At 34.4% G+C, this 72089-nt stretch overlaps 3 protein-coding genes and 1 pseudogene across 4 annotated transcripts; 2 read left to right on the plus strand and 2 right to left on the minus strand.

Annotated features, from left to right (window-relative positions):
* The first annotated feature begins 12653 nt into the window (after positions 1 to 12653).
* Positions 12654 to 16156, plus strand: LOC113763053 (annotated as a pseudogene).
* A 2614-nt stretch (positions 16157 to 18770) lies between these two features.
* LOC113760599 (G-type lectin S-receptor-like serine/threonine-protein kinase At4g27290) lies at positions 18771 to 22297 on the plus strand. The gene is made up of 7 exons (XM_027303242.1): positions 18771 to 20082; positions 20334 to 20459; positions 20634 to 20758; positions 20828 to 21038; positions 21139 to 21376; positions 21451 to 21601; positions 21698 to 22297. Exons 1-7 carry the CDS (start codon positions 18795 to 18797, stop codon positions 22004 to 22006), a joined length of 2448 nt encoding a protein of 815 aa, XP_027159043.1. The 5' UTR covers positions 18771 to 18794; the 3' UTR covers positions 22007 to 22297.
* Positions 22298 to 24393: 2096 nt separating this feature from the next.
* On the minus strand, positions 24394 to 37736 carry LOC113763479 (renalase). Of its 2 annotated transcripts, none has more exons than XM_027307306.1 (9): positions 37253 to 37736; positions 36201 to 36470; positions 35085 to 35211; positions 29782 to 29843; positions 29468 to 29698; positions 28740 to 28861; positions 27523 to 27661; positions 27092 to 27261; positions 24394 to 24915 (listed from the first exon to the last, which is right to left on the minus strand). In XM_027307306.1, exons 1-8 carry the CDS (start codon positions 37676 to 37678, stop codon positions 27100 to 27102), a joined length of 1539 nt encoding a protein of 512 aa, XP_027163107.1. In that variant the 5' UTR covers positions 37679 to 37736; the 3' UTR covers positions 24394 to 24915; positions 27092 to 27099. The 2 variants fall into 2 exon arrangements, with proteins under 2 accessions (XP_027163107.1, XP_027163108.1); XM_027307307.1 differs by having other exon boundaries at positions 27088 to 27261.
* A 1712-nt stretch (positions 37737 to 39448) lies between these two features.
* Positions 39449 to 45174, minus strand: LOC113761978 (protein WVD2-like 2). Its single transcript, XM_027305196.1, has 7 exons — positions 45155 to 45174; positions 43328 to 43814; positions 42273 to 42361; positions 41543 to 41636; positions 41311 to 41382; positions 41101 to 41211; positions 39449 to 40289 (listed from the first exon to the last, which is right to left on the minus strand). The coding sequence occupies exons 1-7, from the start codon at positions 45157 to 45159 to the stop codon at positions 39747 to 39749; spliced, it is 1401 nt and encodes a 466-aa protein (XP_027160997.1). The 5' UTR covers positions 45160 to 45174; the 3' UTR covers positions 39449 to 39746.
* Between the last annotated feature and the right edge of the window lie 26915 nt (positions 45175 to 72089).

Here is a 72089-nt window from a genome sequence, read left to right on the forward strand (position 1 = left end):
TTGCCCCCGATGAAAGCAGCCTCAAACTCCAATGGAATAGACAATCTCTCATCCTAGCTACAATAGAATCAAATAAACTACACATGGTTCTTCCCTTTGATATTGGTGCCCCCAAATAAGTAAGAGGAATATGCTGCTACTAAAATCGTAGCTTCGAAACCACCACCTCACAATGGTCCTCATTAGCCCAGGTAGATATAATAAATGAACTTTTGTGTATGTTAATTTTTTGACCCGAGTAAGCTTGGTAAGATTCCAAAAATGCCTCCAAAGCATCCAAACCGCCCTCTAAACAACGAGTAAATATTAAAATATCATCTGTGAACATGAGGTAAGGTATTCATAACCTAGAAGAGACAAAGAACCGACTCTCATCTTGACAAAACAAATGATGCAATCCCCTACCTAAGAACTCTGCAACCAGCAAAAACAAAGCTAGAGAGAGCAGATATCCTTGGTGAACTCCCCTCGTTGCTTTAAAGAATCCCGTTGGAGATGCATTGATCAACACTGAAAACCAATTATTCAACAATGTTCTAATTATTAGGTGCACCACCCACTCATGAAAGTTGAATTGCCAAAGCATAAAAATAAGGAAGTTCCATTCTATCCTGTCATATGCCTTCTCCATGTCAAGTTTCAGCATCAAGTTCGGGCATCTCACTCTCCTATCGAGATCCAATGCCATTTCCTGCACAATCAGAATGTTGTAAAAAATGCTCCTGCCATGGACAAAACCTAATTGCCAAGGCGAGATCAGTTTAGGGAGCAAAAGATTAAATCAGTTTGTTAAAATTTTTGAAATAATTTTCGAACTTAGATTGCATAGGCTGATAGGCCTGAACTCTTGCTATTTTGTTACTCCTGGCACCTTTGGAATTAAAACTATCAGTGCACTGAAAAACCCCCTAGGTTGGGATGCCCCTTTGAAAAACTCCTGAATTGCTTCTAATAATTTCTTTTAAATAATCGACTAACACTCCTGATAGAAACCTGCTCCGAACCTGTCCGAACCTGGAGCACTATCCTTTGACATCGAGAAAACTGCTTCTTTCAATTCATGCAACAACAACAGCTATTGCAGACCCTCATTGTCCTCTTGACTCAATGTCAACAGTGAAAAATTCAAGACCAGGTCAGCTCTACCTTCACGCTCCGATGTAAACAGCTTTGCACAGAAATGGGCAGCCGAATCTTTGATACTTTCTTCATCTTCGATCCATTGACCTGCATCATCCTTGATTCTCGATATAAAATTGAAACTTCATCGCTATTTAACAACTAAATGGAAAATTTTGGTATTCGCATCCCCCTGTTGGATCCATTTGATGGTCGATTTCTGTTTCTAGTATTCACACTCTATGGCTAATGCATGCGCATGTTTTGCCCGAGCCTCCCCTAATCCCATCTTAGACATATCATCACGGGCAGTATCAAACTCCTTATATCATTTTTGCAAATTCTCTTCAGCTTCTATCACAACCTGGAAAATGTCTCCAAAGGACTACTTGTTCCAACCACGAAGTTTACTATTTACATTCAATAATCTCTAAAAAAAAAAAAAAAAACCAATCATACCACCCTTGCTAAAAGGTACAAGCCAAGCTTCTTGAACCACTTTCTTGAAGCTCGAGTGCTTAGTCCAGACATTTAGAAAGCGGAAAGATGAACTTCGTAACCTGTTCGCTCCACACTTGATTAACAATGGAGTGTGGTCAAATCTGCCTTGCAATAGTTGGGACACCTTTGTCACTTCAAAAAGATCTGTCAAAGTTTCATTTGCTAATGCCCTATCCAACCGCTGCCACACCTCACCATTGGTCCAAGTAAAAGGCGATCCATCGAAACTGACATCCGAAAGACCACAATTGAAAATGGCTTTGTTAAATTCCTCCATATTATAGCCATTTGGAGGTGCTCCACATGACCATTCACTAACGCTAGAGATCACATTAAAATCACCCGCTGTGAGAACCCGTAATTTCCCATTTTCTAGGTTTTATTATTTTTCATGGCTTGTTTTCTGCATTTTCGTGATTAGAAAAAAATTCTAGATATTGTTAAGGAGCAGATATAATTTTTGGATGCTTTTTCTAGTATCGGATAGTTTTTGAGAAATTAAGAGCGTATACCGGACGTGGGACCCACTAGTGCGAAAAGTTCGGAAAGATTCGACCAACTAGGTTAAGTTTTGGATACTGAAATTAATTTACCGGGTGTTAAGAGATAAGTAGAGGATGCTAAGTGGATTGGTATAAGAGAGACAAAAGTTAGGCAAGCATTAATGAAGGTGACAAGTGTCACCATAGGATTGGGTCTTAAGTAAGACCACTATTCACCTTTTCTAATTGACCAAATAAATCACAAAATATTGCCAAAATTTCCCATTTTCTTCTCTTCAAGTGGCCGGCCCTCTCTCTCAAGAAGAAAGAAAGAACCTCTCCAATTTCTTGAAGTCCTCTTGCTCAAATCCAATCACACAATCATCTACTCTTGTTTTTGTTCCATAGAAATCCTTAAGGAAGTGTTGGTGAGTTGTTTGGTGAAGTTGTTTGGCAAGCTAAGGTGGTTAATTGCTTTCTCTCTTGTTTTACCAAGGTGAGTGATGGATTACTCCTTTCCTCCCTCTAATGATGCTTAATTTGTGATTAGTGGTAGTATAAGGTGCAATATTATGGATTACATCTTGATTTGTGGTTGAATTAGTGAAGTTTTCTATTTATTGGTGATTTTTCTGTTTTAATATGAACATGATTGTGTGGCTATCTATGATGATTGGAAATGGTATATAATGACTCTAGGAGGTGGAAAAAGTGGGTAATTACAACCAATTTCTGTTTGGAAGAAAAATTGACAAGTTAGGGTTTTTGTGAATAACATTCTGCCCGGTTTTGTAGCTCCTAGTTAGAGGCCGAATTGGCCTTGGCTTAAAACATGAAAGTTGTAGGGAATGACATTTTAGAGGTGCCTGAAAAATTTCAGGTCAATCGGAGTAGCGTAGAATGAGAAAAGTCGAAATTACCCTTGCTGTCCTGGTTTTATCCGAATGTAAGAATTGCGCCTGTAATTGGTTGTTTTGGCTGGAATTGCTACGGAATTGGTGGTTGAGGTCTTCTGATGAAATGTATCCCTGTTTCTAAGCTTTCGAGTGGCTTTGGAATTTCTGGATTTGGACTTAGGTAGCCTGTTTTATGATGTTTGCACCAGAATGCGATTTGTGAATGTGTTTTTCCGGTTCTGGTGTAGTATTTTGCATTTTTGACCTGGTTGCACCCGAAACTGGACAGAGTTCCTTCTGGAACATTGTAGCCCTATTTCTTAGCTTCGAAACGCTGGGTTTTACACCTTCATCCGACAATCGTAGTGCCTTTGGTGCCATTACCGCAAAATGAGGTCAAAAACTGTTTTTTTCAGGGGTAAAGCTAAATCTTTTCCGGATTTTTCTGGTTTCCTCTAATGCTTATGTATGCTTATGGAACCCTCTTTCGGTAGTATTTGGCATTGGTTTATGACTTGTATTCGAGTCTTATTGTGCTTATGGGAATATTTTAGGGCTTGACTTTTATTTCCGGTCATTTTCCTAGCTAAATCCCGTACTTGAATGACTTTAAGCCTAGTGAACGGCTTTTGGAAATGAGATTATTTTGTGTAAGATGTTGGGACTGATTTGAGGAAATAATGAAGCCATTAATGGCTGGAAAATAGGTAAAAACAAGGGATTTGCTGCCGAAATTTTTACTTGAATGCTAGTTTTGGTCCAAGTGCTTTTTGCCGCAAAATTTTATAACCCTTTTAGTTTAGCTTTGCGTTTGGTTTATGAAACCCTAGATATTTCCGTCCATCAGTCCAAATGCCCCGTTTTGCTTTAAAGTCATTTTTATGCGTTTTACTCATCATTTATTGGGTTTCTTCGATTTCACCTAATTGGCTGTGCTATATTCTTTCTCGTTGAATCTTAGGTTTTCTCGGTGATTAAGGATTCTATCCAGAAGGATATTTTGCACGTTATTTTGCATAGTTAGGTGAGTGTTCCTTGTTTGTTAAATGCTCCTTGACTTCATAACTTGTATTCTTGAGTGATAACGTGTTAAGTGCTTTTAATGATTTCCAATTTCCAAAACGAGCTTTATAGGCGAGTGTGTACTTTATCGCACTCGACCTAAATAACTGTGCAATTTTCAAGGATTTAATGATTGAAATACTAGTTGCGCATGAATGTAAGCCTTTTTGGCTGAACTGGCCATTGCCCCTTGTTACCGATCGACTCGAGCCAGAAGCGGACTCGGTCGGGCGATTAGGTGACCTGGGTGAACGTTTTGGTATACTCGAGTATTACCTTGAAGTCTGGTGGAGCCCGGCCAATGGCTGGGAAGGGGGTGAATGAAATGAATGATTAAATGAAGCGCGGGTTTTATTTACAAAAAGAAAAAAAAATGCATTTTTAAAAGATTGAAGGAAGGAGGAAATGTCAGGGGAACGAGCGAGCGCGGGAATATTTGGCTCCTTGTGAGCCCGTATCCTTTTAATGTATGTGTTCTTATTGTTTTCCATGCTAAATGTTTCTTGAATTATTGATTATTGATGGTTTATGTATTGGCGTTGTTGTTTAATTACCTGTTCGGAACCTCACTGAGCTTTTAGCTCATCCCTTTAGTTTTGTTTTCCTTAACAGGGGAAGGCGAGCAAGGACGAGAGCTCTGTATAGACTAGCTGGTCTAGCTTTTGATTTTTCTTGTAATGGTTCTCGCCTTAGTGCTTGGCACGGGCTGGTTGTATGGTGGATTTGGAACCTTTGTATATTCGACGGTTGTACTTCTTTTGAGATCGTAATGTATATAAGTTTCGTTTAAGTTTTTGGATCATTGCTATATTTTTCGTATGGGCTGGATCTGGTTTTTGTTCGAGGATGGAAATGATCGACTGAGTCCCGGCGAGAGCTGGGCAGGCGGTCCGCCGAACCCTTTGGTTCGCCTTAGGGGGAGGTGGGGCTGTCACAGTTGGTATCAGAGCCAGTTTCGCGTGGTCTCTGCGCGGAGTGAGCCTGGACTGAGTGGTGAATAGGCATGACGGACTAAGTGCTCGTTTGAGCATAAGCTTTGAATTGTGAATGTTATAGGCCTTAAATCTCTCTTGTGGTACCTAAGGGCCATAGATAGGTACGTCTGGTAGGAATTTCGAGTGTAGATAGTTTACTCTTGGGACTGGCCAGCTCGAGATGTGAATTGTCTTATTTCGGATTCTTGTGCCCGAGTACTCTAGAGTTGAGGCGGTGTACAGGATGTGAGAATTGCATTTTGGGAACATGAATAGGCTTTGTTCGGCTGGAATGAGTAGAAGAGGTTAGAATCTAGTTTGGATAGTAAGTGACGTGAGAGATCGGACGGGGTTATTTTAATTGGGTATGGGACGATATCGCCTTTACTCTTGATTTGCTTTGATGCCGCTATGACATGACATTGGCTTGAGTATTGTGCATATGATTATTTGTCTAATTTGACATGTATTGATGTATTCGATTGTCTACCATCTTGATACATAGTGTGTATATGTGTATATGTCTTTGGTGGAATTGGTGTGCTAGAATTCGATTACTTTTGTCACTTTACTGTATTTATTCACTGAATTACCTTTTTGGGGGGGGGGAAACAAAGAGAGGGAAAAAAAATATATATATATGGAGGGAAGACGTGGTCGCGGACGTGGTAGTGGCCGTGGTGTTAAGCGAGCCCAGGAACCAAGAGCAGAAAGGGAAACATCGGCGGAGCCTGTACCAGGACCAAGGGTTGAAGCCGGAGACCAGGTGGCGACGGCCATTCAACAAATGACCAATATTCTAGCACGGTTGGTGGACCAACAAGGTCAAATGCCCGTGCATCAACCCCAAAACCCTGAAATAGGAAAAGATCGGGCCCTTGAGAGGTTTCAAAAGTTTGCACCTCCAAAATTCGCTGGAGGGCCTGATCCGGACATCGCTGAACAGTGGTTAGAGGCCATGGTGAATATATTCACAGTTTTGAACTACACTGAACAGAGACAAGTGAACTTTGCAGTGTTTCAATTTGAAGGACCTGCCCGATCATGGTAGAACGTAATTAGAGCAAAGTGGGAAAGAGAGCAGACTCTTTGGTCGCGGGCGAACTTCATAAGGGAATTTAATGAAAAGTACCTCCCACCATTAGCCCAAGAAAAGAGGGAGGACGAATTTATTGGACTACGCCAGGGGGCCTTAAGTGTGGCTGAATACGAAACCAAATTTACCAAACTATCCAAGTTCGCTTCCGAATTAGTAGCCACGGAACCGAGAAGAGTAAGGCGATTCATACAGGGATTGAACTTGGACATCCAGGAGGCGTTGGCGGCGGCGCAAGTGAACACATTTACGGAGGCCCTTGAGAAGGCTCAACGAATCGAGAATGCAAAGGCGCAGGTGAAGGCTTCCCAAATACGAAAAAGGGGTGCAGTGGGTAGCGTGAGTGAGGAACTTAACGAATCAGTAGCACCCTCTAAAGTACAGAAAGTGAACCAGTTATTCCGGCCGCCATGGACATTGGGGGCGGTAGATGAAAGATTTATCAAAGGAAGCCAAACCGGACAGGGGGAGACTTCTCCCGAAAGCAAAAAGATGGCTTCCCACTTGACTTGTGACTATTGCAGAAAGGCCAATCACACTGAGAACGATTGTTGGCGGAAGGGGCGGAAGTGTTTGATTTGCGGAAGTAGTGATCATCAAGTTAGTAACTGTCCACGGAGACAGTCACGTGAAAGTGGTACTCAGCGACTTGAGGGCACTACATCAAAAAAAGCGAATGAAAGGGGGAACCGAACAAAAGTACCGGCAAGGGTATATGCTTTAGACAACCAACAAGCTCCTGAGCCATCTGAAGGTAAAATTTCGAGGACGAAATTTTTTTTAAGGGGGAGAGAGTGTGAGAACCCGTAGTTTTCCCATTTTCTAGGTTTTATTATTTTTCATGGCTTGTTTTCTGCATTTTCGTGATTAGAAAAAAATTCTAGATATTTTTAAGAAGCAGATATAATTTTTGGATGCTTTTTCTAGTATCGGATAGTTTTTGAGAAATTAAGAGCGCATACCGGACGTGGGACCCACTAGTGTGAAAAGTTCGGAAAGATTCGACCAACTAGGTTAAGTTTTGGATACTGGAATTAATTTTTCGGGTGTTAAGAGATAAGTAGAGGATGCTAAGTGGATTGGTATAAGAGAGACAAAAGTTAGGCAAGCATTAATGAAGGTGACAAGTGTCACCATAGGATTGGGTCTTAAGTAAGACCACTATTCACCTTTTCTAATTGACCAAATAAATCACAAAATATTGCCAAAATTTCCCATTTTCTTCTCTTCAAGTGGCCGGCCCTCTCTCTCAAGAAGAAAGAAAGAACCTCTCCAATTTCTTGAAGTCCTCTTGCTCAAATCCAATCACACAATCATCTACTCTTGTTTTTGTTCCATAGAAATCCTTAAGGAAGTGTTGGTGAGTTGTTTGGTGAAGTTGTTTGGCAAGCTAAGGTGGTTAATTGCTCTCTCTTGTTTTACCAAGGTGAGTGATGGATTACTCCTTTCCTCCCTCTAATGATGCTTAATTTGTGATTAGTGGTAGTATAAGGTGCAATATTATGGATTACATCTTGATTTGTGGTTGAATTAGTGAAGTTTTCTATTTATCGGTGATTTTTCTGTTTTAATATGAACATGATTGTGTGGCTATCTATGATGATTGGAAATGGTATATAATGACTCTAGGAGGTGGAAAAAGTGGGTAATTACAACCAATTTCTGTTTGGAAGAAAAATTGACAAGTTAGGGTTTTTGTGAATAACATTCTGCTCGGTTTTGTAGCTCCTAGTTAGAGGCTGAATTGGCCTTGGCTTAAAACATGAAAGTTGTAGGGAATGACATTGTAGAGGTGCCTGAAAAATTTAAGGTCAATCAGAGTAGCGTAGAATGAGAAAAGTCGAAATTACCCTTGCTGTCCTGGTTTTATCCGAATGTAAGAATTGCGCCTGTAATTGGTTGTTTTGGCTGGAATTGCTACGGAATTGGTGGTTGAGGTCTTCTGAGGAAATGTATCCCTGTTTCTAAGCTTTCGAGTGGCTTTGGAATTTCTGGATTTGGACTTAGGTAGCCTGTTTTATGATGTTTGCACCAGAATGCGATTTGTGAATGTGTTTTTCCGGTTCTGGTGTAGTATTTTGCATTTTTGACCTGGTTGCACCTGAAACTGGACAGAGTTGCCTTCTGGAACATTGTAGCCCTATTTCTTAGCTTCGAAACGCTGGGTTTTATACCTTCATCCGACAATCGTAGTGCCTTTGGTGCCATTACCGCAAAATGAGGTCAAAAACTGTTTTTTTCAGGGGTAAAGCTAAATCTTTTCCGGATTTTTCTGGTTTCCTCTAATGCTTATGTATGCTTATGGAACCCTCTTTCGGTAGTATTTGGCATTGGTTTATGACTTGTATTCGAGTGTTATTGTGCTTATGGGAATATTTTAGGGCTTGACTTTTATTTCCGGTCATTTTCCTAGCTAAATCCCGTACTTGAATGACTTTAAGCCTAGTGAACGGCTTTTGGAAATGAGATTATTTTGTGTAAGATGTTGGGACTGATTTGAGGAAATAATGAAGCTATTAATGGCTGGAAAATAGGTAAAAACAAGGGATTTGCTGCCGAAATTTTTACTTGAAGGCTAGTTTTGGTCCAAGTGCTTTTTGCCGCAAAATTTTATAACCCTTTTAGTTTAGCTTTGCGTTTGGTTTATGAAACCCTAGATATTTCCGTCCATCAGTCCAAATGCCCCGTTTCGCTTTAAAGTCATTTTTATGCGTTTTACTCATCATTTATTGGGTTTCTTCGATTTCACCTAATTGGCTGTGCTATATTCTTTCTCGTTGAATCTTAGGTTTTCTCGGTGATTAAGGATTCTATCCAGAAGGATATTTTGCACGTTATTTTGCATAGTTAGGTGAGTGTTCCTTGTTTGTTAAATGCTCATTGACTTCATAACTTGTATTCTTGAGTGATAACGTGTTAAGTGCTTTTAATGATTTTCAATTTCCAAAACGAGCTTTATAGGCGAGTGTGTACTTTATCGCACTTGACCTAAATAACTGTGCAATTTTCAAGGATTTACTGATTGAAATACTAGTTGCGCATGAATGTAAGCCTTTTTGGCTGAACTGGCCATTGCCCCTTGTTACCGATCTACTCTAGCCAGAAGCGGACTCGGTCGGGCGATTAGGTGACCTGGGTGAACGTTTTGGTATACTCGAGTATTACCTTGAAGTCTGGTGGAGCCCGGCCAATGGCTGGGAAGGGGGTGAATGAAATGAATGATTAAATGAAGCGCGGGTTTTATTTACAAAAAGAAAAAAAAATGTATTTTTAAAAGATTGAAGGAAGGAGGAAATGTCAGGGGAACGAGCGAGCGCGAGAATATTTGGCTCCTTGTGAGCCCGTATCATTTTAATGTATGTGTTTTTATTGTTTTCCATGCTAAATGTTTCTTGAATTATTGATTATTGATGGTTTATGTATTGGCGTTGTTGTTTAATTACCTGTTCGGAACCTCACTGAGCTTTTAGCTCATCCCTTTAGTTTTGTTTTCCTTAACAGGGGAAGGCGAGCAAGGACGAGAGCTCTGTATAGACTAGCTGGTCTAGCTTTTGATTTTTCTTGTAATGGTTCTCGCCTTAGTGCTTGGCACGGGCTGGTTGTATGGTGGATTTGGAACCTTTGTATATTCGACGGTTGTACTTCTTTTGAGATCGTAATGTATATAAGTTTCGTTTAAGTTTTTGGATCATTGCTATATTTTTCGTATGGGCTGGATCTGGTTTTTGCTCGAGGATGGAAGTGATCGACTGAGTCCCGGCAAGAGTTGGGCAGGCGGTCCGCCGAACCCTTTGGTTCGCCTTAGGGGTAGGTGGGGCTGTCACACCCGCCGCTAACAATGGGCCTGAAAACTGCTCTTGAACATCTTCCATCATTTTCCACAGGTCCCGCCGACCCATCCTTGTACATTTGGTGTAAATTGCTGAAAAATTTAGAGAAAACCCCACCCATGATATCACCATATGAACCAACTGATCACTAAACTCATGGGGTACCAATGATAAGTCATCATTCCAAAAAATCCAAATTTTACGGTCAAGGAAAGATTGAGCATTGGAAAATTTCAAGATGCGACAAAGGAATGGTAGTAAATCAACACTCGTCATGGGCTCCAATAGAACCAATAATCGAATACTATTTTGAGTACATAATTTATGAAGATATTATTAGTTATTAGTTATATGTATTATTTAATGTATTTTAGTGTATGTAATATATTGATATTATCAATTATATTAATAATTATACATGTTTACTAATAGAAATTATTAATTAGTTATACTAAATTTACTAATACATTTATACTAAATTTCTAATTACTCTTAACACAATAACACTTTTTTCTAAAAAAAATACAATAATGACTTAATGATTGTATTTGTGTCAAAAGTGAAAACTTGATTACTTTAGTTGTATTTGTTTCATCGTGTCAAATTGTATTCAAATAATTTTTGTTGTATGGGTTTTAATTGTGAAATTACAATGGATACTAATTTGATAATATGTTGGTGCTTTAGTACTTAATTATTTGCTAAAATTTGACTATAATAAAATTATTTGACAAAATTTTATTAGCCAGTCTCCTACCCCAACCCCGCCCTGTTACTATTCCTATCGAAGACCACTTGAGATCCTCGGTGACAAGTTTCCTATGCCAATTCAATGCCACCTCTAGCATTCTGCCAAGTATCCTATTATTATTTGGGGCTTTATTTTTCTAATAATCCAAATTAGTTTGGTTTAACAAAATTTTCCCTCAAACTTTAAGACTTTGAACCGACCGGTCTAATTTTTCTTCCAATTTTGAGAGAAACGACAACCTGGGAGGCTCAGATTCTTGGTCCTCATCTGGTCGGCCTCCACGGATATCTGAATGCCGGGAAATGGAGAGGATCTGAAGATCGGGATGCAGATTAACTCGGGGATGCAGATTAACTCGGAACGCTGCTACAATTCAGACCAAACTTTCTGCAAGAATAGTTGCAGAGACCAAGATGACATTAATGGTATTCAAAATCTGCCCCCAACCTTTTGATCCAAAAACAAAAAAATGTGAAACGAAAAACCGCCGGATGCCCACGTGACCGGTCTAACAGGATTATTCATTATAGCACCAAGAAACAAAATGTAATTGCCATTAGCATGAAAACGCAGTCAGATCCTCTTTGGAGTGGTGACACAACATTCAAGACCTTTCTTCAACTTTCAACATATTGGACAAGGTGTGGCAATTTTGTTTAGGGTTATCTTTTTCTTTTTCCCCAAAGCAACCAATCTTGAGTGGTTGCCGTACAAAAGTATTGGAAGAAAAATTAGACCGATCGGTTCAAAGTCTTAGAGGTTGAGGAAAAATTTTGTTAAACCAAATCAATTTGAATTATTAAAAAATTAAAACCCCAAATAATAATATGACACTTGGCGGAATGTTAGAGGTGGCATTGAATTGGCATAGGAAACTTGTCACCGAGGATCCCAAGTAATCGAAGACAGGCACACCCTTTTATCCCTAGCAGCAGCTGACACTTTTATCCCTAGCAGTAGCCGATGCTCTTCTAATGCTTCTCTCTCTCTCTCTCTCTCTCTCTCATCATCCTCTCTGTTGCCCTTCTCCCCTCGAATCTCTGCCAATTATCTACAGTTGTCTTCAATTGTCCATGTTTTAATTTTATGATGGCGTACACCAGGTTTATCTTCAATTGTCCATGTTTTAACTTTATATATGTTATGGTAAAATTAGAAATTTCTTATATCCCATTTCTAAAGAGTCAACGAACCAAACATCAACTATAATAATGATACACATTCCTATTATTGAATCAAACAGATATATTAGAATGACTGACTCCATTCCAAATTCAGGATGAATGATCCTAAATCCGAATCCGATTCTAAGGTGCGAACCAAATGCCACCTTAAAATATAAATGAAATATGAATTAAATTTCCTACAATGCATTAGTAGGTTTGGATGCCACATCATTTTAATTTGAATTTTTACTCCACATCTTGTATACGTGACACGCTTCAAGTTGTAGGAAAGATTTATTCTAACAATATACTTGGAAAAATTGTTGGTGAGAGTGTGTTATAACTTTTAAAGTTACAATGCCTTTAATATCCCTATTTTCCAATAAACAAATGGAACTGAAATTCGCATTTAGATTGTCAAAAAATTGACACCTTAAAAAATCTATCTACAAAAAGAAAATAATCAACTTCAGCCAATAACAGAAAAAATTATAAGTAAACGCTGATGCTCTAATTAGTAATTCTAGAAGAATTAATGACAAATTAAGGGCGATAAGGATCGATTTGTTCAGCATTTCTGCTGATTACGAAGTATTCCTGTTTTCTGTAAGCTGGCTGGAATTGACCATGTCATATCCTCATGAAAAAAAAATACTATCTAGTTTTCTTCCGAGTCTTGCAATTCATTTTCCAGCCGACAAGTTTGAAAACCATGGTCCAAAGGAAAAAAATGTACATAGTAGAATATTTTTCAAGTATGACTGTTTAATGTTGAAAATGCAACTTTCAGAGTAGCTGATTTGCGGACATGCAGATGGAGTCCATCTCAAATTCGATGTTTTCTTACGTCCTGATTTCGTTTCTCATGATCCGATCCTGCAATGGAACCGATAGAATCAGCCAAAACCAAACCATGGCCGATGGTGAGACTCTGGTCTCCTCAGGTGGAACTTTTGTGCTGGGATTCTTTAAGCCCCCAGGTTCCACTAACCGATATCTGGGAATATGGTACAAAAGATCTCCTGAAACGATTGTGTGGGTTGCAAACAAGGTAAGTCCACTAACAGAATCAGATGGAGTTCTAACAATCCACAGTGATGGAAATCTTGTACTTCTCAATGGAACGAAAAGGATCATCTGGTCATCGAATTCTTCTTCGGCAGATGCTCAAATGAACTTGGTCGCAGAGCTCTTGGATTCTGGAAACCTTGTTCTTAAAAGACAAGATGATTTTAAAGCAGAAAGCTATGTATGGCAGAGCTTTGATTTCACAACTGACACACTTCTTCCTGGAATGAAGGAAGGAAAAAACTTGCAGACTGGCCAAACTTGGTACTTGACATCATGGAAAAATCAAAATGACCCTTCTCCTGGAGAATTCACTTACAAACTTGACACTATTGGGTTGCCTCAGTTTGTTCTTCGCAAGGGATCAGAGAAGAAGTTCCGCACTGGGCTGTGGAATGGACAGAGATTTAGTGGTTCTGCTGTGAGGTCCAGCATGTTTAATGCACCTGCTTTTGTTTATAATGATACAGATGTATTCTATACGTACGAAATGAGGGATAGTTCAGAACTCTCGAGGGTAACGTTGGATGAGTCAGGCATGATTGAGCACTATATGATGAATAAAGGAAGTTCTGATTGGAAACTCATGTATAAGCTGCCCTATGATATGTGTGGAGAATATGGTAATTGTGGTCCTAATAGCATTTGCAAGACCAATAGTGATCCAATTTGTCAGTGCTTGGACGGATTTGTTCCGAAATTGAAAGGAGATTGGGATGCACTAAATTGGTCTGGTGGATGCATGAGGAGAACCCCCTTAGATTGTAAGCCCGGAGAAGATTTTTTAAGGCTTGGAAATGTGAAATTGCCAGACCTCTTAGACTTTTGGCTGGATCAGAGCATGACCATTCGGGAATGTAAGAGAGAATGCCTGAAGAATTGTTCTTGTAGTGCTTTCACAAACTCAAATATTACCAACGGAGGTAGTGGCTGTCTGATGTGGTTCGGTGACTTAATTGATATTCAAGAATATGATGACAATAGCGAGCAAGATATATATCTACGGATGCCAAAATCAGAATTAGGTAAACTATCTCCATAATTTCTCATATTCGTTGTTTAGCCATTGTAATGTAATTTGTAACACTCGGGCCTTGAATCATTCATGGAATGCATCCTTTGGTTTCTTCAGTAAAGATTTAACCTGCTAAACAGTAGGGATTCACTTCACTTGTCAGCATTATGGATGCAACCAGTGAAAGTCTGTTCACTGCTAACAATGAATTTTCTCAAGGCAGATGCAATCCAAAATCAGAAGAAGAAAAGAGCATTGCTTATTCTAGTGGTTCCAATAGTTTCTGGAGGGATACTTGTCCTTTGCTTCGTCATATGCTGCACGATTCGGAGAAGGAAGAAGAAAAGAGGTATCAGGGACTTGTCAAGCCTTACCATCCATTTACATTTCAAAGTATCATTCCTTTTTTAAAGTTCTTGGTTCTAATTTTAATCTTGTACTGTAAGTACAATGCAACTGTACCTTCAGAAAAAGGTAAAGCCAACAGAAAAATTATAGTCCACTCACTAGGAGCAAGTTGTTGTAGGTATGAAAAAGAGCAATGATGACATAGAGTTGCCATCGTATCAGTTGGAAGCTGTGACTTTGGCTACTAAGAGCTTCTCCTTCTCCAATTGGAGAAGGTGGATTTGGACCTGTTTACAAGGTACAATTACTTGTGTTCTATCTTTACAAGAATCGAATAAAATCATTACTTCTTATTTGAATATTGTAGGGTCGATTGGAAACTGGAGTAGAAATAGCAGTGAAACGACTCTCACAAACCTCTAGGCAAGGTCTGGGAGAGTTTAAGAATGAAGTTATTTTGATCTCCAGACTTCAACACCGAAATCTTGTAAGGCTTCTAGGCTGTTGTCTTGATGGAAATGAAAGGATGCTAATCTATGAATACATGACCAACGGGAGCTTGGACTATTTTATCTTCGGTCTGATTTTCTTTCTTCAATCTTTAGCAGCTAAGATCAATTAAAGATGGCTGACAAAAATAACAGAGAACCGACTGATAATACCACATCATGCCTGCAGATCAGAGTAGAAAAAAGTTGCTTACTTGGAAAAATCGCTTTGAGATTGCCCTGGGAATATCAAGGGGACTTCTTTATCTTCACCAAGACTCCAGATTAAGAATTATCCACAGGGATCTCAAGGCTAGCAATGTTTTGCTAGATAATGAGTTGAACCCAAAAATTTCTGACTTCGGCATTGCTAAAAGTTTTCGAGGAGACCAGACAGAAGGCAAGACAAGGACGGTGATAGGAACATTGTAAGCACGACAACCATTAGTTCTGGATTTGTGAAGTGGCCATTTTTTGACTTAAAATCTGATGTTTCGTGCAGTGGCTACATGTCCCCTGAATATGCATTTTCTGGGACATATTCAGTCAAATCTGATGTATTCAGTCTTGGTGTGCTCTTACTGGAGCTTGTGAGTGGCAGAAGGAATAGGACACTTGACCATTCAGATCAGCATCAGAGTCTTTTAGGACATGTAATGAAACATAGAGCAATTCCTCTCTCCTTTCTCTTACACTGAATTTCTATACTTTTAAACATAACCAGGCCTAGCATGTTTTTAAATCTCCAGGCATGGCTGTTGTGGACTGAAGATAAGGCCTTGCAGTTAATGGATGAGTGCTTGAAGGAATCATCTGTCGAATCCCAAGTGTTGAGATGCATTCAGGTGGCTTTATTGTGTGTTCAGAAACATCCAGAGGACAGGCCGACAATGGCAGCAGTCGTCATCATGTTAAGCAACGAGACCGTGTCATTACCTCAACCAAAGCATCCTGGTTTCTTCTTAGAAGGCCATTATGCAGGGGTATCTGAGACTTCAACTGAGGAAAGATTAAGAACTGAAAATGCAGTGACCATAACTCAACTGGAAGGAAGATAGAGAGGAACCAAGTTCATCCGAGTACTTGGCCTTGAAAAAGCTCCTGGAAGAAACTGGAGGGCTCATTTTTGCAGCCCGCTCTGAGCCCCCTAACCTCCAAAAAAGCCTTCTGGGCAACATTTTGCCCCAGTGGAAGAGAAAATCCGGTTATGCAAAATAAAGTCAGGTTTTTTCAATTGAAACTGGGAAAAATGTTCCTAATAGAACATTAAATCACTTGAAACTGGTCCTCAACCTTTGTATTATGGAACAACTAATCAATAGCTTGGCAACTTGATCGTAATTTAGAGATTATGTTCAGGTTTTGGCACATGACAGTACACAAGTTTTTGCAATTTTCCGTATGAAGTCTCAACAGCCCGGGCTTTTAATATTTCTAATTGTTTAATGGTATTATTTTAGTTTCTAATTCCGTTAAACAAAGGAAGAAAAGGTCCATTAAATTTAGCAACAGATCAAGTTTTTTTTTTGTGTCTTTTTAAATATTGTATTAAAATAATTAATAATAACGTTAGTAAGTTTTTAATTAAAATCAGTAAGTATATGTCTAAAAGGGTAAGTTTTAGTTAGAAATAGAAATTTACACTTTGAGTAATGTAATTTACTTATAATTTGACAAAAGTTCTTTTTGTTTAAATTAAACTTACTAATACTAATAGTAAAAACAAGAAAATTTCAGTGTAGTTCCAAATGTTTTACTTTTTTTTTTTTTTGTCAGCAACGATACATTTGTATAACCTACTCTATCCTAATCTAGGGGGAGGGGGAGCTATGGCACAACTCTTAGATTTTTTTCGCCGTCATACTCTTAGATTTTTTTCGCTACTGGTAAGGTTTGGACCCTCACCAATAGCCCAAGGTGGCCACTGAGCCATTGGCCCAATGGTTTCCAAATGTTTTACTTGAGCCATCCTTTTCTTGAATCTCTTCCAAACCCAAGGAAATTTCAGCGTAGTTTCCAAGCTTTTTGAACGGGCCCGTTCAATACATGAAGCAACAGTAGGCGTGGGTTCAAATACGGATACAATATACGTGTACAAGCTTTACTATAATTATTGATTAACTTAAGGACTCTTCTGTGAGTTGCTCAATAGCCAATTAAAGTGTGCCAACTCAATTATTAATAGTCCAGTCGGTAAATGATGCCAATTCAAATTTTAATAGTAATTAATCCACTTTTTTCTTTCACTCCTCCCTTCTAGACGTTCCCAATCAGTGTTGCACTACTATTTTTTGCCGCATGCCTACATAGAAGGGATGAACTTTCTATCAGAGGTTTTTTGTTTTTTCAGAAATTGGCCCTCATATTTGAAAAGTATGTCCAAGGATCCTATAAAGTCCCAATTTTGCCAGTTAGTTATATGTTGCAAATCTCAACCAATATGATGTTCATACAAAAGTTTCAGAATTAATTCATGCTGAGGTGTAAAGTCTAAGGGTTAAATAAGAACAATCATGGTAATTTGCTATTATACCAGTTTTTCCAAATCAGATGGATTGGCTATTTTTGGGGGAAGGGGGGGGGGGTTGGGGACGAGGGGGAATGAAGGGTGTTTGTTAGTAGGAGAATGAGGAAGAGGAAATGGGGAGGAGTGGGAAGAGATTGAGTTAGCTCGTGGCGGAGAAAGAGTGGAGGTTGATTGCTATCGGGGGATAAGATGAAGGAGGTGGTTTGCAATGCCATGAGAGGGAGAGGGACAATAGCAGTTGGGGAGAAATTGATAGGGATCGTCATTGGTTGTAAGAGCGGATTAAGAGGAAATGTTGGATGGAAAGAAAAAAGTTGATTAATTAACGTAAAAATTTGACTTCGCAACCTTACCAACTAGACTCATTAATAATTGAGTTGGCACTAGGGTTGAAAGACGAACTAAACCATTTAATACTTGAAATCGAATTCAACTCGATGACAACTCGTTCAAGTTTGATTTGTCAACTAATCAAATCAAGTTTGAATAATGATTTGTATTTGATAAATTTTTAAGTTTGGTTCAAATTGGACTCGAATAGTATATAAGTGAAATTTACATGTAACATGTTCATGTCACCTGAGCTCAACTTGAGTTCTGTTCAATAAAAACTCATTCAACCACGACTCGAAAAGTAAACAAGTCAAATTTGAAAAAAAAAAATTGAACTTATCAAAATAATCAGACAAATTTGAACGCTAAAGTGTTCAATGTGTTTAGACCCGTTTATATCCCTAGTTGACACACTTTTATTAACTATTGAGCAACTTATGGAAAAGTCCATAAGTTACTCAATGACCGTTGTAAAGCTTGCCACGTGTATACCTATGCTTTATAACAAACAATGATTTCGGTAAACTATATTGTTTGGTAGATCTATAAAAGTGTCTTATAAATCAACAAGTTAAGATACTTCAAATGTACAGATAGTGAAATAGGATATCATTAATTATGGATTAACTTTCTTAAGCATGTACATTAGCGAGTTTAGATGCAATATCATCTCAATTTGAATTTTAACTTCACATCTTGGACATGTGACATGCATTTAGTAGTAGGGATGATTTATTCTAACAGTATCGTAGGAAAAGTTTTTGGAGGAGAGTGTTGTAACTTTTAAAGTTATCTTTAATATCCCTATTTTCCAATAAACAGATGGAACCGAAATTCGCATTTAGATTGTCACAAAAATTGACACCTTAAAAATTCTTAAAATTGCAAGTAAACGCCGGTGCTTCGGTTAGTAATTCCAGGAGACTTGATGACAAATCAAGAGCGATTGACAATGTCATATCCTCATGACAGGAAATATCTAGTTGAGTAGTTTTCTTCCGAGTCTTGCAATTCATTTTCCAGCCGACAAGTTTGAAACCCATGGTTCAAAGGAAAAAAATGTACATAGTAGAATATTTTTCAAGTATGACTGTTTAATTGTTGAAAATGCAACTTTCAGAGTAGCTGATTTGCGGACATGCAGATGGAGTCCATCTCAAATTCGATGTTTTCTTACGTCCTGATTTCGTTTCTCATGATCCGATCCTGCAATGGAACCGATAGAATCAGCCAAAACCAAACCATGGCCGATGGTGAGACTCTGGTCTCCTCAGGTGGAACTTTTGTGCTGGGATTCTTTAAACCCCCAGGTTCCACTAACCGATATCTGGGAGTATGGTACAAAAGATCTCCTGAAACGATTGTGTGGGTTGCAAACAAGGTAAGTCCACTAACAGATTCAGATGGAGTTCTAACAATCCACAGTGATGGAAATCTTGTACTTCTCAATGGAACGAAAAGGATCATCTGGTCATCGAATTCTTCTTCGGCAGATGCTCAAATGAACTTGGTCGCAGAGCTCTTGGATTCTGGAAACCTTGTTCTCAAAAGACAAGATGATCTTAAAGCAGAAAGCTATGTATGGCAGAGCTTTGATTTCCTAACTGACACACTTCTTCCTGGAATGAGGAAAGGAATAAACTTGCGGACTGGCAAAACTTGGTACTTGACATCATGGAGGAATCAAAGTGACGCTTCTCCTGGAGAATTCACTTACAAACTCGACAACGTTGGGTTGCCTCAGTTTGTTCTTCGCAAGGGATCAGAGAAGAAGTTCCGCACTGGGCCGTGGAATGGAGAGCGATTTAGTGGTTCTGATGTGAGGAGCAGCAGTTTTATTGCGCCTATTTTTGTTTATAATGATACAGAAATATATTATACGTATGAAATGACGGATAGTTCAGTACTCTCGAGGGTAACGTTGAATGAGTCGGGCATGATTCAAGCCTATATGATGAATAAAGGAAGTTCTGATTGGATACTCATGTATAAGCTGCCCTATGATATGTGTGAAGAATATGGTAAGTGTGGTCCTAATGGCATTTGCAGGATCAATAGTAATCCAATTTGTCAGTGCTTGGACGGATTTGTTCCAAAGTCAAAAGGAGATTGGGATGTACTAATTTGGTCTGGTGGATGCAAGAGGAGAACCCCCTTGGATTGCAAGTCAGGAGAAGGCTTTTTAAAGCTTAAAAATGTTAAATTGCCAGACCTCTTGGACTTTCGGCTGAGTCAGAGCATGACCACTCGGGAATGCGAGAGAGAATGCCTGAAGGATTGTTCTTGTTTTGCTTTCACAGACTCTAATATTACCAGCGGAGGTAGTGGCTGTCTGATGTGGTTCGGTGACTTAATTGATATTCAAGAATATGATGACAAATATAGCGAGCAAGACATATATCTACGGATGCCAAAATCAGAATTAGGTAAACTATCTCCATAATTTCTCATATTCGTTCTTTAGTTATTGTAATGTAATTTTAACAACTTGGGCATTGAATCATTATTGCAAACGTCAACGTACATTAATTAGTCGTATGCATCCTGCGGTTCCTCCCAGTGACGTTGTCAGTAATGCCTTTAATCAGTTAAAGATTTAGCCTGCTAAACAGTAGGGATTCATGTCACTTGTCAGCATTATGGATGCAACCAGTGACAGTGAATTTTCTGAATGCAGATGCAATCGAAAATCAGAACAAGAAAAGAGCATTGCTTATTCTAGTGATTCCAACAGTTTTTGGAGGGATACTTGTCCTTTGCTTCGTCATATGCTGCATGATCAGGAGAAGGAAGAAGAAAAGAGGTATCAGGGACTTGTCAAGCCTTACCATCCATTTACCTTTCCAAGTATCATTCGTTTCTTTAGTTGATGTTCTAATTAAAATCTTGTACTCTAAGTGCAATGCAACTGTCTTTTCAGAAAAAGGTAAAGCCAACAGAAAACTATAGTCTACTTACAAGGAGCAAGTTGTTGTAGGTATCAAAAAAAGCAATGACGACATAGAGTTGCCATTGTATCAATTGGAAGCTGTGACTTTGGCTACTAAGAGCTTCTCCTTCTCCAATATAATTGGAGAAGGTGGATTTGGACCTGTTTACAAGGTACACTTACTTATGTTCTAGCTTTAAAAGAATTGAATAAAATTATTACTTCTTATTTGAATATTTTAGGGTCGATTGGAAACTGGGGTAGAAATAGCAGTGAAGCGACTCTCACAAACCTCTAGGCAAGGTCTGGGAGAGTTTAAGAATGAAGTTATTCTGATCTCCAAACTTCAACACCGAAATCTTGTGAGGCTTCTAGGCTGTTGTCTTGATGGAAATGAAAGGATGCTAATCTATGAATACATGACCAACAGGAGCTTGGACTATTTTATCTTCGGTCTGATTTTCTTTCTTCAATCTTTAGCAGCTAAGATCAATTATAGATGGCTGACAAAAATAACAAAGAACCGACTGATAATACCACATCCTGCCTGCAGATCAGAGTAGAAAAAAGTTGCTTACTTGGAAAAATCGCTTTGAGATTGCCCTGGGAATATCAAGGGGACTTCTTTATCTTCACCAAGACTCCAGATTAAGAATTATCCACAGGGATCTCAAGGCTAGCAATGTTTTGCTAGATAATGAGTTGAACCCAAAAATTTCTGACTTCGGCATTGCTAAGATTTTTCGAGGAGATCAGACAGAAGGCAAGACAAGGACGGTGATAGGAACATAGTAAGCACGACAACCATTAGTGCTGGATTTGTGAAGTGGCCATTTTTTGACTTAAAATCTGATGTTTCGTGCAGTGGCTACATGTCCCCTGAATATGCATTTTCTGGGACATATTCAGTCAAATCTGATGTATTCAGTCTTGGTGTGCTCTTACTGGAGCTTGTGAGTGGCAGAAGGAATAGGACACTTGACCATTCAGATCAGCATCAGAGTCTTTTAGGGCATGTAATGAAACATAGAGCAATTCCTATCTCCTTTCTCTTACACTGAATTTCTATACTTTTAAACATGACCAGGCCTAGCATGTTTTTTCATCTCCAGGCATGGCTGTTGTGGACTGAAGATAAGGCCTTGCAGTTAATGGATGAGTGCTTGAAGGAATCATCTGTCGAATCGCAAGTGTTGAGATGCATTCAGGTGGCTTTATTGTGTGTTCAGAAACATCCAGAGGACAGGCCGACAATGGCAGCAGTCGTCATCATGTTAAGCAACGAGACTGTGTCATTACCTCAACCAAAGCATCCTGGTTTCTTCTTAGAAGGCAATTATGCAGGGGTGTCTGAGACATCAACTGAGGAAAGATTAAGAACTTTAAATGCAGTGACCATAACTCAACTGGAAGGAAGATAGAGAGGAAGCAAGTTCATCCGAGTACTTGGCCCTGAAAAAGCTCCAGGAAGAAACTGGAGGGCTCATTTTTGTAGCCAGCTCTCAGCCTCCAAACCTCCAGAAAAGCCTTCTAGGCAACATTTTGCCACAGTGGAGGAGAAAATCCGATTATGCAAAATCAATTCCCGTTTTTTTCACTTGAAACTGGGAAAAATGTTCCCAATATATAAAACGATTAAATCCTATTTGTGTATCAAGCTCTACTTGGAATTCTATTAATTATGGAAGTGGAGGAATAAAAAGGTATTCAGGGATGTGTTTGTACCCACTTCCTGCTGAGCATGTGTTTCATGAGATGCTGAAAATCAAGTCAAAGTTCAACTTCTTCAAAATTAGTTTCATGCTTAGAAAACTTGAACATTAGAATCTTTGGATTAATTAGACTCGTTTACACCCGTACACTCAAATAATACTTTTCTTTTCTTTTCAATTCTCCCCAACCACAATCGTATAATTCCTTTTTCTATCCACATTAAGATTTGTACAATTCTTGACATCTTTCCATTTCTCTAACCTTATTATTTGGTTCAACTTATAAATATGCCTATTTCTTGCTTTTATTTTATTTTATTTTTTTTGTAACAATGACTTCCATTTTTTTTTGGTAAGTTTTGATCAAAATGGAGTAATTTTAAACTTTTTACACATTTGTATGATTGATCCTTTCTTTATTTTTTTTATCAATCACTCCATTTTCTTTTTTAAATTTTCTCTCTCATCACATCATATCACATAATTCCTTTTTTCATATCTGGATGAGGAATTTGACAATTCCTCACATTTTTCGATTCTCTACTCCTATTATTTGGTTGAATAATCTATTATTGCTTTTAATAAATTGAATAGTTTCTATTATCATTTTACGCCACATTTTTAGGATGTTACTCGTGATAATCCATTTAGATTGTCCAATTGGTTAGTCTTTCTTAAAATCTATACAATAATCAGGAGAGAGGATATTAGATTTATTAATTGGTATCAAATTGCATTAAACCAAAAGAAGAGCTCTGATGGTGGCAATTTCTAGCACAATAAGGCAGCATGAACATGAATGACTGGAAAATGATCTTAAATTAATAGGATTAATATGACCTAAATATAAGTGGATTATTATTGGATCCCATGTTAATGACAAAAATATATGCGGATTAGGTTAAGTTAACCCACACGTTTATACGCTAGCCCAATAACTGAATTGAACCTCATCTTTTTTGTTTTGTATTATTTTGTTATTTTAACTTTCATGCCTGATTATGTATGGAAGTATTAAACTTTGTTTTCATTGAAAACTCTGAACCTTAAGATTTTTTTTTTATGTTTTGAAGATTTTATTAGATCTTATTTAAGTTATGTATTTTATTATGTAGTGTTTCAGTAATGAATTTTCTTTTTGTCGAAAACTAGCATTGAAATTTTGGAATTGCTTTTACGTTTTAACCTTTGAAGACTTTATTGTGCAACTTGTAGTTGAAAACTCTTCAATAACTGAGAGTAAATGGATGAGAGTGCGTGTTTAATAAATTTATTTGACAACAATTACTATTGTTCAAAATACTTAATGAGTTAGACAGGTTAGATCGTATTAACTTATTAATAAACGAATCATGATTCGACATGGTACAAAAGATTAATTGGTTAGGTCTGAGTTGAGATTTTTTCACACGGAAACGAGAATGACACGAATGAACACGACAGGACGCAACCCATTGCCGTCCTAGAGCTCTTTTCTTTCTTCAAAAATATTCCCCCGACTTTTTTGGATTGAGCTGATGTTATTTGTGTTTGAATCTATTTCCCTTTTAACTTATTATATGCCAAAATCGAGTCCATCAAAGCTTGAATTTTAACTAGTTTTCTTTTAGTTTAATTTATAATTTTTTTTTTTTTGGCTTCTTAAACAACTTAAAAAATGGCCTCTAGTGGTTATTTTTCAATTTCTTATTCTCTAATCTTACAAAATATACTTTAGTGTTTAATAAACTGTCAGGTTCACCGAAATATAATACTTGATAAATATATTCACTGTAATCAACTCAAACAGGACTCAACAAAAACAAATTCTAGACCAGGAATAGAAGTAAACGTAGGCCAGCTTCCAGAGAACCATAGCAACGTTGAACGTGTTTTTCTTATTAGCTCTGATGAATGAATTTATACCATTAATCCAAGTTACTTCATTTGGCAAAATTTCAACCTTAATCCTCCATAGTTTTAATTAGTCTTTTTCTAACTTCTCAATAATTAGTCATCATCTTGGTCCAAATTAATCAGATTTATCGCAACAAACATTGGGCCTGTGAGTTTGAGGTTTAAATTACAATACTTCGCCTTTTGGATTGATTCTGCTATGAATTGCAAAGCTGTCACAAACAACATGAACTATGAAATCTAAGGGACCAAACATATAACAAACAAAATTGATTTATTCGGGAAATAACTTGGTCAAACCTACGAAACAAGAAAACCTCTCCTGCTGAGACCAACTCGTAAGAACTTAAGAGACTGGAAACAAGACTGTAATCACTAAAATGTGGCTGTCAATTCAACATGATCTTTGTTCAGTACCATATCATCATTTAACATATTCCATCCCCACAACATCTACTGGAAAGAACAGCCAACAATTGTGAATTGGTATCTAAAGTTCCACCCACCATCAGCACATAAGAGCGGAGCAGAAAACTACAAACCGTTGTTGCTTTCTCAGATGCATTGCGTCCTATGTACTCCGTGCTTCTTTGATCTCTTCATCCACAAAAATCTATATCATGGACTTGGATGCCAGCCTGCTAGGTTAAACGCCCAAGTTCCAAATTCATATATAGACCTGATGTTGAATCCACAAACGCTCTGCTGCAGTCTCTTTAAACCTGCAAGTGCATAAAAGAAAACTTGGACATATACGATTGCTGCATATGTATATACATTTTTTGGCACATTATGGTATCTTCAGGACCTACTTTTCTTGAAAACAACAGATGAACAGTAAAGAAAACAAACAGCTCCATTATTGTATTAGTCATGTGTCTTCACCGCAACAAGAATGATTATCCAGCAAAACCATAAGCAGCTCAAGAGATTTATGAAGTATATATGAAAAACCTGTTTCAGAAATCAAAGACATCACCTAACCTACCCAAACCTTCCATCCACAACCAATTATAGATATCTGCTGATGATGTTCAATCTAATGTATGGTGAAATCCCTAACTAAGCATGTCTTAAAACTTTTTCTGTGGGCAAAAGGGGGGAAATAAGATTGGAGCTCATCTACTGACCATGTTTTGGAGGTCACCTATTGACTATGTTCTAATGATCTAGTAGCACATAGCTCATGTATGTAGTCAACCATCTAATAAGCAGTAATTGTTTCATGAAACAATGACCCATTGATCTTTGAAACCTATAATCTTAAATCTAAATCTGGAGCCGATGGTCAACACGAGTCATACTAGAAGAACCATACAATTATAGCTCTCAAGCCTCAGCACATGCAACAACATCAGAGGTTAGCTACTGCTTTTCATCCACAGATGCAGATTTACATCCATGGTTTTCATATTAAGATGATGTACATCTCTAAGGATGCTTCCAGACAAGCTCAATGATGAAGTAAAGCTTGCTATACACTTGCACATTTTGTCTCTTAATGTTAAAAAAGTGAACCAGAAACAAAAAGTAATAAAAACAACCAAGAATACCAATTAGCACATCGTAAAATAAACTCAAGCACCATCATTTGAACTTGAAAATAAGACTAGGGGTGAATATACCCCTACTCGAGCTTGACTCGACAGACAAAAGAGCATACCCGAATTTGAGCTTGAGCTCAAGCTCATCGAGTATTAAAAAAAATTGAGGCTCAAACTTGACTCGACCAATATTTGAGCTCGTTCAAGCCTCAACCAGTTCCCCTTCCCCTCGCCCACCCCAAAAAAATATATATATATATATATATTGGAACCTCTTTCAAACCAGACAAATTTTCTAGAACAAAAAAATCATCCAAGTTCTCAAAAGCAAAACAACTAGAGGATGAATTAAGCATCTCTCTCAACTGGAATATCCAATAAAAACCATATATGAAAGCAAGAAATCATTTGCAAATCAAAGGAAATTGTAAGCATGAACAATTGGTCCGTCACTGCCAGAAAAACTCACACCTACTTTTCAGATTATTAAGCATGAACCATCACTGCCAGACAAATCCAACCAGGCCAACAATCAAAATTGTATGGAAAATAAAGAGACACATCAGCATTCCAAAATTGACTTGCCACCAGGACCGTATCCATTGTCCCCCCTTTCACTATTTCCTTCCCACCACTCTTCTTTTTTCCATTCTTCAACAAAAAACAATCAGAAAATGAAACTCAACATCTCAGATTGAAAAAAAAAAAATCAATCTTGAGCTTTTGAGTCTGAGGATCTGCAGCTGAATCTGATGCTGTGACTCCTGCAAGCGGTGAAGATGAGCAGCTGAGGGTTGACATGCACTTGTGGTTGGTGCCAGTTGTGGGGGTGAGAACTGACAGGCTGAGCTTGAGAAACAAAGGGTGGTGGTTATCAATGGTGGTGGAGTGCTGGTAGGGTGAGTGATGAGCGTGGTGGTGGGTTGCTTAGGGTTATGAGTTGTGATTTGCTAATAGTCAGAGAATGATAGAGGTTAAAGTTTAAAGGTCAATTTGTTTTATTTTTTGATTAATCTAAAATGGAAAATTACCCCTTGACTATTCCAAAAGATAAGCTGGTAGGACATGGTAGGACGTGTAATTAATCTTAGAAATATTGATATTTAAGTAATTCTACAATTAATTCATAAAAAAATAGAAATATATATACAAAAGCTCGAAAAGCTTGACGGGCTTTTGAGCATAAGACCATCGTGCTTGTACTTGACTAAAGACTGACCAAACTCAAGTCGAGCATTTGAACAAGCTGCTCACGAGTAGCTTGGTTCGTTGCCCCAACCCCCCCCCCCTCCCAAAAAAAAAAAAAAGGAGAATAGCAAACAAAAACACAATATGCTAATAGAACTATACCCACATGTACATTCAGGCACTAAGCTGAACAGCCTGCGGCTTGTTTATGTCCTCCTCAGACTGCAATCCTGGAAATTGCCCAATATCATGTCCTCTCAGTGGTTGGAACTCATTGCCTAAACCAACAGCGAATTCATCTGGACACTGCCCCCCACTTTGCAAGTAATCTGCTATCTGCATTGTCATACTGTGTTAGATTTTAGCATTTGAGAGAATCGATGACTATAACATCTGCTAAAAAAAATATCTTTCCTTTGCCCAGAAAATTACTCAGAGCATGTCCAGTAACAACAGATCAAATCAACACGTGGGTTGAATAGATACAAGTATTGGAATATTGACACTTCAGTAGAGTTGCAGTAATCTTAGTTAACATAATACAGGAAATTAACTGGTACGCACAAAGGAGGAACAAGAAAAAGAAAAGGAACTTGCATGATTAGCAAGAGCCATGCCGCTTAATGCTGCAGCTTCCAAGCTTGAACCCTGCAGCCAATCACCACATATGCCAGCTCTTCCATGAGGATCAAAGATGCATGGAACATTTGGAGTATTTAGAGGTAGAGCTGCACCCCTGCAAGTTTAGAAATTACAAAAATTTGATCTCCCAGAACACAGCAAAAGTCAATTGAAATTTTTTAAAACATGCAAAAATGCAAAAATACTCATCCGTGTACTAGCTAATGGATACCAAATTTAGTGCTGCGAATAGGTACAAGTTAAGGGAAAAGAGATTGATGTCAATTCTGTGTGCGCATAAAACAGAGAGAGGCTTTTATGGGTGGAGAGATGGATAGAGGAAGACAAGGGGTTTCAGAGAGAGAGAGAGATCTGTATCGGTACTTGTTACAGTCAACTTGTGAAAGTAAGCTGGTAATAATTAGTTACAAACATGTGTCTCCATGTGTAAAGGATCTGCATGGTATAGTTTCAAAATATTTGTAAAAAATTTGTCTAGCCTGCAAGTACTGGAGGTTAGCGTGTTTAGACGTCGAGCTTTGCTTGCCTCTGCATTCAATCACTTGACTTGAGATCAAGGTCAACCAGTACAATGTCAACTAAATAGTAGCTCAAGAGAAGCTATGTCTATTTGCAGCCAAATATCAAATTCTAGATGAGCTGTTTTACCTTTTATGACCATTTGGACAATTTGCACAAGCTTCTGAATGAACATTATTAATCCTAATCAAAAGCACCAGGATGGAATGAACATTATTTAAAAGCGTAATCACTACATCCATTAATAACACATTTAGCTGGATCTGCACATAAAATTGTCTTCTAAAAATGACTCAACAAAAGGACAGGCAAAGCTAGGAGCTCATGAAAAAACTCAAGTTGTCTTTTAAGAGAAATCCTAAGTGAAGAATATAAGAACAGACTAAGCAGCTTACTTGCCAGCTTACAACCATGGACCACGAGTACCTCAGCAGAATCAACCTCATCAGAAAATGATAGCAAAAGAAAACCAAATAACTGATGTGTGTGAGAGACCAGAGCATAGACATGGCAGAGGAACAAGAAGTAGCACCCAAGCAAAGGTGAAAATCTAGCCAAATTCTCAAGATACACACCAAAAGAAGGGGAAAAAAAAGTGCATCAAACAGTTCACAGCCACAGCTCCAACAAAATTAGTGAGCATCATTAATTACCACAATTGCACTCGACTGAAAATGGGTGTCTGGATTGAGCTTTTCGGTAGTCCTAGTGCATACTCAACATCTGCAAGCATAGTTTCCTTCACCCTCTGTGCTGTGGCAACTGGAATACTTTCCTGGCATAGCCAATAAATTAGCTCTTAACATATGGAACAAATCATTTCTTTCAAACTATCTCTTGTATTGGACATCAAGTTTACGTGCCCCACCATCTTTTATTTATATTTTAATAAAACTCGGGGCTGGCATAGCTCCCCCTATTGGGGTTTTGCCTAAAAAAGAAAAAAAAAAATTTCGTTCAAGTAGACCCTTAACTCTCTTCTACAATCTACTCAATGAAAAATGCAACAGGTTATGCATCTGTAATTCAGATTCCAGACAAGGTTCAGTTCCTTGGCCTACAGAGTACAATGTGGGAAAGATAAAAATCTTCTCTCTCTGGTTACAACTAACTCCCCCAATTTGCCGATAAAGATCAACAGCACACAAGAGAGACTAAAAGACCAACATAATGGTCTGTCAGTAACGAGGAAGAAGGAAGGTTATCAATCACAGCTAACCATGCACAGAACTAAGCAATAAATTGGCATCAGGTAAACTGCCTAAATGACCACTTTTTTAACGCTATCTTATTTTACAAACCCACCCTATGTGCCAACCAAGAATCTGATCTAGGTTTATGCTTCAACAAAATCAGGCATTTAATAAAGAAGTTCACTAACTTGTGGAACTTTGTTCTGCTTTCCAAAAGTAGCTGTGCTGAGAAATGTCCAACAGTGAGGGCCATGGCTATGAGAGCCTAAGAATTTCTTTGTGTTGTCAGCCATCCATGAGATGGAATCAACTCCTTTCACAAAAGCTCCTTCAAAAGGAAATGCAGTTGCACTGGCCGGGAGGGGTAATGGATCTTTAAAAGCTGCAAGAAGAGCCCAAATGGAACTCAGATTGAGCCTCTGCAAGCAACAGGGGTAATAACTCAAAAAAAAGGGAACCCAGAGCAGCAGAAAATTTCTATTTTAGTTTAACTCTTCCATACCTTCATTTGTCTTGCAATTAGTGGTAAGCCTGATGATGCCAGCAATCTATTTGCACATTTTCCTGCCATAACAAATGAGAAACACATATGGATGAAACAAAAGAAAAGCCAAATCACACTTAATGAAGCTACAAAGAACAATGAATGGTCTCTTTGTCTTGCAATACCCACAAAGTATATTTGTGATATGAAGGAAACGTATCAACAGAAAGCAAAAACTTTCCAAACAAAGCTACTGTATCAGTTTAACTATCAGATTGATACAAATGATCAGCGAATATTGCAATGCCCCAAACCCATGGACTATCCTGAGTAACTTTTGAGCTGAAACAATGGGTTCAAAATGGTTAACCCAAGTTATTCAATAGCCCATAGGCCCAGGCTTATATACTAAGCTTTTTCCTTTCCTTGAGTCTGGGACTCTTTGAAGCGGGGACTCACACTCACCCCTCCTTTTTGGACCTTTGCGTTCTCACAAAGGTCAGTCATAATCCAAACTATCCACTTAGTTGTGTGTAGACTCTAGAGGTGGCTCGTACAGGTTTTAGAGGTGGCTCCCATCCAACATGGCACTTAGCCTCGCAAGTTCTAGAGCGCCGCAGGCTCTAGAGGTGGCCCCCGTGGAACATGATACTTAGCCCAATACAATACTTAGTTCCTTTGCACTCCTTTGCATGGTCAAATCCATTATATCACTGATCCTAGGCTCACCCAATGCAAAAACCATGCGAGATTCGCACTAATACCATTTGTAAATTTATGGGAGGACATTTGGCGCTCAATTTTGTCCCTTAGTCCTTGTTCGAAGCTACCGTCTCTTTTTCTTCATTCCAAATGCTTTTGGATAAAAACGTCCCAGAAAACAAATTTATTTGCATATTGCAGCACTGACATGTTTCCAATTTGCTTCAGATTATAGAAGTCATTTTATCTTTCTTTCTTAAATCTCTTGAATAGCATTGATCAAGAAAAACATCTCTAAACTCCCATGTTATAGCATCTTCTTTAGCATCCATCATAGGCTCCACTGATCTCCACCAATTTTCTGCACCACCAATTTTTTGCATCACCAATTCAAAATGGAACTTGAACCTGAATATTGTTTGGAAAATTCAGAGCCTTGAACTTAGTCTCCATTTGGGCAATCCAATTCAACACCACATTGGGGTAAGGGTCCCCCTTCAAAATTTGGAGCATTCGCCTTGTGGAGTTTCTCAAAATAAATGCTTTGCATCCATTGTTGCTTTAACTGTTGCCGTTGCAGTTGTTGTTTATTTTGATTTTGTATCACTTGAGCCATAGCTTGTAAAATTGACCCCATTTCTACTGGCATACTATTACCATTAAAGGTTGTCTAGGTGTTGGTTGCAGCAGTTTGAGCACTAGCAGAAGCTTCTCTTGTTCTCTAAGTGCACCTTGGTCATCTATTTTTATGAACTAAGACTATCAGTGGGACTTCCATCTTTGCATTCTCTACCTCATCAGCACGAGTCTGGCTATTAATATCAGTATTTTTATTCTTTCCGGTCATTCACAAACTTGACTACGTTCGACAAGTTAAACCATTAGTATCTACAAATCTTTGAAACAATGCTTTCTATTCCTAAGCTATGTCTTAAATTACAATAGACAATTTATGTCTAATGTTTTAAGCAACCTTTTATCTGATACCGCTAAATGTCATGCTCCAAATCCGATAATTGTATTTAATAATATTTAACTTACAATTTGGAGTGCATCACCGGCATATCCTCCCCAGAGGATACAAATAGCAAATAGCAAATAGATAATCAAGTACATTTTTTGTAATCAAGTACATTTTTTTGTAACAAATAGCAAATAGAGCATACATTTTAAAAATCACAGAGACATGAAAGAGCCACTTACTGAATCCCTAGACCAACTCTAATTTCGTGCCAAAAGTCACACCAATCTGTTCTCATCTCCAAAAATAGTAAAACTACAACATTAACTATTGGCTCAGACCTCCTAAAAATAGTCAAATACATAATTTATCTCAATTGACTTGTGAACAAATGAAATCTAATGTCGAAACCATGCTGTCATTTGAAATATCAACACCGGCAACATTCCTTTGAAAATTGTAATTCGAGTTACATATATCAAAAAATCATAAAACTTGCGTCGTTGAAAACTGACTCAAAGCACTAACAATCTTTAGAAACACCTTTTAGAGATTCAAATCATAAATTGGTGTAAATCAAACCGCCAGTCACTGCAATTTCTCAGTCCTTAGCTGTGCAAGTTCTGATTTTTAGCCAACTTTACAGATTTTCTGGTATTTTTAAAAAATGAACTAGAACTTAAATTTTATACCGTCAAAAAGATTTTTGAATCTAGTTTCAAACGCAATTGATGACACTCAATTTCAACTTTTCTATACTAAATTATAGTTGATTTCCCAAAACTGCTCCAAGCTAACTGTTGTTACGGGAATGGTTGAATTTCAAAATGTTCTTGACTCTTAATGCTCCAAAATCTTTTTAGTTTTGTGTATATATTTACACTACATGCTTGATTATATTTTAATAGCAACATATATAAGAAATCACTCCAATAAAACTCATTACAGCTATTAAGTCTCATTTCTCCCAACTAGTGGCCATTAAGACCATCAAAATTTCGCACCTCAATTTTACAACTTTGAACTTAATATGTTTTAAATAATACTTCCTTACCACAAAATCTAATAGAATCAGGTATGATAGTCTCTCTTCACCTCTTTCTCCCCAAAACTCCTGATTCTTCTAGTACTTGGACAAAATTAAGGCAGCCCAAGATAGACAAAAGAGTTGGGCGGATTTTAAAAGAAGGGATCTTGAGTTGCAATGAATACTTAGGTTTGGGAAGAAAGGAAAGCAAAGCCCTCATTGTATCAGCCCTTTTGAAGTTTTGGAACAAGTTGGAGATTCGGCATATCGACTTGCCTTGCCTCCAAATTCGTCGAGGGTACTTAATGTATTCCATGTGTCTCTTCTATGAAAGTATGTGTTTGATCCCAACCATGTATTAGAATATGAACCATTGCAACTACAAGAAAATTTGGCATATGAGGATGTTCCTATTCAAATCATAAATCAGGCATGTCAAGTTTTCAGGACGAAATTTGTTTGTGAGGGTAAGATGAAATACCCCAAACCCCATGACCCAAATTGTGTCTCTCAGGATGAAACTAATTTATTAATTGGGGTCTTTTTAAAAGTATTAAAAGAAATGAAGGGGCAAAGTAGAAATAAAACTATTAATTGGGATGCACCGCTTTCGCTTCTTTTCATACCTTCTATTTGTGTGTTCCAAGAACTAGGAGAATCAGAAGCATTTAGGAGACAGATAGGAGAAGAAAGACTGTCATACATTCTATTAGATTTTGAGATAAGGAACTATTATTTAAAGCATCTTAAGCTCGTTATTTAAAGCATCTAAAGCATCTTAAGCATATGTAATTGTTTGATGATTATGTGCCTATTATGATTATACTTTGTATTTAAAAGTGAGTATTATGATGTTTGAGCATATTGGACTTGTTAAAATAAGTAAAGGATGCGAAAGGACTCTAGAATTGCCACATTTGAATATCGGTACAGCCCTCCCAGGATATAATAGTTAACAAATGGCCCTGTCATGGGAAAGAATAGTGACTGTAGTAATTATCCAAACTAAGTTTTTAACCGATATATGACCCTACCACGGGAAAGAATAGTGGTTTATAATGGTCCTGTCACAGAATATAATAGTAACCTAGCATATTCTTTAACTGAAGGTAAAGTGAAAAGAGAAAAGACTCCACAGATTATAATTAAAGAATAATAAAATATGAATTCATCTGTAGTTGTGCATTACATATGTAATATGCATGTAATGTGCTAATTGTGCTTGAATTCCACAAAATGGCTTTATTAAATATGCTATGTGATATTAATATACTCGATCCAGTAGATGTATTCGGTGCTCACCCCACTTGTTTACTCTCCTACAGATGCGAATTAAGTCTAGCAGATTTATAGAATAGTTTTTGTGATAGAGTATGTTTTTAGAGTTAAAATTGCTAAAGCATAACCTACATGGCTTTTGTGCTCTAGTAATATACACATATATATATATATATATATGTGTGTTACGAGTTTAATATGAAAAATAATAAGAGTGATTTTCTAGGAGTGGAACTTTTATAAGCTTATACTATGGTTTGTGTAATTATTTGGTTTGTATGAATAAATTCAATAGATAGCTTTGTATCCTACGGGGGGATATACGAGTCTTGCACTCCAAATTTTGAATTAAATATTTTTAAATACGGTTATCGGATTTGGAACGTGACATTTAGTGCGAGGCCTTGCTTCAAAGAGTCCCACATCAGACTTGAGGAAAGGAAAAAACGTAGTATATAAGCCTGGGCCCATGGGTTATTGAATTACTTGGGTTAATCATTTTGAAGGTTTCAACTCAAAGTTACTCGGGCCAACTCATGGATCCGGAGCATTACAAATGGTATCAGAGCAAACCCTAGGCCCTTGGGTTATTATATAATTTGGATTAACCATTTTGAAGTTTTCAACTCAGAAGTTACTAAAGCCAGCCCATGGGTCCGGAGCATTATAAATGGTATCAGAATCTCGTGTGATCTCTGCGTGGAGGTGGGGTGAGCCTAGGACTAGTGGTGTTATAGTTCCGACTACGCAAAAAAGTGCAAAGGAACTAAATACTGTGCGGGATTGAGTGTCACGTTCAACGGGGCCACCTCTAGAGCCCGTACAAGCCACCTCTAGAATCCGCGCACGACTAAGAAGACAGTTTGGATTGTTACCAACCTCTACGTCCTCGTAAAGGTCCTAAAAGGAGGGGTGAGCGAGAGACCCCGCTTCAAAGAGTCGCACAAAGGAAAAGCCTTAATATATAAGCCTGGGCCCATGGGCTACTGAAACCATTTTGAACCCGTAATTTCAGCTCAAAAGTTACTCAGGCTAGCCCATGGGTCCAGGGCATTACAAATACTTTAGAAAGTGTTGGCCTCTCCCAACTCTGATTTCCTTCCAGATTTGAATCAAAGAGGTCATCCAGACATTAGGCATCTTCAAAATAAAAGAAGGCCTTAAACAGGCTTCTTAAATTTATCCTCCTTATGTTTGAAAAGATGTTTTTTCACCTTTAATCCACCCAATCTTTATCCAATCTAGCAATGAAAAGTTCAGAGTGCTCCGAATTCACAAAACATAACTTAAAATTCTAAGGAGAACAGGGAGATGACAATAGCAGTAGATGAAACTTGCTAGCAAAATGATTACCGTTATGTGCAATAACAATTGCATCAAACTGCCCGCAATTTTTTCCCTTCTCACTCAAGTGCCACATTCCATTAAATGGCTCAAGCGTACTTACCCAGCAAGGCCGCACCACATTAACCAAATGGGTCTGCATACATGTAAAACTTTGATCCTTACAAACCAATTTGGACATTGACAGAACCAAATACACACTTAAAGCTTAAAAGGATTAAGATGAAAGTTAATCTCCATGAGCAATTCACATTATCCAAGCAACATCAAAAGGTTGCCGACAACTAAATATAAAAGAAGTCAAGAAAAAAGGTTGCAGCCAATTTCCATCAAAATATGTGTTACATAAACAATAGCATTTGAGTTACAAAAACAATACGAGACAACTTCTCAACAATTAGTCTGATGCCTCAAAATTCCATGGCTAGAAACTAGGAGTGCAAGGCTTAAGCAACAATGAACAAATTTCAGAACTGTGTAGATCTCAGAACATGATCATAACAACATCTTACAGAATTCACTATTCATTCAGGAATCTACTGTATTAACTTAAACATATATAGAAGTACGACAGCCAAGGGTTGAGAATCTGCAAGGGCTTAAATAACCAATATCAGGGAAATTATGCCCTATGAGATCATTCTCAAAATAAGTTGCATCTCTTGTCACCTAATTCATTAGCTCAATCATCATCACTTAGTCTATACTATCCAAAGCTCAAGCACAAATGGAGATAGTAGAGACAGAGAAACAAAGGGCAGTCACTCCATTGCAAAAATGTTAATTGGCCAAGGCAGAAAGTATCCTAGAGGAAGTGAATGCAGTTCTCTATACAAGATTCTTAATTTTCAATCATCACCAGGTATCAAGACATTGTAGATTAGTCTCTTTCTAAACCAAGTTCTCATTTACTACTTCATCATTTGTTTCCATAGCATCTCCTTTTATATACAAGTTAGATACTTTAAAGCACAATGGGGATACATATATCGGTGGAAAAGTTCTTCTCAGCTTAGAGCACAGAACTTGCAAAGCAGGAGGATAAACATAAAACAATATTTTCTCTCCTTGTTCATGTATGGAGCATTGATAAGTAAGAGAAACAAAACTTGAATTTGCTATTACCTGAGATAGAATAGTATCTGCAAGAGGTCGCATTCCATTAGCACCTATATATCTGGGTGGAGAACTTGGAAGAGGAGTGAAATGACCACCAGCCTCAAGCTCACCAACTGTACCATGCCATTCCCGTACCAGCCCTTTTTCAGACCACAAGTGAACCAGCTTAGCAAACTCAGGATCAGTCACCGTAAAAAACTGAGCTGCATGGTCAAAAATCAAGGGCTCGGGATCGATAATTCTTGTTGCCATTCTTCCTCCCAGCCCATGAAGTCCCTAAATCATAATTGGAAAGCGTATACTTTTTTAGCACAGTCCAATATTAGTATACATCAACAGGGAAAATAAAATTCATTGTCATTTTTGAAACCAAAAACAAATTTAAGCTACCACTAAAATCTCAGAGAAGTTCAAGAGTCTATCTTTGTATTTAACAGCCAATAACACGTTTCCCTTTACATGTTCTTTGAGTTAGCAGTCAACTATTTCCCAATTCGTACCTACATTAAGGACTCATTCCATCAACAACTTGACTCCATTAAATTTTTAAAGTTTATGCAACTCTGCTCTGCACTCATGTTAATGTGGAGTACAACCTTTGAGGAAAAACACAAAAGCCACATGTCATGTTCTGAAGTAGACTTCCCATCCAAATGGTAAAATTGGTTTCCAAAATCATCCACCCCACAAAGAAATGTAAAACCAATACGAACTTCTTACAACCACAGGCATTCGCCACATTCATAGAATCACTGGCAGATATGCAAGGTCACCACTTCAAAGATTTTACGAATCACATTCTGTCCCCTGAATTTTAAAAGTTTTCATTTATTCTTGCAATTGTCCTCCAAAACTCAAACGTGAGAGTACTCCTCAAGTACACAACATTACTAATATTGCCCCCCCAATTTCTAGCTTCTGGTTCTGCTAAATGAATCCATTTTACTATTTCTTCCAAAAAATTGCAGTACAAAATTGAATTACTTTTCACTGCTAAAATCCCATAAAATGAAATGGGAATCTATTGGAAAATCAAAACGAAAAAAAAAAAAACTAACCGTATCGAAAACAGTGGAACGAATCCCTCGTTTCTCCAAGTAAAGAGCGCAGATGAGGCCAGCCATGCCACCTCCAATGATTCCGACCACGGGGTCATTTGACACCGGACCACTGAAATACACCTGTTCTTGAGAAAAGCTCTTCTTCAGAACTGACTTCCTCGAAGTTCCATAGGATGTTGAGGATCTTCTGCGGTTAGGTGCCCGTTTGGAATTGGGATTCTTAGAAGAATTACTCTTGTCCATGGGTGGTTTTCTGGGCTTCTTGTTGGGTGATGTTTTGGTACAACATTGGATTTTTAAGGTGATTAGTTTTCTGGGATTTAGGAAATCTGCAAGGAGTGAATTTTGGTTTGACAAGAATTGGTATTTGAAGGGATAAGGAATGAAATTGGAGTTGATGAAGTTTACGGTAATGGTGGCCATGGCTGATTTTAGGAGGGAAAGGGAGAGGAGAAAATTCAGGATAATGGGCAAAATTTGGTCAAATGGTCACTCACATTTGGAAATTATTGTACAGTAGTCTTTCATGTTTAAAAAATATTCAATTTAAAGCTATATAAAGATTCGTGAAATGTAATACTTAGGTCAAAATTGGCCAGTTTATCTAAATATAATAATTTTGAAATGTTAAATGAAAGTAATAGGTACATTTTCTTTCAGATCTAAAGGCATATAACATTACGTGCACTACTATATCTTTCGACATGAAAGAACAATTCATAAGAAGATTTTTATACATAAACGTCTTTCTTTTTTAAGAAGAAATCAATTTACTTCAAATTTTGGCCCTTCAATTCATTGCCACGTGGTTTTGGGCATATATGTTCAAGAATAAATAGATTAATGAACCAAAAAAAATGAAGGTGGTAGAAATGGGATTTTGAGAAAAAACAGATACTCTATTTTGCAAATGATTAGACAAATGATACCATTTTGCAATGTACAGATACCATTTTGCAAATGATTAGACAAGCAAATTTGCAAATGCCAATTTTCCCCCTATTTCTGTTTGTCAAACAAGTGGATTTCCAGTGAGGAAACGGGTCCATAGTGCACCTGATTTTTGTTTCTATTCATCCTTTCAACCACTCGAAATAAACACACACACACAGCTACCTAAGGGAAGATCCACAGCAATAGTCAAAAGGTACCAACTTTTGACTACCACTGAGGACCTTAAGAACCACACATGAGCTTTACCACAAGTCGATGTGGGAACAAGTTTTTTGAGGGAAAGGAAACACTCATCTACAAGCCTAAACTCTCCAAGCTATTAACCTCTCCACGAATTTCTTGTTCTTTCAACCACTCGAAATAAACACACACACACAGCTACCTAAGGGGTGTTTCTATTCATCCTAGTTACAAATATTTTGGTATCTGTCATCTGTAGTTTGCCAGTCCTATTATGTAATGCAAGCACAACCACCTAGGACACAAGACGGTAATTTACACTCCTTCCGTTCCAATTATTTAGTTATATTTCAAAATTTCAACTTTTTAAAAAATTTTGATATTTACATTTTTCTTTTCAATCTTACCTCTACAAATTCAAAATTTAAATTTAAATAGTAACGTACATATGATTAGAAAAAATAACTATATTAAAAAGAGAGACTAAAATGTACTGTAATTTTTGCAACATAGCGAATATTTTGTAACATTCCAATTATTTAGTTATATTTCGAAAATCCAACTTTTTAAAAAATTTTGATATTTACATTTTTCTTTTCAATCTTACCTCTACAAATTCAAATTTTAAATTTAAATAGTAACGTACATATGATTAGAAAAAATAACTATATTAAAAAGAGAGACTAAAATGTACTGTAATTTTTGCAACATAGCGAATATTTTGTAACATTCTAAGATGACAAGTATAACACTTTTAAGGGACGGAAGGAGTATTAAAACTTGGGTGAAACCTGAATACTGAACTAGGCATATTCACAACGACAAGGTCCACAAGGCCAAAATAACACTCGGACATTCCAAGCAACCGCAACAGAATCCTCCAACCACCGCCCTAGAATATCAGAACCAAATCTAAGAAGAAGCAGTGGAAAAAGAAAAACAGCAAACCGAAAGGAAAAGCATTTCCCCTTGGATTTTTCCTCTAACCACACATCATCAAACACCACTATAACTCAACATCATGCACCAGAAAAATGCAACCATCCAATGATCACCGCAGATTTCAATCCCCCACAGCCTTCGATATCGTGCATATGAGAACCAGAAAGTAAGCAACTAGACCACAACAAGATGATATTAACAAAACGTTTCCGGGGAGGTTTCTTCTATATAATGTTTACAGCAATATAAATTACACGAATATACAACTCAAAAGTTTAAACAACAATTCACCAAGTCATCGCAGTCAAGAAAGGTAATGACTGTCTCACCATGCCAATACTTCTTTGGCAATTAAGGAAATTCAGGACCCTTTTAGCTTCAAAGTGAAAAGGAAAAACAAAAAAGGGCAAATCGTTCATGTTTCCACAGCAATATCTGAAGCCACCTTCTGAATATGTGAATCTTTTCTTGCATCTTCCACAATAGCGTTGTCTGCGCTCATCTGGCCTGGCACAGAATAAGAAGTTTTTGTTGTCTCCTCAACCACAGTAATATCAGCAATATGATCGGGTACCTTTGTCATTTCTTCTACAACGGAAATATCTGTATTATTCTGTTGCACCACATCAGAAGTTTTAGATGTTTGTTTAACCTGTTTTGCTTGATCCTTGATTCTGTTGGCACCATTAAGACTTTGCCGGCTCTGCATGTTCTTATATTTGGTAGAGGTAGAACTGCCTCCTCTGTTTATTCCAGCAGCTACATTCCGGCCACCAATCACATCCTTGTTTTTGGGGGTAGTAGGTGTAGTACTGCCTTCTTTGCAAACCCCAAAGCTATGACGTTTTGTCCGAGCACAAGCCCCCTTTTCATCTGTGGATGACTTACATGACTTAGCAGCATCACTGCAGCTCTTTCTCCGACTTAGGTTTGGAGATTTGGCACGAGTTACTGGCAACTGGACTTAAATCCAACATATGTTAATCACACACAGTATAGAACCGGGATGCATAAAGTGTACAAATATTTTGCTGGAATTTACTATCACAAAACTAAACTGCCTTCAACATTTCGTGCAAAAGCTTGTAAATCAATAATAACTTTTTTATCAAAAATTGAGCTTTTCAATTTTATTCAAGCAGGAGAGCTAATGAATCCAAAGAATTAACCCTGACCTTCCCACCAAAACCTATCTCAGTAAAGTAAAAAAGGATGCTCTTGTTCTCAATAATTAAACAGTCAGTGGATTAGAGCTTTTTCCAAAGCTAAAAGCTGTTTTAAGGTGTTTTCAACTGATTATGGCTTCTGCTTTTAGCCTTATTTTAAGCTAATAAAATTATTAAAAACAAAAAGAAATGATTCTAAAACGCTGCCATTGCCATGCTTCTGAGAAGAGCATTTAGCTTTTTCAAAACAACTAAACACAATCACGTTTTCAATTTTTTTTAATAGATATTCAATTGTAAGCTGATAAGCTGTTGACAAAAAGCACAAAGGTGCTGCACTCTCCCATCCCATTAGCCTTTTACCTTGAATTTCAATATGGTCACTAATCTTGAAATCATTGCTTACCAATTCAAATGGAACTAACTTTGACATAGACATGTTATAGCAGAAGAGTTCCAAATGCTACATAAACTAACCATATTTTGTACATTTATATTGCAGTAGGAACACAAAAAGAGCTTGGAAATAGAAAGTGAGACATTCCTCACTTCTTAAAGTCACTCAAGACTCCTTGAGAAATAAGGTTATCCAAATCAAATTACCTTTTTCAGTTCAACCTTTGGAGGTGGTCCTTCACGATAAAAGCTAGGAACTGGATTTGCTTTGACAACCATGCTCTTCCTGAGCTGCTTAATGGCTGCTTCCGCTTCTTCCTATGTTTTACAGCAGACAAGGGAATTCAAGATTAAAAATAAATGAAAGATGAGATAGAATTTCATTAGGAGCATGGTTCAGTTCTAGCAAAGCCATACTTTAGTTCTAGCAGCATATTCAGCCTTCTCTGCCTCTAAAGCTTTGTGTTTTTCGTCTAACTTCGTGTAAAACTGAAACAGGGAAAAAAGAAGCCAAGTACAAAAACTGCCTTAAAAAAGACAAAATGTAGACAACACTCTAAATTTCAAGGGCACAAATTCGTTTTCTCCTTGAGATTGAAGAGAGGGACCCTAACAAGCCACAGAAAAAGTTAAGGATCCAATAAAGTACCTCCTTGCGTCTCTCAAGACGTTCAACACATCTAAATGTTGGAGCAGATGCAACAGTGATCTTAGATCTGATTGTCCGTATGGAAGTTGCAGCACTATGTGTGTCAAGGAACTACAACTAAGTTAACAGGTGAGATGCTCACAAACCCATCCCACTTAAGGGGATGAAAGCTGATTTCCCCAAAATAGCTTTGTAGTCAGTGATGCACACTAGATTCATGTGCTAATCTCGAATTAGAAAGTGCATTGTAACAAGTCAATAAAATAGTAACATAGCTCTAGTAAATTATATAAAATCATGTAACCGTTTTCATAAAATAAGACTCCACAAATGAAGCGGGTTAAAAATATTGCTATTCCCATTAAGGTGATCTCATAGTAAAAAAGGACAGAGTATCTTTACAAATATGACATGAATGGAGATGTGGACTTCCTTTAAGCCTTCAACAATGGTAATAACAGTGGTAACAAAATATAGTGGTCAAACCATGAAGTAACGAAAAAAATATAAGAGAATATACCTATTATACCAAGGAAGCTATTCACTGACACAGCCTCATTCTTTTAGTACACTTAACATATGAACGTCATGTAGGAACACAATTGTAACTCCAAAATATGACATTATACCAAAAGACAGTTCTTGCTTTATATTCCAAGTTGTGTATGAATATGTGACTCTACATAAATATGTGCAAAGGAAAACGGGAAGTTGCTCAGAGGCAGGATACGAAGATGCCAGGGATAAATTATCATCTTCAGCATGATATTTCTGGTTATCAGTATCCACAATTTTTGTTGATGCCAAAGGAGATGTTAACTGCAAGAAAGTTAAATTATTATGAGCATCATGACTTTTAAAACTTGTATTACAGAAAAAGCTACTTAGCAATCGCCACAACTGTGCGAACTCCAAGCTCTTCACAACATCAGCCACATTATTACACATTTCATTTTCAGCAGCACATAAAAAATCTTAAATTGAGAATTATTGGCAATAACAAGATACTATTCGCGAATGAACATTATTTTCCTTGTAAGGCATGAACACTTGACCACATCAAACCAGAAGTTTGCTGTTTTACTTTTGCTGCTTTATTTTTTGTTAATTCTTACACATTATCGACTCTTCTATTTTTGTCTTTTTTATTTTTCCAATGTCACTTGTACAAATCCGCTCAACAAGCAAAAGCCAAATCCAATATTTTTCAGATGACAGATTTCCCATTGACTGTAAAACAACTCAAACAATCAGTTACACATTTTTTGAGCTTGTGAGAGTGGAGTTTACGCTCCAATTACTCATAGAAACCAAGCAAGCTGGTGTTGATGCACATCCACACACACCCATGAAGATGCTTGTGAGAGTGGAGTTTACACTCATAGAAAGTGCATTGTCTACCCCTTCTTACCTTGAAAAGGAGGGGCACCCTCTCTCACTGAAGGTCATCATCTAAGGCCCAGATGCCAAGATATGCCATGAGAAAGTTTAAAAAACACTAATAAACAAGAAAACATATTGGAGTAAGAGAACGTGTAACCATACTTCATTTATACAAAAGTTTTCCAATTATACCAACTCTTCCTTCATTCCTGAGACTTTGTACATAGACACTCATCATATTCCGAGAAATAGACATTGGACAACTCGATCAATTTTTAAGAAGAGAATATCTGGCCCAGAAATTGGTGTTACTGTCTAGATAGCAATAAAATGCAAAGAGGTGAAAGAATAGATATAATGTAAAATCATCAAATAGTGCCTAATGGTAAAGAATTTAAGTACCTCAGATTTCTGTGTAGTCATCGGCGAATGTGAATCATTAGTCTCAACAGCACCATTTATACCTGTATTAGTGCTTCCAGCTCCATCAGCATCACTTGCACTATAATTCTGCTTCTCATTTGCAAGACTAGGTGAGTGTGGAGCAGGGGGACTTGTCTGTAAAGTTCCTCTAGCTGCAGAAACTGATGTCAGCTTAATAGGTGAGCTTAACTTCTTCTCAAGAGCCTTTAAAGACTCAGCTTTCTGTGTTTTCACCTCTGGCAAACCAGGGTTGAAGTTAATGCTCTTAACACCAAGAACATCTTGCTTTTCATGACCATCTTCAACAACTGTGCCTTTTGCACTGTGGTCCTCCACCTCAGAGGGATCTCTTTCAACTGCAATCTTTGGAGCAACATAAACAGACATATGGTCAATACCATTTGACTTTGGGGCATTATCGGGCTTCTTGTCAATCCTTAACCCGGTAACATCCCTCCCCATCTTGCTGCATGACAATAAACCCAAGCATCATAAACTTCAAGTAGTGCCATCATCTGATATAACATGCTAAAGTACATAATGAAGCACAATGGAAAAGCGTCTGATTCACAAAGAGAAAAGATGGTATAAAACACATGGCTCATGTGCAAAAATGCAGGAGTTCACTCCTACATAAAAACAAACGCACTATAAATCCACCCAATCAAATTCGAGCTTTCCAATTCTGGATTATAGCTAGAATTGTAACGATTCACCAACGAAAGAACATTATATAGTCGAACATAAATCATTGACCATATCCTCAGAGAATAGTCAGCAAACCCCAAAAATTACGTAAAGTTGATCCGGAAACTAATTTACTACACATACAACTTACAAAAACATAAAAACAAAAGAAGCAACATCAATGAAGGAGTTTTCTATTTGGTTTCACCAGGCTAGAGAATTGCAAGTTCTTGGGCAACAAAAAAGACCAAATAAGTTCTATACCAATCAGCCTCATAATGCTAATCTATTTTTTGAAGATTGTTTCACATTAATCTTGTATTCTAACTTCTACAGTTTTAATATGTTCTGCCAATTAAATTGAAAACGTATTTAGCTTTAGAACTTTTTTAATTCTGATCTTTTTTCCATTCTGAAGAACAGCTCCATCATTGCAATAATGTTATATGCCATATGAACACCCTTCCCCCCCCCCCCCAACAAAAAATTTCAAGGGATATTAGCCAATAAAGAAAGTAATGAACTGCAAATCAGTCGCAACTCAAGGTTATCTCCACAATGGCTTTTTTTTTTTTTAAAAATCTACAGTAATCTACAGTCAGACATATGTATAGTCATAACACCTATTCACCACAATCCATCTTGCATAAGAGAAAGGTTAAAAGACAAAGGATGGAAGAAAAGACAAAGAAACTTTCAGATCAGCTGTTCAAGTTAAAACATATGCAACAAAAAGGAGAAAGATAAAGGTTCCATTCACAAAAATAGTTACAATTACGAACAGAATACAAGAAGATCAGTTTTTACCCATCACTAACTTTCAAAAGGAATCAGCTCAAACAAAATACTCACAACCTACCACCTAAAATTGTAAAAGAGGAAATCCTATCCCCAAATTAACATTCAAACCATCACTCCATCAAAATCCCTCCAAAATTTATACACACCCAAAATCTAGACCTCTAAGAAACAGCAAAAAAAAAAAAAAGACAGATTTTTTTACTCCTACCCCATTCAAATGCTGAGATTTGCAATTGAAAATCCCATCAAAACCTCATAAAAGGGAGGCAAATATATAATGACACAAAAAGATACATGAAATGAGAGAATCATCTAGACCTCATAGCAACAGCAGAAAAGACAGATTTTTTTTACTCCAGCACACAAGCTGAAAATCCCATTCCAAATTAAGAAAACAAAAACTATCAGAAAAGAAAACTTGAAAAACAACTACTTTCACATACATGAGAGAAAGATAGAAAGCAGAAGAAAAGATTAGCTCAGCCTTAGCTGAAGAGGGTTTCCTCAGAAAACTCCAAAAACATGCAGATTCAGATCGAGAGCCCACATTTCATTTTCAGCTGCACAATTCTTGCAATTTCTAAGCTTTACCAAAAAAAAAAAAAAGAAACATAAAGATGGGGGGAAATTTCTTACAATTAGAGAAAAAACTCCTTCTTTTTCAACTTCAATTCAGCTATTTTCTTGCTTCCGATCTGACAAGATCTCCCAAACAACGTGAAACCAACAACGAATGGAAAAACGAAAACAAACGAATGTTTTCTGTTTCACAGATTTGTGTGGAAATTTTTTCTTGTTTTTCTAATGTGAGAAAATATTCTTTGGTTCGTCTCGAATCTCGAAACCGTTAATGTCGGGCTATTGTTGCTTACATGAATTAGTTCAATTGTTTAATGGGTTTTGTTTTTTTAATTTTTATCGTTCTTGGTTTTTTTTGGTTTTTAACGGCGTTAGTTGACGGTGGTGGAGTGGAAATATTGGTGGTGAGGAATTCGCAAGTGTTTCTGTTTGGTGAGTTTGAATTTTGAAATTTAAAGGACATATTTTGTGAATATTTTGTTCTTCTTTCTCATTTTCATATTATACTTCGGAAAGACACGCCTTATCTTTGAACAAATTAAAACAAAAATTAATAAGAAAAAGATATTGAAATTATCTACGGATTGTGATTTGAAATAGAGTTCTTCCTTTTTGTACAATAATACGTGAAAACGTTACAATTGTTATAATAAATATAAAATGGCCTTTTTTCATAATTAATTATGTAGATTACTATTATTGTACCTGCTGTTGTGAGGTTAAGAAAGGGAATTTAAAGGTGATAGAATCCATCAAACCTTGACTTCATTTAAGTAGCAAGATGAGAGATAAAGATAGGAGGAGGTAGCGTTACATTGTAGGAAAAAATGAAAAATGATTTCCTTTTCTTGTTAATATCCAATTTGACGACAAAGTTATCACAAATGAGCTGTTAGTTATATACCGACCTTGTTTTTAAATATGTCTGAATACTTAATTTCAACTTTTGATTTTTTTTAAAAAGAAATTATATTGTTGTAAACTCAACTTAATTTTCTAGTTCGATTTTAAAATTTTTTTATGGCCCAAGAAAGGTGACAAACAATTAGATCTTATAATGCTATTGAATCCTAGTTGTTGACTACATTTTTTGTGTAGACAAAAATATCTTTGCAAAACTTTAATACAATTATTAAAACGACTAAAGTCCATTTATGTAGCATATTAGGGCAATTCGGTAATTAATTAGTGAAAACGAGCTTTTGCAGCTTCTTCTTTTTTTTTCACAATACACACGTATTCATTTAATAGTTCTTTTAATAGCAAACAAGAAGAATTTATCATGAGAAATCTGATTTTTAAAAAATAAATCTTGTAAAATTAGAAGCAACTGAGAATAAGCAAATATTAAAACAATCCCACATTTGAGAGGGAAAAGAAAAGGTCACAATTTCTTCTCTAAAATACATATTTCTCTATTTAAAAGGCAAATGTATTGAGTTTCACTTAGGATATATATGAAAACAGTTCATATGTCTAAACCTTTTTAGTTTATTTATTGTAAGCCAAAGTACCAAAAATATGTCTTGTTAGTTGTTACATATTGTGATTCGTAACTAAATATTGTATGCTTAATTTGAATATGTTTGGCACCAAGCCACCAGCCAAAAAGATAAGAAGGACGTCTAATTTTGAACCAAAAGGAGAAAAAGAAGTGCAAATTGATCCTTTGATTGTTTTTCTTCTTTCTTTAAAGTGTGGTTTGGTGTCGGAATCTAGTCATAGATATTAGCTTTTTCAGCTCTGCGGATTGTTCAACGCTTTTGACAAAGAGACAACAGCCCCTCGTAATCCTTTTGGACATTTTGTCGGAGATTCTTCAAAAGCGACATTTATCGTATTCAAATATTTCAACCGAACGGCTGGCTGCCCTAACCCTTAGCCCTCAGCCTTTTCTCAAATTGGGCCTAATATTGTAGGATTTCATTTTTCAGCCAAATCAAATACCAATTTCCTCAAAATTTCAATAAACTGTTTGAAAATTCTATCGTTCTCAAGGAAACCATTGTCTTTTTTTTTTTTTCTAAAATCATCCAATATGATTTGATTTACATTACTGTTCTAATAGCAGATTAAATATGTACCAGAAATTACAGATCTGACAGATACAAAAAATTTCAAAATTGTCTTCTCGTAATATAAATCGCTGCTGCACCATTGTCTTAATTCAAACATAATGATGTCTGGTTGCAACAAGATTCGGTAATGTGGAAGACTACATCCTAACGTGCTTGTCGTTAATATAATATTAAAGTCTAAAACTCTTTTTAAACATCCAATGGCAAACATTAATAGCTAGTTTGGGAGTTTATAATAGAAAAGAAAAGATGAAAAAGCTTAAATTAGAAAAGAAAAGCAAAGAAAAGAAGGGAAGAGAAACTATATGTATTTATGTTGTTTGGGAGTTTTGGAAAGAAAACCTCACTAATATTGGTCTTTTACTGAAATCCCTATCCTTTTTATGTTTTTGAATTATATTTAAAGGGCAAATATAATATTTTACTTTTGTTTGCAAGGGTGGTTAAGTTTTCCTTCCATTTCATCCCACTCTTGGTCGGACGAGCTGGCGGGTGTTCAAAGAAGAAGATAATTCTTTCATTTCCATTGCTTTCCTTTCCTCTCTTCCACTTGAAAACTCCCAGACTTAATGATTTTCAAATCTTTCTCTCCAGATCCTTTCTTTTCCTATGTTTTCTTCTATCCAAATGGACTAAAGTACTGGTACGGTAACTAAAAGCAATAGTAAAAAGAAAAAAGCTAAAAGAGATAATAGAATTTTAAAGAATTATTTCAATTAAAGTTTTTGCCAATAATTAGCATTTTGTTCAGAGCATTGCAAATTTTCAATTTTTTTAATTCCTTAACTGATATAGCAAAAATAGTAGGCTAGATTCTCCAGTAATTTTGATGCCGAGACTTTGACCAAATAAATTATTTTTAATTGGATTATCCAGTAACTTACCAAAGTGCTGTGGATGATGACTATGGAAATGATGACGATGACAAAATAAATCTTGAGAATCTAACGTTCCCCTTCTGAAACTATGCATTAGTCGCCTTTGTTGTTTAAATAAGAGAGCAATTAGATAGAATTCTCAGCAGGCAAATAGATAGATAAATTCTCAACTGCATACCTACATGTTTGATTAATTGTTAAATATTTGAATTTGTTTGGAGCGAGGATTATTTGAAAAAAATTTTGGAATAATACTATAGTACTTTTTGTGATGTAGTGTATTTGAGATTAAAAAAAAGTGGTTGAAAAATAAAAATGTGATGGGAAAATATATTCATTATGTAACAAATTTCTTTTTTTAATATTGCCTATCCAGTGTATTTTTTTAATACATGATGTATGACCCCCATTCAAATTTGTTTTTGGTTGCATGTGACATGTAAATAAATTTTTTGTCATAAAAAAAAAAAAGTTTAACATTGGTGTAGAAGATACATTGTCAACGGGGAAATAGATGTCAATGCCAATGGGATATATATTGTCATGATTGTGAGCAAAGCAATTTCATTTGAGATATAAGTTCACTTGGGACAATTGAAAAAAATAGGTTTCAAGTTGAAAATAAAAATTACTCATAAAACAAAAATTTTGAATTTAACTTTTACTAATGTGGCATCAATATTTGAAATTTTTTTCTTATCCTCAGATTAAAATATCTAATAATGCCTTAGGAAAATGGTTATATATCCACACTACAGGAGTAAAAATAATTATTGTTTCTATGATAAAAATTTTTTGTAACTAGAGAAAGATCTTTTATATGGTGTACTTATATACTAGAAGCAATTTTACTTTGTGGATGAACGAGCATCTATGTAAATATCATATCCGAGGATACCTTGAAAAAGTGGAGCAGTAGTTATCTGATGGCTTTTGATTCTTGTTGCAAGACTCATCGATTTCATCTGACTTAAACGAGAAGGAGGCTTACTTTCTAGTTGATGACAAACCTAGCGTGAAAAGAAAAAATAGTCATCATAGGCAAAATGCACCACCAACTTCTCCATGTTTCGGTAGAATTATCACAGCCAAACTTTTAACCCCACATAGCCTTGTATTTATTTGCCAATAACCCATTGGACTGGTGGTAAGGATTCAACTATTTTCTCCCACTAATTTATCACTATACGTGGCTATCACTTTCAGTGGCTTCCTCCGATGGGGATTCAACTCCCATCGGCTCCCCCTCCCCCTAGATTAGGTTATAGAGATGTTACCGTTGCTATAAAAAAAAAAAAACATAGCCATTTATTTATAGCATATCTTTCATTCAACTTATTTATAGGGACGGTAAAAATGAGGCGCAACTTAATTGGTAAAATATTTCATCTGAAATTGAGAGATTATGGGTTCAAGTCATTAAGGTGATAAGTGAGGAATCACTACTAATTCTCTTACACAAGAAATTAATTTTGGGATTAGTGACAGTGTTGAATCCTTTATAAAAAAAAAATTATTTATAGAATTAATGACGACACTTGACTCTCATATTTTTAATCCCTACAGTGGACAACCTAAGTTTGGGATTACTTTTTCCTTCCAAGAAGATATGATGACTTTTATGCTTTTTGAATATTAAGTGTCAAGACAAGCATACTCAAATGAGAAAAGCAATATAATTAACAAGTAAATAATGTATACTAAGCCATATATCCCTTGAGCACCATTTGAAAAATCGATGACTTAAGAGTTTTCTATTCTATCCCACAGCGTTGGAGAAAGGAGTCTAAAAAGGTAAATATCCAAAAAGATTATTGGAAACATCTAATGTATCCACAAGGATTCTCCTAAATTGAGTAATTTAATGTAAATTGTTCAAAACTTTAGGCACTACAGTAGCCAAGAAAAAAGAGTTTGTCCAATGAGTGCCCTAGATGTTACACCAAAGATAACCTTTATATTTTATTTTTTTGTAAAACAACTCCAACAATTGTGATAATTACAACTTATTGAATTTGAGAGCGTAGATGCTCTTGGATACTCATATTTTAAACTCCTTTATTCACTTTTTATTTGTCCACCAACAAGGAACTTGGTAAGAGAACTAGGTGGATAGGTCACTAGTTCAATTGGCGGATAAGTGGTTGAACCATTGGGTCACAAAAAAATGTTTATAAATATAAATGATATGTTAATTATCTTAGTGTATGTAAAATTTATTGATAAAATACTTTTAGGTATTAATTATTGTATTTAAAAAAGATTTATTTTGAATATATAACTATTAGTAGAAGACTGAATTTAATTTTGCATTATAGACATAGATCGTGTAGTAAAAAAAATAAAGAAAATTTATTTTATTTAGCGATGAAACAAGAAATAGCATTAATATTTTATTCATATTATTATGCCTATAAATGATATACTTCTCGTCAATATACAACTATTATCATTTTTAGTTTGAAAGTTAAAGTGATTAATTATATAATAAGAAAATAAACAAATAGAGTTAAAGGTACATTTGACCGATAGGTAAAGATTTAGTCTAGTGATAAAGCTACTTTCATACTTACGAGGAGGTCCAAGGTTCAAATTTAGACAAAAATGCATTAATTTCGGCCTCAAATTAATGACCCATCGGGTCACCCAAAAACCGCCCTGAATTCCTGGTCAAAGCAGCGAGTCAAATGAGTTTGACGGAATCTTAACCGGATTTCTCCTTAACCGATTCAATCGGGAACTTGGCCCAGCCTTGTGACCAGTTCTCTGGGTCAACTCCGTGGAATTTAGAACTAATCTAAATGGTTTTTTTTCCCTCTAAAATATCTAGTTTTATTATATCTCTATTTTCATATACTTCTAACTTCTTTATTATATCGCGTGACCTGATCTAGTTTTATTATATCGTGCTACCAGATCGCACCAGGGGAGGAGGAGGGTGGCTGGAGAGGGAGAGGGGGAGGGGAAGAGGGGGAGAGGAGGAGAGACAAAAAAACAAAAAAAAAATTTGTTTATACTGCTTGTTCCGGCTGGGAGAGAGAGGTGGTGGGAGAGCGAGAAGGGGAGGGGAGAAGAAGAAGAGAGAAAAGAAAAAGAAAAAGAAAAAAAATCATTTTAAAAATTATTTTTATAACTTTTATAATGAATTATAATAAAATTTTAGATAAATATTCAAAAACTTCATTTGCCAAATGGCCATGTTTTGCTCCATGGCTTCTCAGTTGAGCAAGTCTCACTAATGGTCAGCACACGCGAGAACTCTGATAAACTTACTCAGGTCATGTAATTAATACAATGAGCTTAAAATTCACGACATTTGAGCCATGGCATTGAATATGGTGTTGACTTAAACAGCCCCGTGAGCTCGTCAAACACCGAAATCTGCGCCTTTGAGGAAGTGCAAGGTGGCAAATTTGTTTGAATTTTTTTCCTTGACAAAAAATTTCCAAATATTGCTACTTTTAAAATAGTTCCTAAGAGTGAAGGCCTTTTTTTTTTTTGGAAAAAACAGATTTAGTGAATGCGATGTTTAAGAAATTTATGCTAATGCAAAAAAAAAAGTCGCAATCGCTATGTGAAAAGTTGCATTTACTATGAAAAAAGTCACCCATTGGGATTTCTTTTCAAAAAGTGTCACTCTTTGAGAACTCGCTCTCGGATCTTTGGGTTTTAAGTTTTTAACTTTAGCTTAGATTGAAAAGCTGGGGAAGCATTTATGAGTATATGGTGCCTTCCTCCATTGGGAAATTGGATCTCTTCAATTATTCCATTGGGAACTTGAATTTATGATGTAACAAATAAAATTCAATAGTAAAGTTACTCCATATATATTTTATTATAATATTAGTATAATTATATAATATATTTATAATTATTATATAGACATATATAATATATTATAAAAATATATATTATAATTATTTAATTAAATGTAATTATATTTATATAATATATATTATAAATTTATTAATATTATATAATAATATTTTTATATTTTTTACATATATATTTATAAATGTATATTATATGTTCATATAATTATAATATATACGTGTATATAATAATATATTATTACATAATTGTATTTATTTTTATTATTATAAATATAATAATATATAAAAAAATTTATATGTAATATATAGGATACTTTATAACATATAATATTGGTATAATCAATATTTATATATAATATATATTTATATATTTATATTTGTATTATAATATATTCATATATATAATATATATTATAATTATAATACTTTATTATAATTATATATTGTATTATAATATTAGTATATTATATAAATATATATTATAATTATTTAGTTAAATATAATTATATTTATATAATATATATTATAAATTTATTAATATTATATAATAATATATTTATAATATATGTATATTTATAAATGTATATTATATGTGCATATAATTATAATATATACATGTATATAATATTAATAAATTATATAATTATACTTATATTTATTATTTTAAATATAATAATATATAATAATTATTATATTTAATATATAATATACATTATATTTATATAAAATATTAGTATAATTAATATTTATATATTATATACAATTATAATTATGTATTTATATTATAACATTTGTATAATTATATTTAGTTATATATATAATATTTAATTTAATTAGTTACAAACTTATAATAATGATATTATTAGTTATATGTATTATATAATGTATATTAATCTATGTAATATAATTGATATTATCAATTATATTAATAATTATACATGTTTACTAATAGAAATTATTAATTAGTTATATTAAATTTACTAATACATTTATATTAATATATTTAATTAGTGAAAATTTCTTATATCCCATTTTGCAAAGAGCCAACAAACCAAATATCAACTATAGTAATGATATACATTCCTGGCACTGAACCAAACAAATGTATTGGAATGATTGATTCCATTCCAAATCCAGAATGAATGATTCCGAATTCGAATCCGATTCCAACATGCGAACCAAACACCGCCTTAGTGCTCATCTGCCCTCATACATAATACGTTTCTTTTACAATGTTACATAAATAGTTAAAAATAAGCAACAATACGTTGATAAAATATTACATCGTTCAGGAGTAGTTATATTAACAAATATTCCTACCCCTTTCCCTTTGGTTTGAAGACTCTTCGAACCCTTCTCCGTGCCTAGTTCCTGAAAAGTGAAAACACATTTAAACCACTTTTCAACCTAACAGCCCACGTAAGACGGAAACTTTGACAAAAAATTTTCCTTCCTACTGCTATTTAAGTTGGTAATACTCGATTAAGGATTTGGAACATGTAGTCCTTTCATTTTCTCTCGTACTCATGGTGATGTAGCCCCCAGTAGGGGACCTTAAGATTTTTGAGCCTGTTCTGATAATATTGCTTACATGCAAATCCGTCGAATGTTTTCAAGTAAAAAAAAAAAGGAGGCATCAAGCAAACTAATGTGAAAGTCGGCCTGTGTAGTCATGCAACTAGATAGAGTCAATTTCTTTTCACTGAATAGATTTGATAGAGGCATTTTGTTCGTAAGTGGATTGCCAATCTGAAACGTAAACTCATGCACTTTTCTTCCGGACCCATATGAGAAGCCAGCGGCGGAGCTACGTTAAACTGAGAAGGTGAAGAGGAGGCAATTACTTCTCTAGTTGTGAAGATTTTTTTTTTAAATAACTTTTAGGGTTAAATGCACTAAACCCTTTTGAATTTTATCTTTAGTTGCGCTTAGCCCCAAACTTATTAAACAAGCACTTTGCCCCCTATTTGATATTTTAAGACAAAAGTGTCCTTGTTATTTTATTTTATTTTTTCTTTGTAGATTCATTATCTTGTTTTTCTTTTCCACTACTTTCTTTTACTTTTTGATTTTCTTTCTTTTTTTTCACTTCTCTCATGTCACTATATTATTTCACTTTCTTATTAGTATTACTAATTTATATGCTTATTACAATATTGTAATCATCTTTTACTTATAATTTCATTCTTGTTTTATTTATTTACACTATTAGAAAATTTAAGACAAACTATATAGCGTAAAAATTTGATACATGCCAATCATAATCCAAAAGTGTATATTACTATCAAATTGCATATTTAAAAAGATATTATCAAGTTAGAACTTTAAGTTACTTAATATTTAAAAGCATATCCCAACAAAATAAAGTAATTAATAATTTTATTTCCTTTTTTATTTATAGCAAATTAATTGCTACTATTTTACTGAAAATGAATTTATTTTAAACTCTAAACATATTGATTTAAGTAATGTATGAAATAGTTTATGCGTAGAGATAATATATACTTTGCTATAGGATAGACTTTGTGATCATTAGTTTTTCAATAACAAAAAGTAACTAAGCTAGAAATAAATAAAGAATAAGTTTAAGAATATTAAAATTAATATATAAATAATGATAGCAAAGAGAAGAAAGTAGTTGATCACACAAGAGAAGGGAGAAAAATTTAAAAATATAAAGAAAATTGACAAGTAGAAAAAAGAGCAAAAAAAGAAGAGAAAAGAAAAAAAATAATTAATATAGAAGAGGGAATTTTGTCCTAAAACATAAAACAGGGGGTTAAAGTGCCTATTTATTGAGTTGAGGAGGGTAAAGTGCAACTAGGGTAAAGTTCAAAGGGTTTAATGCTTTTAATAGTTTTTTTTTGTCAAAATTAATGCTATTAATAGTTGCACCCCTGGAATTAGAAGAATGGGGGGTAAAAATGTAAAGTACAGCCACCTACAATTAATGAAGAGAGATTTAAGCGACCAATTCCTTATATAACACTGATAAAACGGGAAATTAAAGACCTTTAAGTAATAAATTCCTTATATAGCACTAATAAAATAATAAGTTAATTGTCATTAACTTTTTTTTTTAGTACAAACTTGTTGCTCTCAATAAGTAGTTACCAAACATGATCATCTAGTTTTTAGAAGAAAATCAAGGATCAAGTAAAAGATGTGAAAGAGAAAAATTTTTAAAAATATATATGTTGGTTTTCTAACATATTGACTTTAGTCCAGAGACTTCTCCATTCAACACAAGTTACAATAAATCAAATACTTCTCCATTAGACAAACATCTAGGAAAAAAGGAACAACAAAAAAAGAAATGTTTTTTAATTTTTTTAGACCCTGTTTGATAATCCAATTTAGCACTTAAATTTAATAGATTCATATCTTAACATATTTAGACCGTTTGATAATTAAAAATTGAACATTTGAATTAATTAAGTGGCATACATTTCCTAGGCAAAACTTGTTCCCAAAATTAAGTGATAAACTATTTACTTATCACTGAATGTGATATGCACTCAAATGTATTAGATTTAATACTCAATAATTCAATAACTTAATGGATTTAGACTTTAGATTTCAATTTTTAGAATTCAGTTTTATCAAATGCACTCTTATTGCTTTAGTTTAAAGCGTGGATAGAGGTTTCAATAATTAAGGAAAAAATTATATAGATTTGTACAACTTACTATATCTTTGTATACTAATTCAAAATTTTTGAGACATTATTAATCATTTTATTATTAGTTTTATAGCATTTTTAGAATTTTATTCATATTCCTTTAACTTTTATTTGTTATTTTATCTTTTATCTTTAAGGAGAAAGTTGTATTTTTTGTGTATTAATTTCAAAATAGTTTTACCATAACATTTTTCACTACTGCATAAGATTTGCTTTTTATCTAAATTGTATAGTTATTTGTTATTGATTTAATGATCAAATATGTTTAAAAAATTTTAGTAGTAAAAGCTTCCACTTCGTGTCCCAAGGTCCTAACTCTGGAAAAATTGAAAAATTGACCGAACCAATCTAAATTGGATTTTAGAATTTGATAACTTGAATTTCGGGAAAACCTATCTATATCCAAATTTTATATTTGGTAAAACAGTTTAGAAATGGATTCTAAAATTGAATTCCTGAATTCTCGATTAGTGGCCAAATTCCCAAACTACTAATAATAATATTTTATATATAATGCATATACTAAATTACTAATAAGTACTTTTATTAAATAATTTTTTTTACGCAATATATATATATACAGACTATAGTAGTATAATGCATCAAAAAAATCAAAATCCAATTTCACGCCTCTGCTAAGTCCGTAAGTCGTGCTCTGTTTCCTCAAGGGCTAAGAGTCTAAACCTGCTGTGATAGTGTTTAAACCTGTTGAATGACATTGTTTTAGTATGTTTGTTTTATGTTTGTGACTTACAAAATGTGAATTTTAAATATCTGGTACTTTAATTTTGATGAACCACCCATTTCATTGCAAAAGTTTTAGTCCTTGTATTGGTTGGTCTATTTTTGGCTCCAAACTTGGTCATTTTCTATAATAATTAAGCAAGCGATGAAGTAAGTTTGGGGCTTGCAAAGCAAGGGCTGTTGCCTTCTTTTTTATCCTTCTATTTTCCCATACTTGCAGCTCTCGGTTGCTATTGCCTACTAGCAATTTTGTTGTGTCTCGAAATATGTGCCTTGATTTTAAGAGTTTTAATGATTGTAGTGATGGTGATGACTAATGAATTAAGGTGTGAACGGATGACTTATATTATATAGTTTTATAATATTTCCAAGGATTCTTATGTACATGATCTGTTTGATTGAAAAATTTAGATATTTTACTGAATTACTAATTTTTCGACTAAAATCCAATTACCGAAATCCAAACTTCCAAATAGAAGTTTGGATGGTAATCAAATATTAACTTTGGAGGAAAAAATTCAAAATTTTTTCATTGAATTCTCAATTACCGACCGATGAACACTCCTATCCGTCACTATGAGAAGCTATTTCTTAGCCTAATTGGTTTGGACTTAGTCTTTTATAATTTCTTTAAAAAATGATAATCCAAGTACTTTATAGAATATAGAATGTGATATATGAAAACTAAAAGGGTAATTAAGAAAATCTATATCTATATCTATATGTATTAGAGAGCAGGTTTTTTACGAGAAGCCTCCACAACCATCAGAAATCTGAATCCCAATTTACTACAATTTTAGATTTATTTTAATTCAATAATGCTTATTGCTTCTCCTTATCGCTTCTTACTTTCTAATTACATGATCCACTAACCCATAAAATCAAAACTCCAAAATTTTAACTAACGGATAATAACCATCCCTGCAAAATCTCATATGCAAATCCCAAATCACGTCTAACACTTACCCCAAATCACGTTTAAAACTTACGATATGACTGATAGTAATAACTAACTGATAATTTAAGAAACTCACCACTATGAAAATTACATATCCAAAATTTAGGAGCCTGTTTAAATAACAATTTTCACAATTCTATGTATCTTATTGTCATAATGTAGTAGGACGAAATTTAACCAAAATTAAAAAATGAAAATTAAAGAATAGGAAAAAATGTTAAATATGCCTTTGCAAAAGTACAATCTGAGGAATAATATGATTAGTCCCATTTTTTAATCATTTATATAGTAATATTTGTAGTACTTTCCTTCCCCGCATATACATAAATTTGTCAAATATTCAAATGATATATTCAATTATAACCATTCTTTGACCATTTTACCTATTGCAACTAAATCAATTTTTTAGCCTTAAACTTATCCTATTAAACGATTATTCCAACCAATGAAATAAATATTCTGACATACAAGTCACCTAGATAATTTTTCACATGCACAAATCCCATCAGGATAATTTTTCATATATCACGTATATCAAAAAGTGCATATAAAACAAAATTTTTATATGAATTTTAAATTAATAAAAGGGGCATTTAGATGATTGTTTTTGGAGTTTTTATTAAAAATTTCAAAACAAATATTTGTTTAAACAATTATCTTGGGTGGTCGATACCCAAAAATAGTAGTATTTCACCAAAGTTATACCCAATTACTTTTCCTTGACGACTATAATTCTAACATTTTATTTGAAAAAAAAAAGTTGAAAAGTGAGATAATAAATCCTAAATAATAAAAGGAATAGAAATATAGGAGCATAGCATTGGGAAGGGTAAAAGTAAGGTAACGAATTCTAAGTAGTAAAAGGAGTATAAAGATAGGAGTATAGGGTTGGGGAGGGTTGATGGTCACTAACCAATTTTCATTTGTCTTCCACACAAACCAAATACAGTGAGAAAAAAAAAAGACTACATACTATACTCTCATCATGGACAAATCCCACCTATAACTCTACAAGCAGTTCAAACAGTGATGGAGTTAGGATTTTTTTCTAGGAGGCCAAAATTTTTCCTAACAAAATTATTTTAATATGTTATGTTCAAAATATTTTCCATCTATTAAATACGTGACATCTAAAAATATCAAATATTAACTTTAATTATAAAGTTATGTAAAAAATAAATAATTTTTGAACGAAAACAATTAATTCAAAGGTGAAACTCTCATAATATAAACTGAAATTGTAAAAATTAAGGGGAGGGCCAACTTTATTTTACACATATATATTATACACTATGAATTAAAATTTTCAAAACTTAAGGGAGCCATGACCCCCCCCTCCCCCCCAAATCAGCCCGTCTTGGCTCCGTCATTGATTTCAATTGCATCTCAATTCCAAACTTGCAAGATTGTAATGGAGAAATCAACTTATTACAAAATGAAGTCTACACCACAATGATCCCACTAAAATACTTCAAAAGTTTCAACAAGTTCACTTTTAAGAAAGACAAGTTTCGCTGAACATTGTTTTATAGTACGAACTTCACAAAATTCAATTGAGTTAATTAAACCACCAATATTGGCTTTCATACAAGATTATCAAATCGAATGCGTAATGTTTGTAACTATTTCATTTTGAAATCAGAAAAAACATGCGATTACATTTATTTCTATCCATATATAATTCATTTTCTAATATAAATTTCTATTATTATTTCAAGATCCATCTTCCGCAAAAATGTAGTTTTTGAATGATGTACACATTTTATCACACTTTGAACTATTGCTAGACAAATCTTAAATTTTAATTATGTTGGTACAATTTTTTTACTTTTTTTTAATTCATATTCCCTTTTAATTTCTTTTAATAATCTCAGTACCGTGTGTAGCACAGGTATTCACACTAGTAAAATAGTAGTTATAAGGACTACGTCTACTTTGCACCCTTTAACTTGGACTACTTTTTTTTACTTTGTTTCTCTAAAATTTAATTTTAAACACTTTACATCCTAAATTTATAATTTTAGACACTTTACACCCTAAATTTTCAAGTTTATCCTACTTAAGTACAATCAATGATAATGTTAGCAAAATTAACGGCATAAAAGACCTTGCAAATCAATGACAGCGTGCTAAAGTGATGAAAAAAGCCAAGGTATCGCAGTTAAAACAAAATGATATATTGTTCTTAATTCACACGGTCCTTTATCTAATTAATTTTACTGATACTATTAGTAATTTGGACCATACAAATCAATGTCAATATCTGAAAGTAGTCAAAAGGAGCCAAGATGGTAGCTAGAATAAAATAACACATTGTCATTAATTTTCATTATCCTTTACCTTGTTAGTTTGCTAACATTATCATTGATTGGACTTAAAATGAGATAAACTTGACAGTTTAGAATACAAAGCGTCCAAACTTGAGAGGTTAGGGTATAAAGTATTCAAAATTGAAGTTTAAAGTGCAAAGTGAAAAAGTGGCACAAGTTTGAGAGTACAGAGTTAATCTCAGTTAGAAACGGTTTTGAAGATTATATATATATATAAATCTCATAATCACGTTCTTCTTCGTGAATCTCCCCAAGAACAGCGAGGTTAATAACAATCTAGGTAGAGATTTAATATACAAATTTTAATCATCGAACTACTTGCTAAAGAATTAGTAAAAAAGAAGCAAGTAGGTCTTTTCACTCCTTTTTTTATAAAAGAAATTTTCATTAATGTCCAATCATCCAGCTCAATTTGATTTATATCACTACCCTAATGATAGTTTAAACATGCACTAGAAATTACGATCTATAACTACAATTTAACAGATATAATAGATCTGAAAAATTGTCAATAAATCTAAAAAATATATGAGAAATTTCTCACTTGTCTTCTAATAAATAAATCACTGTAGCTCCCATCTATGCATGTTGTAATTGTCAGATCTGCTAATCAACAGCTTGAAACTCTAATAATGATGATGAGATCTATCGAAATAGATTCAAGATCCAAAAAATTTCACATCTAACAACCAATTCTGAAATAAATTTAGATCTAACTACAAAATAAGAAAAAAATCCTAAATCCCCATGGGAATTTCTAGAAGAACAAAAAATTCTCACTAGGAATTCCTAAGAAAAATAGAACTAAGAAAACTTAGAAGATACTTTATTAGAAAAATAAAAATAAAATAAAATAAAATTCATGGGAGGGAGACCATGGTGTGGTCTCTCTCCCTAAGGGAAGGCTTTTGGAAAGAGTAGAAGAAGTAGAGAAAAATTGGAGAAGTCTTTTCACTCCTTTTTAATTTGGCATTAGTTGAATTAGAATAATTGATAATGTAAAGCGACAAATTCTACAAATCTATTGTACGTATAGCTGAAATAAATATTGTATTCAAAATTATTAATTTGTAAATATTATTTTTATTAAATAAGGATAAGTCTTTTATGCATTGTTAGTATAAAATGTAGCGGGTCTAGATGCATGATATATATATAAAGTTTGGTATTCAAATTCAAATTGAAATAATGTGTCATACATTTTTAACCTGTTAATATATACACTGATGGTGTAGAAATGACTAATTCTAAATAAAATCACAAATGCAATATTCCGATGTCACAATTATCGTATTATATTCCACCATCAATATTACAAGGAAACCAAACCTAGCTAAAGGATTTTTTTTTTTTTTTTTGGATAAGTTGGAAGTCTTGAATTTAAAACTTTCGACTTACAATTCCTCCTACTTACCACCCAATACACCTAACTAAAAGTAGTAAGACCAACAAAGCGTGAATGATGTTTCATCACAAGAGGCATGAATCTTGTTCTTCTCATGCATTACATAGGCCTCATTGGTACATTATTGTTTCTCTTTTTAAGTTTAGCTTCATTGAAGATTAATTTGAGCAAAAATTTAATTGTAATCTCCGTAGCATATAAATTGAAGATCATGAATTAAAATATAAAGGCAAAATCATCAAAATAAAAACTTTCTTTTAACTGGGAGAAATTAATACAACTATTAAAAAATAGACTACTATCTTTGCAATTAAATTCTGGACAAATAATTGTCTTTGCAATTAAATTCTGGACAAACGATTGAAACGATTAGTATAGTTTACCAAACATATGACCTTCAGAGCTGAGTTATTATCAATGTGATTAGAAAGTGGGTGGCACGCATATATGTCTCTACTCTCTAGAAGCCTTTTGGGACTGTAGACATCTTGAATAAAGTTTGGAGGGAAAAAATTAATTTTTTGCGCAAAAAGATATTGTGGAGACTTTTATGAGCGTATTATTATATTCAATACCATTTAATTTTATATTCGTTTTCTATCAAAAAAATTTTATATTCATTTCAATTCTAACGAAAAGCTTTTTGTGTTTGTTGTGTTGTTGTTGTCCTATGAATTCCTCCAAAAGGCGAGTCTTCTCAACCGAACTTTGAAAATTGCACGATTTGTACAATCATTGATGTTGACACAAAAGCGAATATTTTCTTGGATATGCGCACGCGTTGTTGACAATTCTAGTATTTATTTTTATTAATATGATGATAAATGAATATTTTCATTAGCAAAATGAATGGAGCAATTAAAATTCTCTGTTTGGTCTTGACTAAGTATCCATCCCCCCAACTACATTATAACTAAAATGAAAAAACACATCAATCAGAATATCCCAATGGTGGGAATCGAATAGGAAATATTCTTAAATTAAATTCTTGTGGTGGATGATTGAACTATTTTGAGATTCTCAGATTATCAAATAATAAATTTCTCAATCGTTTTGTTTTCATTGAATATGAAACACTAACCACTCTATAAGATTTTTTTAAAAGAAGAAGAAAAATGTCCACAATAAATGTTTAAAAGAGATTAGGAGGAACTTAAATGAAATTTGTATGGAACTCAAAGGTTCACATGTCAACACCTATCAAAATCGTCTACAGTGGTCATATAATTTTTCCATTTAACTCATTTTTATTTTTATTTTTATTTTTATAAAGTTTAAGATCGAGGAAGGTTACTTTTTGATAAAAATCATATGAAAATACATCACCAGACATATCACAAAAACAATAGATTTGAAAGATGTAAAGGATTTAAAGATAAAAAAAAGGATTTAGAGATACACAAAGTAAAATATATTACATTATTAATTACTAACATATTTAAAATGATATCAATCTCTTTAACCCAACAAATATCTGTGCAGGTTGTCGCGCCCCTTTTTTTTTTGAAAAATAATAAAATCGAAGTATTTAGGTGTTAGAAAAATGAATTTTTGATTTGGAGAATAAACAAAAGAAAAAGAGGGCCTAAAATGGGACATAAAAAGTGGGACGATTTTGGCCCAAAATAATAGTCTAAAAAGGGTTTTTTAGAAAAAAAAAAAAAGGAGTCGGCACTTGGTATTGAGTTTAGGTGTACCAAGTCACCTAAAATATGTTTTTTAATAAAAAAAAACCCTTTTTAGATGACTCTAGGTCTTCGAAAAATAAGAGAAAAGAGTTCGGGAGTCACGGTTGAATAAAGGAAAGGCAAAGATTTGATCTAAGACACCCTTTCAACCTAACCAAGGTTAGTTGCGTGATTTAGTCAAATATTTTCTTAATCTAACCTATAAAACTTATCATATTAGGACGTTTCTATATGGATGCAAATCTAGATCTAATGAATATCGAGATGGTTGAAATATCTCTTCAGAGTTTAATTGGTGCAAATCACATTACTTGTGATGCTCAAAATGATTCTTAGAAGAAGTCACGAATATGCAAAAATAAGACTCAAAGAAAAGAAGAATTATAATATATAATATACATGACCTAAAGGAGAGGAATGCAACATAACGGGTACGGGGAACTAAAATTTGTGACTCAATTTTTCCTTCTCAAAGAGGGGGACGAGAGCGTGCTAAGGCTAAAAGCCACACTCGTTCACTTCCCATATTTGAAGGATGACTCCCCTAACATAATCAAGTAAATGAACTAATCTACTTCTAATTTTCTAAATGAAATGCAAGTCTAAAGTCATATTTTGCACACATAGGGGTAAGGGAGATAATATATAGAGGAAATATCATGCAAGATGAGAAAAGACCCTAAGAGTGAAAAATGTGTATGAAATGCGACGAATGTCATGCAAAAGTGTGAATCTAGAGCGAAAACGGCCTAAAGGGTCTAGCATTGGACTAGCCCATTTCTACAAGTCTTCATTGGCGTTGGACTAGTAAGAACTCGAGGGGAAAGATCGCAACTAGCGTTGAACTAGTGTGGTGACATCGTGCATTTATTATAACTAAATAAACCATAAACAAGCATAATTAAAGCAAGTAAATACATAATACACATAGAACACATAACATATAGGCATAATTTTCTAGATGCAAACCCTAGTGAAAGTGAATAAACACGTAAGCACACAAGCATGCAAACACATAAGCAAATAAACGCAAATAAAAATCTAATATTACATTTGGGGCCCTAATTATAATCTAAAGGGGGAATTCTTGAAATTATAATCTAATTATTATATTTGTCCAACTAAATACATTTTTAACAAAAATTAAAACCTATCCATTACATAGGCTAGCTAAATACATGTCTTGAGCACCTATCTAATACAATTTGGCATTTAAATGTCTCACAAATAATTATCAAAATTAAATAAAACAAACAAAATTTCAAACGGATAAAATAAGTAATTAAAGGGAAAAGCACCCAAAACATGCAATTACACATAGAAAACACATTGAAGCACATAAGAGGATTTAAAATAATAAAAGAAAGTACCTCCCTTGAAGTGGTGATTACATGGAGTGAAATTTGCCCTATTTATACTCCAAAAATCAACAAAATGGTCAAGACACCAATTTAATTATAAAGAAATGAAAATAATTATGAAAATCTACCAATTAAAGAGCTTAAATGAGGTATAATTAACAATTAAAGAAGAAAAGTAACTTATATTTAAGAAATCAAAACTATTAGGGACCTAATTATAAAATTAAGAAAGTTTTTAATGTCAAATTATAATTATTATAAAAAGTAGTGGTCAAAATCAAAGAAAATAAAGTTTAGGGATCAAAATGAAATTAAATTAGGGAACTAATTGAAAGAAAACTAAAGTTTTAGGACCATAATATAATAAATTAAAACTCTAGGGACTAATCTGAAAATAACACATCACTATTTCTAAGAGGCCAAAGCCAATTGGCCATTTTATTTCTTCTTTGGGCTGAAATCACCTTAGCCCAATCGAAAGTCCCAAAGAAAAAGGCGGGCCAGCGAGGCTTGTGGTCTAAACAAACCCAACCAAAAAGAGTGGGCTTCAAACTCCCAAACCCAAACTAAAACCCAAAAATATTAAACCAAAACCTTTTATCAAAATCCAAACAAAAAATGCTAAGCCTTAATTATGCATTAAATCCCAGAATTAATCTAACCAAAAAGTCACATAAAATCTGTAAAAGAAGATTAAAATTTAAAAGGGGCAAAATTGATTGAAAATTTCCAGATTTGGGCCAAAATGTAATTAGGCAAAAGTTTAGGGGCTAAAGTGTAAATTGTAGAAAAATAAGATGCAGCCTTCGAAGCTTTCTTTCTTCTGCAACTTCAGAAGCTTATGCAATCCCAGAAATTTCTACCCAAAAAGCAAAAACCCATGGATTTATCCACCAAAAATTCAAAACTAAGAGTTCCAACCCCATTTCTGAACAAAATCGAACATGATTGCCTTTCTTTGAAAGAATCAACAAGGAAACCAAACAGAAAAACGCAGCAAAGGAAAGGAAAAAGCAAGCTTGTGGTAAATCAAAGTTGGGTCCATCGAAAGCTGATGTTTTTCCAGCCAAATCACTGAATACTCAAACATCAAACCATTCTAGAACCTTTTGAGAGAATTCAAGTCATCAAAAACTAGTTTCTACAAAGCATCAGGAACCATGCAAAAAAAAGAAAAAATCTAAGAACCTCATCTATGAAAAGAGAAAACTCATGTAAATGGTTCCAAGATCTCATGAAAAGGCATTAAATCAACTAGCAGGGGAAGTTATTGTTACCTATAAACGGTTGGAGATGAAATCAGTGTGGGAAAATGTGAAATCTTTTGCCGAAAGTGCTAGAAAGTAGCAAGAACTTTCTTTTGCAGCTTTTTAAGGAATATGAAGGCATCAAATTCGCCCTTGATTTGAAGACGTTTCTGAGGTTTTCTCCAAAAATTTCCAACATTAAACTTCTTCCTTAATCATCATAGATTCCCCAGAATTTGATAATTTCTCCAAAGAGCTCTACAGAGATTGGAATCAAGCAGGGAAGGTGACTAACTCACCAACCCTGGCTCACTTTTTTGACGGAAAATTTTCTGCTCTTTTTTTTTTTTTTTTCTTCTGTTTTCTCTCTGTTTTTCTTTCTTCCGCCACCTCTCTTTTTGTTCCTCCCTTTTAGGGCTGCATTTTATCCCTTTTATAGAGAAATCTAACTTCCAAACCCTCATCTCAAGGGTTGTTATGAAAGTTGGTTTTGTTGGAGATTTTGGAGCCATTGATGGCTTTGGAGTCTAGATTTTTCTTGATAGATTCCAACTAGGATGAGTTGGCATTGTACTGAAGGGCTTGGAGGGAAAAAAAATGCAACAGAAATGAGTGGAAATGGATCAAATGACCAGCTGCAAATTTTGGTACTATTCATCCATGGCTTCTGGTACGAACCCATGGAGAAATGGCACGCGCGTGAATAGCACGCGCACGTGGGACTCTTCTTTCTTTTTTTTTTTTTAATAACAAAAACTGCCTTTTCATTGATTTTTCTTTTCTTTTCTTTCTTTTCTCCTTTATTCTTTTCCTTTTCTTTTTCCGATTTTTCTAAAAAAGTGATTTTTATCAAGAAATAGAAATGAAACAAAATAAATAAAATTTAACTAAAATGAACAAAAATAGGAATAAAAATGAAGAAAAAAAGGTAAAATTTTGGTGTCTACACATGTCTTCTCCCACTTGATTTAATGAATTACTGTTTCAACTCCATGTATCAACTTGAGATCTAACAAATAGATCTCAGAAATATCAAATCTGACAAATAAATTTGAAAATTTCGAGATTTAACAAAGAAAAGAATATAAATTAAACAAAAACTCTTAGTAGAAACACAAGAGAGAAAAACTCTCACAGGAAAAACTGTAAAATTGAACAAATTTATCACTAAAAATAGGGATAGTAATTGGGATGGGTGCTCACCTTGCAAGGTTTCCCCCCTCCCCTCTCCCTCTCGGGCAGCATTAAAGGGGGCTGGAGAGGGTAGGGGAGCATATTCTCATCCCATCCTCTATCTCGCCCTGCCACTTAAAGTTTAACATAGTATAATATATATGTATAATATGAAATAAATGCTATATGATTGTTATTATATAAATAATATATGGATTAATCTTTCTTACACTGACAGTGTATACACTATCAGCGTTGGATGATTGACAACTATACAAAATTTGAATTTGAAATTCAACTTTTGCACACATGTTATGAATCTAATGATGATAGTATATACACCGTCAGTATAGGAAAGATTTACTCTAAATATATTGTATGAAATAAGTAACATATTATGTTGCTATGATAAAATAATGCAATTTTTTTTGCTAAACTTTAAAATAATGATTAATAAAAACTATTATCAGATCTATATAAATTGAAAAAATTAAATCAAATAAAAGTAATAATGATAGTGGGGTGGGACTAGTGCACCGTGGGAGTAGTGGGTGGGTCTGAGGTTGGGGTGAGAGTTGCAAGAGCAATTGATGAGGCGGGGGGAACTTTTGTAGAACAGGGTGAAAGCTTCTCCCACCCTAAAACTACCCTGTTGTCATCCCTACTAAAAAATCTAAGAGAGTATAACACTCTCATGAGAAGTTCTATGAGAGACTTTATTACTTACTAGCAAAAAAAAAAAATCATTTGGGATAGAGAGGGAGACCAAATAAACTCCCTTCTCTTTCTAAGGAAGATGCTGTTTTGTTTTAGAAGAGTGAGGAAGATTACTTGATTATCTCATTCTAGAGCAAGGTAGATCACAAGATCTGTTGGAATATATTTCACTAAATAAAGCTATATATATATATATATATATAATCCATATAAATTGACATGGATAATGCATGAAGTAACCCAATAAGTAAGAACTCTATTGTACATACATAACACAGCTTGTTCATGTGGTTTCAAAAAAAAAAGAAGAGAAAAATGCAGTTTTGGTATCCAAACTTAGACACATGAGTAGTTTTAGTCCCCAAATTTTGGACCAAAAACAAATTTGGTACCCAAATCTTCAACTTTTGAGCACTTTTAGCACCGTCAACGGTTTGTTCCCAAATTGCTACCAAAAAGAGTCACGTGATAGTCACATGTCTGGCAACTATTATATAAAAAAATAAAAAAATGTAAAATATCCCTTTGATAAAATTATTGGTGCTTAAACTTAGTGTCAAAAACGATATTTTACTTGATAAAAAAAATTAGTCCTTAAACTTTGTAATTAGTGTCAAAAGGATATTTTATGTGACTCTTAGTGTCAGAAGGATATTTTATATTTTTTGGCATTTTTTAATATAATAGTTGCCAAACATGTGACTATCATGTGACTTTTTTTTATAGCAATTTGGAAAAAATCCGTCAAGGGTACTAAATGTGTTCAATAGTTGAAAGATTGGTACCAGATTTGTTTTTGTCCAAAACTTGGGAATTAAAACAGCTTATGTGTCAAATTTTGGGTACCAAAACTACATTTTTCTAAAAAAAAAAAAAAGAAACTACTACATTATGTGCACACGATATAGAGGGTAAAGTACACCATTAATCACCACGTTTTTCGAAATCTTAACTAGTTTGTTATACAATTTTTTGTGTCAATTGAGTCGCTAAACGTTTAAAAGTGGTCAATTCAGCCATTTCATCTATTTATTCAGTTAAAATAAATGGAACTCATGGTATATGAGCCACAAGCTACATTTTGCGGAGCAGTTTTGTCGACTTGTACTTTTAGTCCTGTAGTTTCCGGATTTATCCATGTTATCTATGTATAAATTTTTATGGGTAATTTTGTGCAACTCCTACTCCTACTTTTTCTACCAAACTATTAATTGTAATTGTGCTTTTCCTAAAAAAATGATAGTATGTTTTGTGCAATATTTTGTATTATATCCATTGTGTAATTTATTAAAGTTAAATAGGAGTACAACAGTAATCAATTTATCCATGAGGAAAAAGGTATACAATATGCAACCACTTTCTGGTATCCTTCTAAAATCAGTTAAGACTGCCAACCAACCAGGCTTTCTTGAGTTCTGGATTGGGGTAGGCCCAAGTCTACAAAATTTAGGCTCAAGTGACGACCCTTTGGGTAGATTCATCTCTAAAAGCCTCAAAAGGGAAATCCACATTGATTCAGATAGTACAGATTGCTTGGTGAAGAGTGGGCTTAGATTTATAAAAAAGAAAGTATCCATGACTTTGTTTATTAGAATGATTTTCACATTTGATCCTTAAACTAATTCTTAACTCTCATAGAGGTCCTAAAGTTGTATTTTAATCTTTTCAATTCCTACACCTTTTGGTGTATGGAAATATACTCGTCCAATCAGCAAAATGTGTGCTTTTTGACCAGAAGAAAACAACTTAAAGTTTTTAAAATGCTACAAAAGAGGGCATTCAATAATAGAGCAACCCTAAGTTTAACCACCCGTTTGGTTGCCATTCCGGAATGGCAATGACAATCACTATCAAAATCTCTTCAATCGAAATAGGTTCATGATATTCCTTTTCAGGTATTTGGTTTAGGGAAAACAATGGGAAAAATTATTGATTTTCTTGTTTGGTTTATTCACAATCATCAATGGGAATGCAAATCCAATTCAACAACTATTTTCCTGTGAACAAATAAAAAGTTTTGTTTAACATCAACAAAACAAAATTTGTACATAAAATTAATACTGCAATCATTAATATAATATATATATATGTATTGCAGGGAGGGTTTGTAGGATGGTTAAATCAGAATGCTTATAACTCCTCATTCTTTTTTTTTTATATAGAATTTTGAATTTTTAAAATTGTTATATATTTTTTCATGTCTTTTGAATTTAAAAAGTAAGAAGTGGCCCACTTATATAGGAATTTGATTTGAAATCTATTAATCTAAGGGTAAATAAAGAGGAAACATCACCAACCCTACCAAAAGTAAAAAAGTAAATAACAATATTTTACGTTCAATTTAGTAATCCTAACTAAAAGGGCAAATTATATAACAAACAAAAAGAAAATAATATTCATTGGTAATGGATTTTTAAAAAAATCAAGATGGTACCATTTGTGAATCATTAATTATGAAATCACTAAATAAAAAACAAAATACTACTCGCAAAAAAAAATTATGGATTTAAAGGGTTTGGGAGAATGGTGAAAGGAAAAGAATAGGAAATTGGGTAGCAAGGATAGGAAGCTAGAGGCCAGCTATAGGCAAGGGAAAGAGAATAGTAAGGAATTAAAGAGTGGTGAAAAAGTCGAAAAAAGAAGGTGAATTGCTACAAAGTTGGACAGAGAGAGGAGAGAAGAAAGAATGGGATTGTGAAGATATGATAGGAAAGATGGCATTGTATTAAGAGATCTAAAAGTCATAGAAGATAGTAAATAGCCGGTTAGTAGGTAAGAGAGGATGAAAAGGATGATAGTTTTTAATAATTTTAAAAATTTAAAAAACGCATCTTACAAAGATTGTTTTAAATCTGTATTAAAGTTTATGAATAACATTCATTCTATAAGCACTCAACAATTTTAAGATTACAAGATGGGAGAAAAACTTTCTAAAATTGAGGAAAATGAATTATTTATACTTTTTATTTTTTATGTTAAAAATTTTGACATATGGGTATAACATGATATATTGATAAAAAAAATTTTGTTGATAAAAAAAATTTTGATATTTTTTTTATAGAATTTTGAATTTTTTAAATTGTTATATATCTTTTCATGTCTTTTGAATTTAAAAAGTAAGAAATTGCCCACTTATATAAGAATTTGATCTGAAATTTATTAATGTAAAGGTAAATAAATAGGAAACATCGCTAACCCTACTAAAAGTGTATAAAAAAAAACAATATTTTACCTTCAATTTAGTAAACCTAACTAAAAGGGCAAATTATATAGAAAACAAAATGAAAATAACATTCATTTGTAATGGATTTAAAAAAATCAAGAATGGTACAATTTGTGAATCATTAATTATGAAATCACTAAATAAAAAACAAAGTACTAATAACTAAAAAAACAAATTATGGATTTAAACGGTTTGGGAGAATGGTGAAAGGAAAAAATAGGAAATTGGGTGGCAACGATAGAAAGCTAGAGGCTAGCTATAGGCGAGAAAAGAAGAATAGTAAGGAGTTAAAAAGTGGCGAAAAAAATCGAAAAGGTAAGGCAAACTACTACAAGGTTGGACAGAGGAGAGGAGAAAAAAGAATGGGATTGTGGAGATATGACAGGAAAAATGGCATTGTGGTATGAGATTTGAAAGTCATAGAAGATAGTAGATAACCAGTTAGTAGGTAAGAAAAGATGGAAAGAGTGATAGTTTTTAATAATTTTGAAAATTTTAAAAACACATCTTACAAAGATTGTTTTAAATCTATACTAAAGTTTATAAAGAACATTAATCTATAAGCACTCAATAATTTTAGGATTACAAGATGGGAGAAAAAATTTTCTAAAGTTGAGGGAAATGAATTAGTTATACTTTATATTTTTAATGTTAAAAATTTTGATATATGGGTATAAAATGATATTTTGATAAATAAGTTTACAATTGCTCTATCATGTAAATTGTTATAAATTAAATTATTTTATTCAAATTGCAATTATATATTGACAGACAATAGGTGAACAAAATTTGGTTTCAACTTATTTAAGATATAAAAATTAAGAAAGTCCATTTTGTACTTACGAAATAAACTTTTTTTTAATATGTAAGGCATACATTTCGTTGAATTTTTTTGCCTTTCATATACTTTATCCTATACTATAATATATAAGTATATATATTATTGTTTTGAATTGAAATATAAACCCCATATACTATAATATATAAGTATATATGTTAATATTGTTTTGAATTGAAATATAAACCCATGTATCACACGGGTCAGAATGCTAGTATATTTCTAATTAGAATCAAGTCTTTTATAATACATAAGACCTTCTACAATAATACAAGAAAGTCCAGTAGAGAAATACTAAATTGTTTAGTTTACAAGACCAAAAAGTTATGCAATCTTGAAAGCTCAAAGCTATTCCAAGAGGTATTGATAAGGCCTAGTAATTCCAAAATGCTATTTTGATCGACATACAAAAAGCTTTTCTAATCCGCATATGCTAAGTTGGCATAATAACTTCCGAATTCAAAAAGTTCAAAACTATCACAAAAGACCATTCCATGATAATATTAGCTCTTTAATAGA

This window comes from Coffea eugenioides, chromosome 2 (genome assembly GCF_003713205.1).
Source record: "Coffea eugenioides isolate CCC68of chromosome 2, Ceug_1.0, whole genome shotgun sequence".
NCBI lineage: Eukaryota > Viridiplantae > Streptophyta > Magnoliopsida > Gentianales > Rubiaceae > Coffea > Coffea eugenioides.

Bases quoted from the DNA above. Each gene is read 5' to 3' on its own strand.
- LOC113761978 (XM_027305196.1), bottom strand. The intron at 42,362-43,327 runs GTACTTAAATTC...ACTTTCTTGCAG, and splicing joins TGACTACACAGAAATCTGAG to TTAACATCTCCTTTGGCATC. The intron at 41,637-42,272 runs GTATCCTGCCTC...TGACACACATAG, and splicing joins AATTTATCCCTGGCATCTTC to TGCTGCAACTTCCATACGGA.
- LOC113763479 (XM_027307306.1), bottom strand. From the start codon at position 37,678: ATGGCCACCATTACCGTAAACTTCATCAACTCCAATTTCATTCCTTAT. The intron at 36,471-37,252 runs GTTAGTTTTTTT...ATTATGATTTAG, and splicing joins GTTCCACTGTTTTCGATACG to GGACTTCATGGGCTGGGAGG. The intron at 29,699-29,781 runs GTATGGAAGAGT...TGTTGCTTGCAG, and splicing joins TAATTGCAAGACAAATGAAG to AGGCTCAATCTGAGTTCCAT.
- LOC113760599 (XM_027303242.1), top strand. From the start codon at position 18,795: ATGCAGATGGAGTCCATCTCAAATTCGATGTTTTCTTACGTCCTGATT. The intron at 20,460-20,633 runs GTATCAGGGACT...AAGTTGTTGTAG, and splicing joins GAGAAGGAAGAAGAAAAGAG to GTATCAAAAAAAGCAATGAC. The intron at 21,039-21,138 runs GTCTGATTTTCT...TCCTGCCTGCAG, and splicing joins CTTGGACTATTTTATCTTCG to ATCAGAGTAGAAAAAAGTTG.